This window comes from Lathyrus oleraceus, chromosome 5 (assembly GCF_024323335.1).
Source record: "Lathyrus oleraceus cultivar Zhongwan6 chromosome 5, CAAS_Psat_ZW6_1.0, whole genome shotgun sequence".
Taxonomy (NCBI): domain Eukaryota; kingdom Viridiplantae; phylum Streptophyta; class Magnoliopsida; order Fabales; family Fabaceae; genus Lathyrus; species Lathyrus oleraceus.
In genome coordinates this window covers 229494764-229566852 of record NC_066583.1, presented here as the reverse complement: position 1 = coordinate 229566852, position 72089 = coordinate 229494764, and the positions used below count along the sequence as shown (strand labels likewise).

Here is a 72089-nt window from a genome sequence, read left to right as displayed (position 1 = left end):
GGAGTGTGGGTATAGGTTGATGGCATCGTATAAGAAGAAACATAATGCGTGGGTGATAGGGTCCATTTCTCAAGCTCACATTTGCGTCAACACCAACATGGCACAGGATCATCGCAAACTTAGCCATGATATGATCTGCCATTCCATATTACCTATAGTTGAGGCTGACCCGTCACTGAAGGTCAAAACAATTATCTCCCATTGCGTGGCTGTTTTCAAATATACACCGTCATACAGAAAGGCTTGGTTAGCGAAAACCAAGACAATTGAACTGGTATACGGTAACTGGGAGGAGTCATACAAACAACTACCACGCTACCTGGCTGCACTACGATTGTATTCACCTGGGACGGTTTCTATAATGGAGACCTTGCCGGCACAATCCCCTAACGGAACTCGTCTAGAAGGTAATGGAATATTCCATAGACTTTTCTGGGCATTCCGTCCCTGCATCATCGGTTTTACATTCTGCAAACCACTTGTTCAAGTCGATGGCACTTGGCTGTATGGGAAATACAAAGGATCGTTACTGATGGCGGTCGCACAAGATGGAAATTCTAATATTTTCCCAATAGCCTTTGCATTGGTAGAAGGAGAAACGGCTGCTGCTTGGAGTTTCTTCCTTAAGAATCTCCGAACGCACGTGACTCCACAAGCTGGCATCTGTGTGATTTCTGATAGGCACGCTTCTATAGACAGTGCATACAATAATCCAGCAAATGGTTAGCATGACCCCCCGTCTACCCATGTCTACTGCATCAGGCATATTGCTCAAAATTTTATGCGGGAGTTCAAGGATAACTTCTTGAAGCAACATTTAATAAACGCGGGGTATGCATTAAACCAACCTGGATTCCAATACTACCGCCGGGAAATAGTGTTGGCAAATTCTGATGCAGGGAGGTGGATCGATAATATCGACAGAGCGAAGTGGACTAGATCATACGACGATGGGGTGAGGTGGGGCCACATGACAACAAATCTTGTGGAATCAATGAATGGCGTCTTTAAGGGCATACGTAACCTCCCGGTAACCGCATTGGTGAGTGCGACCTATTTTCGGATGGCAACGTTGTTCGTAACAAGAGGCAGGCGCTGGCATGAAGTGTTGCAAACGAGTCAGGTATATAGTGATGCCTGCATGAAGTTTATGAGGCAGGAATCTGCCAAAGCCAGCAGCCATCGGGTTACGGAATTCGACCGCCATGGCCACACTTTTAGTGTCAAGGAAACAATTGACCACAACCAAGGGCTGCCCAGACAAGAGTATAGGGTCCTAATACCAGACCGTTGGTGCGACTGTGGTCAATTTCAGGCCTATCGTATGCCTTGTTCCCATGTCATTGCAGCGTGTTCACACAGCCACTTCGATGCATTATCGTAGTGTCTCCCATCTACAAAGTCGCAACATTGCTCAATGTATACGACAATCCCTTTCCGGTGGTAGCATTGGAGGCGTATTGGCCAGAGTATGACGGGGAAATTGTTTGGCACAACGAATCAATGCGGCGGAATAAAAGTGGTCGCCCAAATAGCAGGCGCATTAGAACTGAAATGGACGTCGCAGAGAAAATGCAGAGGAAGTGTAGCATATGTAGACAACTAGGGCATAATAAGAACAAATGTCCATATCGTGGATCTAGTTCCACAACTTAGTTTTCATATTCATAAATCTGTGTACCAATGCTATTTATCATTAAAGTTTACTTTTTATTCCAAATAGAAGATGACACTTGAACAACAAACACAAACATCTAACATTACAACACCAATTACTAAAACAAAAACAAATACTGGAACAAAAACAAGTACTAAAACAAGAACAAGTACTAGAACAATAACAAATACAACAACAACATGACAAACAACCATTAAAATCTAAGAAATTACAACAGTTAACACTATGTCGTCTGATCCATGCATCATTTGGATGCAATCAATGTCGCTTTCAACTTCAACCCACTAACGTATCGTTTCTCCAGTTTCAAATGAGAACCTTGTTCTAAGCCTCTGAATCCTTCTGATGACTTCACCAGGTTGGTAATCTCCCTCTAACAAAGACATCAAGGACCTTTTTAGTTGGTCCAACGAACGGATGTTCCAAAATTTCATCTCCATTGGGGGTTTCAAAGGCGAGAAAATAACATGCCCATCCCTTTTTAAGATTACTTGTTCAGGATCCGGGCGCCTTGATGATGTTCGCTGCCATGAAGACGGTCTTGGGGATGCCATGAACTCAACTTGATAGAGAAAGTGATAGGAAACAGTGGTGAAGAAAATGCAAGAAAATAACACTTTATTTATAGGAAAAGATCTGGGTTGTACACCAATCTACTTAACCCTAATTAGTGTCGCACTTGATAAATTAACCTTAATATGATTAACCCTAATTTTCCCAAAAATTTATAAATAATATTAATTACTTATAAATTTAATTAATATATATATAAATTAATATATATATATATATATATATATATATATATATATATATATATATATATATATATATTAATCTTGTAAATAATTTTATTTATATATATGTATTAATATAAATTTATATAATTTATAATAAATCTAAATTCATAAATTAAAAAAAAAATTTAAAAAAAAAATATTAACAAAAAAAAAAAAAAATAGAGTGTAGGCGCCACTCCTAGTGGCGACTTGCCCTACCCTTTAAGGGTAGGCGCCAACTAGGGTGGCGCCTATGTACAAAATTAGGGCAAAAATTGCCCAATTTTATAAATTTTTTGAAAAAATGTTTATTTTTGAATTTTTTTTTAAAAACCTGAATATTAAAAAAAAAAACTCTCTATTTTTCCCTTTAAATTAAAATTTGACAGGTCAGTGTAGAAATATCGTTAATTCCCCGAGGTAATGGCTCTATCAGGCTAATATAATTTTCATAAAAGTATACTAGTATAGTTTTTTTGATATTTGGTTTAATTCAGATTGTGCAGATGCGTGTGAAAAGCGTTGTGGACCGGTTGCATACAAGGATGAATGTCTAAAGATTTGTAACATGCGTTGTGATCAATGTTTGTGTCCATTTCCTCCTACATAAACAACGTTTGCACCATTGTTTTTCATGAGTTGTATTGCTCTCCTACTTTTGAATATTTATATTTATTTATATTGTTAAGTTGATATAGTTCATTATATATGTTCTTTATTAAGTTAATATTATTCATTATTAATATATATATATATATATATATATATATATATATATATATATATATATATATATATATATATATATATATATATATATCTTTCACTATTTATTATTTGAATTTAATAGACACGTACCGTCAGTGTAAAGAAATTTCAGACGATAGTGTGATAATAAACCATTCATTTGCAAAATCATCAAAGTCATTTTAAAATATCAATATAATTTAACGGGATGCATGTCGGTCACTAAATAACGGTAATGCATCTCCTATTTTTTTTTTGTTATTTTAGTCATTTTTAATTATTTTAATTTTAATTTATATATTATTAGTAAAATGTATTTTTTTAAAGTAATAAATTTTTCATTCAATATTAATATATTTATTAGTTTGTATGAAATACAAAAGAGGATAATAAATTTATACCTTTATTTCTTCAATTATTTTTATTTGTTTTGGAAACAGGACAAGTCAAACATTCTGACATTGGGCGAGGATACAATTTGCTCTGCATGCCGTCTTGGATACGCCATAGCTCGTTCAGATTGGACTTGGGCCACCCAACCAGCTTTATCGTCTATCCTCTTAATAAAACGTGAGTGGTGACATGTCCCTTATAGTAGTTGACATGTCCCCTACAGTAGTTGATTGAAGAGCTCAGTCAATAGAAGAAAAAAAACGTCTTCCCCGTATGGTTCAAGTAGGAGAATCTCCTATTTGTCACATTTCCTGGCCAACGAGTCTTTATAAATACATCAGTCTTAGGATTGAAGAGGGGATCTCCGATCACGAAATTCCCTTAGAAATACAAATAACGAGCTTTCCACAACCATTCATGAGCGAGCTCTCACCACACTTAAAAACTCTAAAAAACCCGTAGGATCCTACACATCAAAGGGTTTTCTCTCATTGTACTTTTTCTGCAAGTACAGTTGGTGTCCACCGTAAGGTCTAGTAAAACAAACCTGGACCACACCCTTTTTCATTTATCAACTACCTCACTCACATTCTTCAACATGGTAGGGAAACAATGTGCCACAACACCTACCAACGCATATGTGTTTGTTAACACCATAGTGATAGAGTTTGTTGGAGATGGAGAATCTAGCTCTTTCCGCCAAAAGTATGTTGATAGGTTTTGACAGCGAACGCCTTACCCGTCATCCCTAAAGCAAACTTGGAAAGGGAGGCAAAGCCCAAAATCATCTTTTCCAATAAAGTGTTACTAACATTCTTCTTCATAACAATGACCTTATGGTCATCACTGTGTAGTATGATGATTGAGACGAAAAGAGAGTACTAATTAAACTCAGAAGCTCAACAAAAGTACAGTTTTATGACGCATTTGCGAGACTCCAACTTGATTCAGATGACATCTGAATGTTTCAAGGCTCCCTAGTCGGGCTTTTTTGCGAGCATCTACATGTAAAGGGCCACGTAAATCTCAAGATCATGTTCGGTCTAAACGAGAACACGAAGATAACCAATGTCAAATATCTTGTTGTGGACAACACATCACAATGCAACATTATCATGGAGCGGCCCACCCTCACTCTTTCGAAGCTTAGACAAACAAAATCCTTCTTCCAACTTGGGGAAGGGGTTATATTCCTTCAACGGTCGGTTAAGAAGTCTTTCAATGTCTTATAGAGTTGGAGAAATTTGGAATTCAGGGAAAGTGAAGCATCTTAGAGGGACGTCATAATATCGAACCAATGTAGTGATTGCACCATAGTCAACCTTTTCTGTCAAGAGGTCTATGATGTTGTCGAAGGTAGCTCTAAATTTGTTGTCCTTGAGGGATGTTACTCTAAAGCAAATGACCTTCAATGCCAAGATTTGGACTCTTGTATCTGAATATGAAAGTGATTTCCTTGCTGAGGGGTCCATGATTGTGTTGGTAAAAAAGTCTTGTAATTCTGCGTTTAAACAAACGAAATGCTTAAGAGATTTGCATATTAACTAATGATGTATGAACGAATGTATGGATGAACGGTTTTTATTAGTTTTTCCATGGAACTTTTAGGCAAGTGGTTCAAAATTTGGGATCATCGTGATGAAGTGAGGTTTAATAATGACTGCTTTTCAAACCATGATTCTCACTTTGCATGATCTAGGACTTTTGAGAAATTGGGTGTAAGACACTGTCCTTATAGTCAAGGACTCCCTTGACTGTTTGCCGCTTATGTCAATTTACTTGCCAGACGACAACTCCATCAAGGAAATCTACTCTAAGTGAGATATTTGTATCGACCCTCGCGAGGAAAGCTCCCTGGGGACCTATATTACGTGAACATCGGTCTAGCTCGGCCAAGGTTAAATGTTCTAAAGGGGGTCTTAGGGTCACATATTCTAATGAAGATAAGGATGCTTATGCGGAAACCTCGACGGTCATCAATACCTCTAAGAGAGTATACCACTAAGTGAGGTTCTCGTATGACCCTACACGAGGAAAGCTCCCCGAGGACCCGTACTACTCAACCTCTCTTATCTCAAGTAAGCTCTCAGACTCAGGTGTAGAGTCTTTCACACATGGTTTTCATTTGCAATCATTATTGTAACTCTTTTTTTTTCTTCGTCACAGAGTCAAAGTTTCTGACCAACAAAGAAATATATACATAGGTTAGTAACAAAAATCAAATATATACACACACAAAAATGTATAAATCCCCAAATATGCAAGAAGAAAGACAACCCAAACTAGGCTAGACTTTCTTAAATTGTCCCCAACAGAGTCGCCAGCTGTCGCTACCGGAAAAATGGAGAGATTCGATCGACAAATGTCAAAAAGAAAAATGACACAAAGTCGCCACCGAATTTTATTTGTATTTACTTTATGGAAGAGGAGAGGGGGAATAGTCGACAAAACCCTCAAAGAGAAAAGGTGCACACAGGAAGTGTAAGAATAAGGAATCAGTCTCTCAACCGAGACTTGGATTCGGAAGTCGGTTACGTAAGGGAAAGGTATTAGCATCCCTCACGTCCATGGTACTTCATGGGTACCATTTGGGTTGTCTGCATATGTGGATATTTATATTGTTTATTTATGTTTATTTTCTAAAGAGAGTAAAAGGATTTGTTTTTGGGTTTTTTATTATTGTGCTCGCCAAGGATTGTGACTCTTATGCCTATGTATCACTCATCGAGTGATGAGGAATCAGAGGTTTGTAGTTCATAGTAGAAAATATTTATGGATTTGTTGGTTTTACCTTTGAGAAAAGGGTTTTCAGAGTGATACCCTAAGGCGCAAAGAATAAGGTTTGATTGGTCGTATTGTTTTTACCTTGAATAAGTACTTATGAAAAGAATGTTTGTGATTAGATTACACTAAAGTCTATGGACGGAGGTGAAAATTCTAGACAACAAGTCAAGCGTCTTGCGTCCAAAATAATCAGAGTAAGGGTATGCATACTCCATTCTTACTCATTCTCCACCACTTAAGGCTCGTGGTGCACAATACTAATCGTAATTTTAAGTGTTTTGAATTTGATTATGAAAATGCCACTTGACGTTGAATCAGTGGTTTATTTATTTGATTATGAAATTGGGTAATGTAATGAATATACAAAGTAACCAACAAGAAAATAAAGGGTCTCACTGTAAAGTATCCCAAGAGGAAGCCTTGCGTGTGCAAAAGTGACCTAAGCTAAACAAAGGATAATCATCTTACAAACATGTCCCCATAAGGTGGTGCCATGATGCAATTCTTACAACCTGTATGTAAGTCACATGAAATCCAAAGTTAAAATAAAGTGTCAAAAGATAAAGGCAAAGTCCTCCAAACAAAGGTCCTAAGTGAAATCCTCTAAGTCCAATTGTTGATTACAAGTCAAATGTATTTTTTGGTCTTATCATTTTATCATATTTTTGTTGTTTTTAATTATATGATGATGATAAAGTAAATAACATTAATAAATATGCACGATGAGTATATACAATGATGATGATGATGATAATGAGTACTTGAATGTAGATTACAAGGTAAAAAAATAAAAGTAAATCACAAGATAATAATAATAATATCACAATAACAATGGTTAGTGAGTATGAATGACATAAAATAGACTACAAGTCAATATCAACAAAATCACAATAATAAAGATTAATAGTAAACAAAGTTAATGAAATATAGTTAGTGGTTAGTAATATGTGCAAAATAAATATTTAAGGATTATCTATCCATAGATCAAAAGATTTAAAATATGGCGCATCAAGGGATATTTTATCATTGATGCAAAATATTGAAGATAATTAATAATCATCTAACAATAGATTTGTAACAATGAAAGTTATACAACCCTAAGTCTTTCTATCAATAGTTTGACAAATAGAAGATTATATCACTCAAATGATTATAAGTCTTTTATACTTTTTGATTATACATAGTGGTAAGAAAATAAATAAATTGGCATAATGTAAATGATATATTAATGAGTGTCAATGAACGTAAACATAAAGTGCCTGAAATAAAATGAATAATAAAATAAATTGCGGAAAATAAATTGTGAGAATTTAAATAGCAAAGAAATAAAGTGCAATAATATAAATGTTAGAAGTTAGTATTTAATGGAATCAAAACAAGCAAATGGATTAGCAAGTTAGTATACACAAACATGATTTCATATATGCATCAAATGACTCAAGTATGGTTGAAATAGAGACAACATATCAATGCCTCAAAGTATCATGAATGATCCATTGATCATTCATTAATACGTTTGGAATATTGAGGGTTTTATCAACCATAAGTAGCCACATTCATGACTTAATAGATTTCATCAACCAATATAAATATAACAATGGATAAACAATAAGTAGGAAATGATAACAATAACATAGTTTAATTGAAAATGGTGAATAAAAAGTAGTAAGAGCAAAAATTCCCCCCAAAAAAAGTGTAAACTAAACTTAATCATTTGTCTCAAACTTGATTCAAAACTCTCTCAAAAATAACTCAAGAACACCCAACCATTTCCAACACAAAAACATAACCAAAGTGCTAAAGAGTTTGAGCTATAATCATTACCAAAATGTGAAAAAATTAAGTTGTTATAGTGTTGAGCTTGAATATGAAGCAAGAGGTTTAGAGTAAATGTTTTTATGGTTGAAACTTAATGGATGGGTTGGGTTGTGAATGTTAGAGAATAAAAGGTTTTTGAGGAAAAAATAAAATGAAGAAAAAGTTGGTGGGTGGTGATTTGAGAGGGAAGGATTTGTTTGGGTTTAGGTTTAAGGAGAGGGTTCGAATGGTGTTTTGACATAATTTTGGGGGCTGCTAGCTTGTCAAAATAAGAGGGGAATAATTTTTTATTTATAGGGAAAACAAGTGGATAAGTGAGTAAAAAATGAGTCATTTTGAGTGGAAAAAAAGTTATTGTTGTTGTCTGCACAGGTGTAACCGGTTACCAGGATTTCTGTAACCAGTTACACATACCGAAATTGGTCTATGGAGCCTGTGTTATGCAGGTGTAACCGGTTATCAGGAAAAATGGCCTATGGAGCCTGTGTTACGCATGTGTAACCTGTTACTAGGATTGGGTTTCACATACCAAAAATGGCCATAGACACCTATTTTAAAAGGGGGTGATCGGAAAAATAGCAAGTGTACTATTTTGCCTTTTATAGTAATAATGGGGAAAATCCCCGAATGTCGATCTCAAGGACTGCACGTTAGTATTGAGTTTAAAGTATCATTCAATTAAACAAAAAGTATTAATTTGGTTTTTCAGGGTAAAAAGAAAATAATAAAGAAATATGAAAATAAGGGTTTATAGAGAAAAAGGAACAATGCCAGGGAAGGTGTATGATTTATCCCTGTAATAACTATGAGTTATTATTGCATCAACAAATATGAATTACTACCAGTTCTCAAGGGTATTTTCTTCCAAGTCCTTGGTGAGAAAACCTTTAATCAATCTACCCTCATTCCTATGTCCATAGCCAATGAGGGTGAAGTTAAGCTGTATAATATCAAGAATGCTCTGGTTCATACAGGGTATCCCTAGTCCTAGGTGATATCTACTACAGAGTAACCTGATGAAAACCTTATCAGTGGCGGTCCAGCCTAAGTGATAACCATGGATCAATCTCGATTGATCCGAAAGAGAAAGCAATAAACACATCAAAAGGTTACCGTAAATAAAATATTATAAATGCAAATGTAAACTTAAATTCATTACAATTCTAAATCAGGTACACCCCCCTAGCATTGGGGGGTTTAGCTACTCATATTGTTTAAAACCAATTCACGGTAAAAATTACACATTACAAGTAATTGGATGACTTTGATCTTCAATCTCTCCCGCTCATGAATCTCTTCAGCTCTCCAAATGCCTTGATCTCTGTAATACTTGATTGCTTCACAATACTGTTGTTTGCTGTATTCCAAGATTATTTTTCCTTTGGCAGAAGACCTTTTTTTATATTGAAAGTTCTCAGCAGCAGTTGGACATGTCCAAAGATGTCTCCATAAAGCCCGAAGAATGAAAAGCCCGGAAAAATTGGAAATATTGGGCTTGGGCTGACACGGGTGGCCGTGTCTGTAACACCCCGATAAAAATAAGATAATTATTTAATTTAAGTTAATATTATATTTATTAATTTAATTAAATAATTGGAAGTATTGGATTATTATTATTATTATTATTATTATTAGAATAATAATTATTGGAAAATATATAAGTTGGAAATAAGAAAAGAGTTTCATTTTGGTAAAGAGGATTTTCACGTGAAAACAGAGAAGCGGCTCAAAAAGAGGAAAAGGGCAAAGAGGCAGAGCAAGAGGAAGAAGGTTGGAGAAGAGAAGAGCTTGAAGCTTAAAGATTCGCCGGATTAACTCAGGTAAGGGGGGTTTATCGTCGTTTAATGGGTATTATGGGTTAACATGTAATGGGTAGTGATAAACCGTTGAATTGACCCTAATTTGGATGTTGAATGCTGAAAAATTGTGTTGGATAAGTTGTGTTAAAGCTGTAATTGAATCTGTATTTGTGTGAGTTGTGATTTCCCGAACGTATAGCTTTTTACGGAATCGGAATCGGAGGTCCGGAAGTCCTCCAACGGCGGAAAATGCGGAGAATTCTGCATTCGGCTTCGTGTTAGCGCAGGAACAACTTTCTGTCTTGCGTTAACCGGTTAACCCAGGGTGTTAACCGGTTAACACTGTTAGGAATTGTGAGGTATTGCTGTTTTGCTTGCGTTAACCGGTTAACCCAGGGCGTTAACCGGTTAACACTGTTGTGATTTCTGAGAAATTGTTGTTCTGTCTGTGTTAACCGGTTAACCCAGGGCGTTAACCAGTTAACACTGTTGGGTTTTGCCAGAAAGCGTGTTCTGTGTTGCGTTAACCGGTTAACCCAAGGCGTTAACCGGTTAACACTGTTGAAAAGTGGGAAAATTGGTATTTAAATGTTGTGTACATATTTGATGGTTGGCCTATATCGGTATGTGATATAGTAGGGATCATTTCCCGTTGTTTTGAGTAGTATAGGTATTAGTAGAGTGTGCTAATACTGTGATTGATTAATTGGCATGACATGATATGATTATGTGATAAATATGCTGATGATGTGTGAAAATATGCATAATGTTGTGAATGTATATATTATGCATGTGTTGGTGAATGAACTGTTTTATGGCTTAGAGTGTGAGCATATGTCCATTGTGGATTGTTGTTGATGATGTTGCATTGCTAGGTGAATTAGCATGCATATTGTGGCCTTTATGGTGGTAGCTAATTCCCATGGTGAGGAATTAGTGAGTAAATCATTGTAGATTATTGTTGATGTTTGCATGCTAGGTGATTAGCGTGCATAGCATAGCCCTTGGGGTGGTAGCTAATTCCCATGGTGAGGAGTTAGTGAGTGAGTCACTAGGTCTCAAATGAGTGGGACTAGTGGGCTTGGTAGCCGTATCTGGATTTGATCGGTGAGGTGAACTATATGTTCACGAATAGTCGGTACCGCATGCATGGAGTCTCATTGCATAATGTATGTATTGTGTATAATATGAATGGATGTGTTCCAATATTATACGTGTGTTTTGATGTTTATGTTGAGCATGATTATGATGTTTGAGTGGAGGTTGCCGTTACCGAATGTGTGATATGATTAGGGTGATTAATGTGTTATTTACTTAGCATTACATGATATTTTATAATGCTTATTATATCGATTGAGGAACTCACCCTTACAACTATTTTTCAGGTAACGAGCAGTGATTGAGTAGAAGCTAGTGCTTGGAGTCTAGTGTAGTCTCCTTAGTGGGTCATGCTCTGATAGATGTAACATCGGGACGGGATGTTTTACCTTGTTAAATAATTTTACATGTAATGTGTTACATGTTTTGCATGATTGATTTGATTTCTATCCGCTGCGTATTGTGCAAATGCTTTATGTTTTGAATTAATAAAAGAGCATGACAGTTATTATGGTGAATGGTGTGAAATGATTGTGTGACACCCTTAATTGCATAATTACTCTGATTGATATATTGCTATTTTAATTAAATATTTGGGGTATTTTAGAAGGGTGTTACATTAGTGGTATCAGAGCATAGTCGGTCGAGTCGAGTCGTAATTATTCTGTTTCCCTGTACGTGATAGGTGTTGTGTAACCCTATCAGTACTTATTGTTTTAGCTTGTTGGGTTTTCAGAATAGAGATGGCGGGAAGAGGAAGAGACGATGCTGCGATTGCTGAGGCTCTGGGTATGCTAGCTGGAGTACTTGGGGGAAATCCGAATGTTGTGGGAATGGGAGCTGCTCGTCAACTGAGTGAGTTCCAGAAGAACAATCCTCCAATGTTCAAGGGAGCATACGATCCAGATGGTGCTCAGAAGTGGTTAAAGGAGATTGAGAGGATCTTCTGAGTGACTGAGTGTGCCGAGAACCAGAAGGTCAGGTTCGGTACGCATATGCTGTCAGAGGAAGCAGATGATTGGTGGGTGGCTACCCGCACTGAGTTGGAATCTGCTGGGAATGCTGAGATCACTTGGGCTGTGTTCAGAGAGAGATTCCTGAGGAAGTATTTTCCAGAGGATGTTAGACGAAAGAAAGAGATAGAGTTCTTAGAATTGAAGCAGGGCAACCGGTCTGTTACTGAGTATGCTGCTAAGTTCACAGAGCTGTCGAAGTATTACACTCCATATGATGAGGCCACTGGGGAATTTTCGAAATGTGTGAAGTTTGAGAACGGGTTACGTCCCGAGATCAAGCAGGCTATTGGATATCAGCGGATTAGAGTGTTTTCGGACTTGGTTGACTGTTGCAGGATTTTTGAACAGGATACCAAAGCCAGAGCGGAAAGCTATCAGCAGAGGGTTGATAGGAAAGGCAAGAATCAGAATGATCGTGGGAAACCGTATGCAGCTGGCAAAGGTTTCCAGAGACAGAGTGGGATGAAGAGGCCTAGTGGGGGAGACTCCAGTGCCCCTGCTAAGTGTTTCAGATGTGGTCAGGCTGGACATCGTATCCATGAGTGTACCAGTAATGAGAAGAAGTGTTTTAAGTGTGGCAAAGGTGGTCATTTGGCTGCAGAGTGCCGGTCGAAGACTGTGACTTGTTTCAACTGTGGAGAAGTGGGTCATATCAGTCCACAGTGTCCTAAGCCGAAGAAAGAGAACCAGTCGGGAGGCAAGGTCTTTGCTTTATCGGGTTCTGAGACTTCTGCAGATGATCGTTTGATCCGAGGTACGTGTTATATTAATGGCTTTCCTCTTGTAGCTATTATTGACACAGGTGCGACTCATTCCTTTATATCTTTGGATTGTGCTGTGAAACTTAAGTTAGAGATATCTGAGATGCATGGAAGTATGGTGATTGATACTCCTGCGAAGGGTTCAGTGACTACTACTTCAGTTTGTTTAAATTGTCCTTTGAGTATTTTTGGTAGAGACTTTGGGATGGACCTAGTGTGTCTTCCACTTGTGCAGATTGATGTTATTCTGGGTATGAACTGGTTGGTGTTTAACCGAGTCTATATCAATTGTTTTGATAAGACTGTGATTTTTCCTGAGATTGAGGAAGGAAAGGATTTGTTTCTATCAGCGAGGCAGGTGAATGAGGCAGTAGCAGATGGGGCAGAGTTGTTTATGCTGTTAGCGACTTTGGAGGCTAAAGATAAACTGGTGATTTGCGATCTAGCTGTGGTGTGTGATTTTCCTGATGTGTTTCCGGGAGAAGTGAATGAATTACCGCCAGAGCGTGAAGTTGAGTTCTCGATTGATTTAGTACCTGGTACTAGGCCGGTGTCGATGGCTCCGTACCGTATGTCTGCTGTTGAGTTAACTGAATTGAAGAGTCAGTTGGAAGATCTGTTGGATAAGAAATTTATTCGTCCGAGTGTGTCACCGTGGGGTGCACCAGTGTTATTGGTTAAGAAGAAAGAACGCACTATGAGGTTGTGTGTGGACTACAGGCAACTGAATAAAATGACGATCAAGAATCGGTATCCTTTGCCGAGGATTGATGATTTGATGGATCAGTTGGTTGGTGCGAGTGTGTTCAGCAAAATAGATTTGAGGTCGGGATATCATCAGATACGTGTGAAAACTGAGGATATTTAGAAGACTGCTTTCAGAACAAGGTATGGACATTATGAGTATTCTGTAATGCCTTTTGGTGTGACTAATGCGCCTGGAGTATTTATGGAGTATATGAATAGGATTTTCCATCCGTACCTAGATCAGTTTGTTGTGGTGTTTATTGACGATATTTTGGTGTATTCGAAATCTGAAGAAGAGCATACTGAGCATTTGAGATTGGTTTTAGGAGTTCTACGAGAAAAGAAGTTATTTGCTAAACTGTCAAAGTGTGAATTTTGGTTAGAAGAGGTTAGTTTTCTTGGTCATGTGATTTCAAGAGATGGTGTTGCTGTTGATCCTTCTAAGATAGAAGCGGTATCTAAGTGGGAAGCTCCGAAGTCAGTTTCTGAGATAAGGAGTTTTCTTGGTTTGGCTGGTTATTATAGGAAGTTCATCGAGGGATTTTCTAAGTTGGCGTTACCGTTGACGATGTTGACTAGAAAGGGGCAAGCGTTTGTTTGGGACTCAAAATGTGAAGAAGGTTTCCAAGAGTTAAAGAGGAGGTTGACTACTGCTCCTATTCTGATATTGCCGAGTTCGTCGGAATCATTTGAGGTTTACTGTGATGCTTCATTGTTGGGTTTGGGTGGTGTGTTGATGCAGAATAAGCAGGTTATAGCTTATGCTTCGAGACAACTGAGGATTCATGAGAGGAACTATCCGACACACGATTTAGAGTTGGCAGCCGTGGTATTTGTTCTGAAGTTATGGAGACATTACTTGTACGGGTCAAGATTTGAGGTTTTCAGTGACCATAAAAGTTTAAAGTATTTGTTTGATCAGAAAGAGCTGAATATGAGACAGAGGAGATGGTTAGAGTTTCTGAAGGATTATGACTTTGGTTTGAATTACCATCCGGGTAGAGCAAACGTAGTGGCTGATGCATTGAGTCGGAAATCATTGCATATGTCTATGTTAATGGTTAAGGAATTGGATTTAATTGAGCAGTTTAGAGACTTGAGTTTGGTGTGTGAGAGTACTCACAATAGTGTTAAACTGGGAATGTTGAAGTTAACAAGTGGTATTCTGGATGAGATTAGAGAGAGTCAGAAATCCGATGTGCTTTTGGTAGATAAGTTGACTCTAGTGAATCAAGGTCAAGGTGGTGAATTCAGAGTTGATGAGAATGGTGTTTTGAAATTTGGTAATCGGGTGTGTATTCCGGATGTTACCGAGCTTAAGAAGAGTATTCTTGAGGAAGGACATCGTAGTGGCCTGAGTATTCATCCTGGGGCTACGAAGATGTATCATGATTTGAAAAAGTTATTTTGGTGGCCGGGAATGAAAAGAGAAATTGCGAGTTTTGTTTATTCTTGTTTGACTTGTCAGAAGTCAAAGATTGAGCATCAGAAGCCGTCTGGGCTAATGCAACCGTTGGCTATTCCAGAGTGGAAGTGGGATAGTATCAGTATGGATTTTGTTTCTGGTTTACCGAGGACAATTAAGAATTTTGAAGCTATTTGGGTGATTGTCGACAGATTGACAAAATCGGCTCATTTCATTCCGATCAGAATGGATTATCCGTTAGAGAGATTAGCCGAGTTGTATATTGAGAAGATCGTAAGTTTGCATGGTATTCCGTCGAGTATTGTTTCGGACAGAGATCCTAGATTTACATCGAAGTTTTGGGAAGGTTTGCAGAAGGCTTTGGGAACTAAGCTGAGATTGAGTTCTGCATATCATCCGCAGACTGATGGCCAGACTGAGAGGACGATTCAGTCACTAGAGGATCTTTTGAGGGCGTGCGTTTTGGAAAAGGGAGGTGCTTGGGATTGTTATTTACCTTTGATTGAGTTTACCTACAACAATAGTTTTCATTCGAGCATTGGTATGGCACCGTTTGAAGCTTTGTATGGTAGGAGATGTCGGACGCCTTTATGTTGGTATGAGTCCGGTGAGAGTGTTGTGGTTGGACCGGAGATTGTTCAACAGACTACGGAAAAGATTAAGATGATTCAGGAGAAGATGAGAATTGCTCAGAGTCGTCAGAAGAGTTATCACGACAAGAGGAGGAAGTCACTTGAGTTTCAAGAGGGAGATCATGTGTTACTCCGTGTTACTCCGATAACTGGTGTTGGTCGAGCTTTGAAGTCGAAGAAGTTGACACCTCGATTTATTGGTCCTTATCAGATTTTGGAGAGGATAGGGGAGGTAGCCTATCGTATCGCTTTACCGCCGTCGCTTGCGAATTTGCATGAGGTTTTTCATGTGTCTCAGTTGAGGAGGTACATTCATGATCCGTCGCATGTAGTCCAAATAGATGATGTACAGGTGAGAGATAACCTGACTGTTGAAACATCACCTATGAGGATCGAGGATCGAGAGTTGAAGCAGCTGCGGGGTAAAAAGATTGCTTTGGTAAAGGTAGCGTGGGGAGGACCAGCAGGTGGCAATGTGACTTGGGAACTTGAGAGTCAGATGAAGGAGTCTTATCCGGAGTTATTCGCTTGAGGTATGTTTTCGAGGACGAAAACTCTTTTAGTGGGGGAGAGTTGTAACACCCCGATAAAAATAAGATAATTATTTAATTTAAGTTAATATTATATTTATTAATTTAATTAAATAATTGGAAGTATTGGATTATTATTATTATTATTATTATTAGAATAATAATTATTGGAAAATATATAAGTTGGAAATAAGAAAAGAGTTTCATTTTGGTAAAGAGGGTTTTCACGTGAAAACAGAGAAGCGGCTCAAAAAGAGGAAAAGGGCAAAGAGGCAGAGCAAGAGGAAGAAGGTTGGAGAAGAGAAGAGCTTGAAGCTTAAAGATTCGCCGGATTAACTCAGGTAAGGGGGGTTTATCGTCGTTTAATGGGTATTATGGGTTAACATGTAATGGGTAGTGATAAACCGTTGAATTGACCCTAATTTGGATGTTGAATGCTGAAAAATTGTGTTGGATAAGTTGTGTTAAAGCTGTAATTGAATCTGTATTTGTGTGAGTTGTGATTTCCCGAACGTATAGCTTTTTACGGAATCGGAATCGGAGGTCCGGAAGTCCTCCAACGGCGGAAAATGCGGAGAATTCTGCATTCGGCTTCGTGTTAGCGCAGGAACAACTTTCTGTCTTGCGTTAACCGGTTAACCCAGGGTGTTAACCGGTTAACACTGTTAGGAATTGTGAGGTATTGCTGTTTTGCTTGCGTTAACCGGTTAACCCAGGGCGTTAACCGGTTAACACTGTTGTGATTTCTGAGAAATTGCTGTTCTGTCTGTGTTAACCGGTTAACCCAGGCGTTAACCGGTTAACACTGTTGGGTTTTGCCAGAAAGCGTGTTCTGTGTTGCGTTAACCGGTTAACCCAAGGCGTTAACCGGTTAACACTGTTGAAAAATGGGAAAATTGGTATTTAAATGTTGTGTACATATTTGATGGTTGGCCTATATCGGTATGTGATATAGTAGGGATCATTTCCCGTTGTTTTGAGTAGTATAGGTATTAGTAGAGTGTGCTAATACTGTGATTGATTAATTGGCATGACATGATATGATTATGTGATAAATATGCTGATGATGTGTGAAAATATGCATAATGTTGTGAATGTATATATTATGCATGTGTTGGTGAATGAACTGTTTTATGGCTTAGAGTGTGAGCATATGTCCATTGTGGATTGTTGTTGATGATGTTGCATTGCTAGGTGAATTAGCATGCATATTGTGGCCTTTATGGTGGTAGCTAATTCCCATGGTGAGGAATTAGTGAGTAAATCATTGTAGATTATTGTTGATGTTTGCATGCTAGGTGATTAGCGTGCATAGCATAGCCCTTGGGGTGGTAGCTAATTCCCATGGTGAGGAGTTAGTGAGTGAGTCACTAGGTCTCAAATGAGTGGGACTAGTGGGCTTGGTAGCCGTATCTGGATTTGATCGGTGAGGTGAACTATATGTTCACGAATAGTCGGTACCGCATGCATGGAGTCTCATTGCATAATGTATGTATTGTGTATAATATGAATGGATGTGTTCCAATATTATACGTGTGTTTTGATGTTTATGTTGAGCATGATTATGATGTTTGAGTGGAGGTTGCCGTTACCGAATGTGTGATATGATTAGGGTGATTAATGTGTTATTTACTTAGCATTACATGATATTTTATAATGCTTATTATATCGATTGAGGAACTCACCCTTACAACTATTTTTCAGGTAACGAGCAGTGATTGAGTAGAAGCTAGTGCTTGGAGTCTAGTGTAGTCTCCTTAGTGGGTCATGCTCTGATAGATGTAACATCGGGACGGGATGTTTTACCTTGTTAAATAATTTTACATGTAATGTGTTACATGTTTTGCATGATTGATTTGATTTCTATCCGCTGCGTATTGTGCAAATGCTTTATGTTTTGAATTAATAAAAGAGCATGACAGTTATTATGGTGAATGGTGTGAAATGATTGTGTGACACCCTTAATTGCATAATTACTCTGATTGATATATTGCTATTTTAATTAAATATTTGGGGTATTTTAGAAGGGTGTTACAGTGTCAGCCTACTGGCTCTCCTGACACGCCCATGGCATGCCCAACACGGGGTGAAGTTCTGCCTGACACGGCCCGTGTCAACTGACACGGCCCGTGTCAACTGACACGGGTGGCCGTGTCAGGCTACTGTTTTCTTCTTCTATTTCCCTTTCCCTGACACGGCCCGTGTCAGGTGACACGGGTGGCCGTGTCAGGCCTCCTGTACTGGGATTTTCTGCTCTTTTTCGTACCGGACTCTCGCACTGTCGTGTTTTGAGTCCGCCGGTTCTTCTACCTGGATCTGTCTGACAAAAACACAGCTATCCCACGCATAAAATCAAGATAAACAAAATAAAACATAATAAAGATTAAAAATGCGTAAATGACATAACTGAAGTAAAACTACTCGAATTGTACCTTAAATGCGTGCATAGTCTGTCAAATGTCTCTGTTTTGCGTCAGATAAGTAATGAAAATTACTATAAATGGTTACTGATCAGGGGGTAACCGGTTACATGGAATTGAGTAACTGGTTACACAGACCAAAAATGATTTTTTTGCTTTGATACACATTTTCCTTTGAAGTTTTATCCGAAAAAACCCAATTTTTTCTCAGGTGTGAACACCATGCCTTAAGTCCATGTAATATGCCTTTGGTTATGAATGTTAATGCAATTATGATGATAAAAGAATGAATGCATGTATGTGTAGTATGATCATGGGTCAGATGAAAGTTGTATATGATAGGATGAATTTTGGGGTATGACAAGTCCATTCTGAGACGATGCAAACAAAAGCTTTATTCCTACCATGTTCAAGAAGTAAGAACTATTTTTGCTCTAATACAATAAGAACATAACTCAGTGAGAATCCAAATTATATTGTCCATTTTGATGCAATGTCAATGTTCACTTCTCCATGTTTTGGGTTGCAAGCAAATGTTTTCTGCTCGAATGTGACTAAGTATCTTGAGTTCCCCATCGCATATAGGGATACGTAGAAGCGAGATTCAACGTCTCGTGAGACACCCTAATAAAAAACTTATTTTTAGTCTTTTCCTTTAAAAATTTAAATAATTAGAAGAAAAAAAATAAAGTTAGCATTATATTCGTAAATCTAACAATATGGTTCCCGTTGACTACAACGGATGTTAGGGGTGTTAATACCTTCCCCTCTCATAACCGACTTACGACTCAAATTTGGTTGCGAGTACCATTTTATTTTTTTCTTTATGGATTTTATAGATATTTTCCCTTTTCTTTTTGAATAAATAAACTTCGGTGGCGACTCTGTTATCATTTTAGGGGCGCGAATGCCCATGGTATTTTTTGCACCACGATAGAGCCATACATATAATGTCCCAAACTTTAAGCATAACCACTATAGTTTCCAACTCTAAATCATGGGTAGGATAATTCGTCTCATAAAACTTCATCTGTATTGAAGCATATGCCACAACTTGACCTTTCTGCACAAGTACACCACCCAAACTCACCCATCTTCAAAGCATCACAATACACAACAAAAGATTCACTTGGACTTGGCAAAATCAAAATCGGCGTTGGTTTCAATTTCTTCTTGAGCTCTTGAAAACTATCTTCACACTGCACATCCCACATGTAAGCCTGACCTTTCTGAGTCAACTGAGTAAAAAAGCTAACTTCGAAATTCCTTCTATAAACATTCTATAGGAACCAACCAAGCCCATAAAATGTTTGATCTCTGTAACAGATTTCGGAGTCTCCCACTACAACATGATGTCAACCTTCGATGGATCAACCGCAATACCACCACTAGAAATCACATGACTAAGGAAACTCACTTCACGCAACCAGAACTCACACTTGGAAAAATTCGCATATAACTTCTTATCTTGCAAAGTTTGTAGCACAACTCTCAAATGTTCTGCATGATCTTCATCTGACTTGAAGTACACCAAAATATTATCGATGAAAACAACCAAAAATTGATCGAATTAAGGATGGATAATCCTATTCATATACTCCATGAATACACCTGATGCATTAGACACACCGAACAACATCACTGAATACTCGCAGTGACCATGTGGAGTTCTAAATGCAGTCTTTGGAATATCTTTTGGCTTCACACGAATCTAATGATAACCCAATTGCAAATCAATCTTACTGAACATGAAAGCACCAAATAATTGATCCATCAGATCATCAAATTTGGAAGATGATACTTATTTTTTATAGTAACCTTATTCAGTTGTTGATAATCAACACACAACCCCATGCTACCATTTTCTTCTTAACCAACAACATTGGTGCTCCCCACGATAAAACACTAGGTAGAACAAACTTCTTCTTGAGCAAATCCTCTAACTATTTCTTCAACTCGTCCAAATCTGATGCAAACATTCTATATGGAGCCATCGATACAGGTCTAGTACCATGCACTAAATCTATAGCGAGCTCAACTTCTCACTCCGGCAGCAAGTCACAAATGTCCTCAGGAAATACATCAGGAAACTCACGCACCACATGCATATCACTATCCATAACATCTTTATACTCTCAAGGCATCGAACATCACGACCACCTGATCATCCTCCCTCAAAGACATCTCCTCTTGACCGACAGACATGAGTCTCAAATCCATACTTTCTTCGGGTTCGGGAAACAAAACAACCTTATCCAAAAATCTGTACTCTTGCAATCAGCGACACACTGAACCAACCCTCCACACCTGAAACATCTCGGAGAAACAAAAGCTTATCAGCCACTTATTTCAATTCCACTCGTGGTGGAAAGTAGTTAGAAAAACAAAAAAGCACTGACAATATTTCACAAACATGTCACATATCAGGGAACATACAAAACTACACAACATGGATGAATGGACCAACCTACTCTGATACCACTATGTAACACCGTAAAACCCCGACTCTTAATTTAAAGAACAAATTCATCATTTTAGGATGCTACTCAATCATAACATGCATACTATTCAATTAACTTCAAAACTCGCAGCAAAATGGAATATAATTAGCATAAACTTCAACTATCTCATCAAACTAAAATACTTAATAAAATTAATCCAATAATTAACTCAAAGGAAATAAGCGCCTATGTTTTCTAGTGTTAAAGATCATAACATTAAACCAATTAAATAGTGGTAAAAGATAAAATAAAATAAAGAAAAGTTCCAAAGCCATCTTCCAACTTACAATAACATTTACTCATCATGAGTATTTGTACAACAATATATAGAGCAACACAAAACAAATAAGAAATGGGTGAAAATACACTCAACTATATTAGCGGTGTAAAAGAATGCAAGGGTAGCTTAAAAACACACAATCAACAACATGTGTTCGATTTACACAATAACACAACAATCAACTCACTTAACCTTTATGTATGAAATGTGACTCACAACTCGACTCTATACACGTGGTACCAATTTGGACATCAGAGGTTTATTATTGATCTCGTCCATTCAACAATGGTTCCTCATTCGAACTGGATCCCTACTTCTGAACCTCGGGTCCCCACTTCTGAATCCCAGACAATCACCGGTCCCCACTTTTAAATCCGTGACTTACCTCTTCCAACACACTGGCATAAAATGATGCATGACATATAAGTAATACAACAACAACAACAACACTTATGATTACATTTCTAACCATAAACAACATGCAATACAATATTTACAATAGTCCCCACTTCTGAACTACTCACCTTAACACAACCAATTATAATTCATATCATAACATATAATTATATTCGCAACATCACATCATATACCACTTATAATTATGCAATTAACTCAAATATAAATCAATTTATGATAATAATTCATTCCACAACCAATCTTAATAAAACACATCAAACAACAACTAAACATCAGTTGCACGCGAAAAGAACATATAATTATAAGTCATTATATAATTATACACATATTTCAACAACATATACTCGTACATCGAATATAATATTCATATAATACTTAAGGAATATTAATTTTATTCACCACCTCACAAACCACGACAAAACAACAACAAACAGTCACTGGAACTAGAGACAACCGATGATTCAAGTCGAAAACAACAACTTTGCATTGTCATGCTCGCTAAGAACAACTTCTTTAGGCTAAGCGCAGACTCGTTGAGCGCATATTTTTGGGGCAAAGCGCGGATTTTTCGGGCTAATCGCAGATGTCCAAAACACCAAAAACCATAAATGCGAATTACATCATTGAAGTCCCATCAAAGCTCTGATTTAAACCCCAACCACTCAAATCAACCAGAAAACAACAAATACATATTATACCATAATTAAAATATAACATACACATAAATTATCATTCAATTTCATCAATTAATCACAAATTCAAGGTTATGTTCATAACACCAAATATGTAACAAAGACATTCATAAGAATCATGTCCATATCCATCAATCATGCATAAATTCTAGCAATATACATAACATGAAATTATACATTAAACGTGGAAATTAGCATGAATTTTACACAACCATCATAAGAACTCATAAAACACAACAATGGTGAAGAAAACCTAGAGAAGGGTGATGATCCCTCTTTATCCTTCATGTAATACACCTATACTCAAATGGTCCCCATATCTGAATTTTCAACAGCTCCTCAAACTTTAGCTATGGTGTTATTCCCCTTTAAGAGTTTCTTAGGTTTGCCTCTTTTCCATTTTTCAGAATTTTTATGTATTGACTAGTTTTTTTCCATTCACTCTACTATTTATTTTAACCTAAAATTATATTTAAGTTAATTATCACACTTTCACCCCTCAATGATTATGCATTATCTCCTTACTACTTAAACTTTACCAAAATTCTAATTCTACCCCAATCTTACTATTTCTCTTATTTTATTATTATTTAATTATTATCCTATTATTTAAATGAAATAAAAATCTACTAAATACCAATAAACCACAACAAATGCCAAATAATCATACAACACATGTTATCGCAAATATAAATAATTAAAAGCATTATAAACCACTTAAACAATTAAATAAAAGCAACAAAAAGTTTAATTAAATAAAATAATTGAATTTGGGGTGTTACAATTTATGCATTAACTATTGAGTTGACGACGATCTCATTACCTTGATCTATCTATCAACTCTCGAGTTGACAACGATCTCTTTACCTTGATCAACACATTAAATCTCGAGTTGATGATGATCTTCATACCTTGATCTACATATCAATTCCCGAGTTTAAGACGATCTTATTACCTTGATCTATGCATCAACTCTCGAGTTGGCGATAATCTCTTACCTTGATCTACGCATCAACTCTCGAGTTGACGATAATCTCCTTACCTTGATCTACGCATCAACTCTCGAGTTGAAGACAATATCCTTACCATGATCTACGCATCAACTCTCAAGTTAACAAAGATTTATCTTCCTATCCTAATTTATATGTTTTTTTCCTGATTTCTCCTTGTTTTTGTTCTCTTTCAGTACCTCGTTGGAAAACATTTAGGTCCTTCTTACTTAATTACCTTTCACAAAGATTTTAGGAATACTTTGGTCATTTATAATCTCTAAGTTAAAGATAATTAAGTAGGGGCAGTTGTCGTACTCCAATATTGTCTGAGCTTATAGATTTTTTTTAATTATTATTATTATGATGTTTTATTGCATTTTTATTAAAAAGAAAAAAAGAAAGTTAAAAAAAGTGGTTGTTTTTATTTTTATTTTTTGAATTTATTTTATTTTATTTCTTGAATATAAAAAATATATATATAAAATGTTATAAGTCTATTTTAACTTTATTATTGTTTTTTATTTTCAAATCATTAAAAAATAAAAATAAAAATATATGTGAACATCATGTTATTTTTATTTTAAATTTTTTATCTCATTTTCTTTTTTGCATTTTTTTATAAATACAAAAAAAATGTTTTAAATTTATTTCGTTTTGTTTTTATTTTTTTGTTATATTAATAAGCTAGAAAAATATTTATGGAAGTTATTTGTGTGATTTTTTTAATATGGCCACAAGCCCATTAGATTAAATTAGATTAAAATTAAATAACAAAATAAATAATATTTTGATTCAATCTTTAATTGCATTGATCATTATAATTATTTTATCTCTAAAATTAACCCTAAAAGTTGATTATAAATAGAAATGAAAGACACAATGAGAGGACATAAAAAAATCAGTTAAAAAAGCCACAAAAATTCACACAAAAGGCATTCCTTCTCATCTTCATCACCACATAAACCTTCCTCCATCAACCTCCCTTAAAACTTCACATAAACTTCACATCGCAACACCACCACCATACCACAATAACCATAATTCATAAACAAAATCAATAACTCAAAAACAAAAAATAAAACAAAATGATAGAGAAGAGAGAATTGAAAATTTCAGCATCACTTTCTCTGACGATATTCGATCGCGAATACATTGCTGCGTCCATGTTCCAATCACGACACAACCTCATATGCGACCACTGCATGCAAACTACCTTTCTGCCCTCTCCGATCACGTATCACCGCCTTTGCCAAGCTCAACGCCGATGACCTTCAGCACGTGCGAGATGCTCCTCCACCTCCGCTGAGAAGTTCATACTATATATCCATCACTAATCCAAGTGGTAGATCTCCTTTCCTTTTTCTTTATAGATTTGATTCATGTTGAATTGTGTTTGGTTTGGTTTGTTTATGAATATGTGAGAGCTTGAGGGAGGGAAGAGAAATTTTGAAGTGAGGCGAGGTAGAAGAAGATGAACTTTTGTTGTTTGAGAGAAAGAGAAAGAACGAGATGAACGAGAAAGAGAAAAAGGATTTGCAAATATGATTTTCTATTTTTCATTTTATGTTTTAATATATTTGTTTATTTATTTATTTTAGTTTAAGTAAAGAATGATATGTATCTTGGTATTACTGGGGTTGGGTTTAAAGTTTGAAGGGATCTTGTACATGATCCTTCATTGTGACCATTGCGGGTGCGCCCATGATTACCATCTGATTCTGGTCATGAGGCCCAGAAAGCCTTAATCGCGAGATTTGATCAAGACTGTCTGATCTCCATCAGATAGTTAGAAACCCAAATTTCTTGTTTGTCCTTTTTTTTTCTTCTTTTTTTGGCTTGTCGAGCTTAGAATTTTTGGACTCACAAAAAGGTCCTCTCTATTTTTACTAAGTTCTTACCCGTGTTTATTTTTAGTTTTTTATTAATGATTTAATTAATTCGTTGATTATTGGTTTAATTATATCTTTTATTACCATAAATAAAAAAAATAAAATTATCGATAGTTTCCATCAAATTATATTTACAATAAACTCCACATTATTTTCACACAAAAAATTCAATTGTTTCTCACAATTAAAACTAAAAACATTTTTCACTATAAAATCGAATGAAAAAGATTAACTGGGTGTATGTCCCTTTCCCCTCGAGTATTTGGATACTAGTCATATGACTTGCCTTTAAAATACTTATCATCCTCTCAAAATATATTTGCAATAAAATCAGATGAAAAATGACTAGTTCGATGTATATCTCTCTTTTTCCCGAGTATTTGGATACTGGCCGTATAGCTTGCCTTGCAAATACTTGTCTTCCTCTCAAAACCTAATAACGCAATCGAATCTAACTTGTTCTAATCGGATGAAAAAGGATTAATTGGGCGTATGCTCCTTTTTATCTGATTACTTGGATAAAATACTTGGATAAAATACTTGTCTCATCAAGCACCTTAATAAAATACTAAAATTTCCCCTTTATTTCTTTTTGTAAATACATCACAACAATTAGAATAAATTAAATAACGTAAGCTGACACTCTTATTCGCAAAATTAACTAAACGGTTCTCGTTGAATACAACAGATGTGTAAGGTGCTAATATCTTCCTCGCGCATAATCGAATCCTGAACCTGAATTTGGTTGTGAGGACCATGTTTTTGTTTTTTAAGAGTTTTATCGATGTTTACCTTTTAAAATATAACTTCGGGCGGCTCTTGTTGATTTTGAGCATTCGTTTGCTCGTGTATTTTCTGCGCAACGTCAATAAGGATCCAACCCTTCTTATCGCCTAAAAGGACAGTAAGGATTCCTCCATGAGGATCCAACATTTTATCGCCTCTAAGAGCGAAAAGGATTCCTCTATGAGGATAAAAAAAATTATTTCCCCAAGGGGCGACAAGGTCTCCTCCATGGGGGTCCAGTGTTTTATCGCCTCAAGGGGTGACAAGGTTTCTCTACGAGGATTCAATGTTTTATTGCCTCCTATGGAGACAAGGATTCCTCCACGAGGATCCAGGGTTTTATTTCCTCCAATGGAGGAAAGTATTCATCCATGAGGATCTAGTGTTTTATCGCCTCAAGGGGCGGTAAAGATTCCTCCATGAGGATTTAACATGTGTGATCTCCTCAAAAGACGACAAGAATTCCTCCATAAGAATCCAACATTTTATCACCTCTAAGGGCGGAAAGGATTTCTCCATGAGGATCTAACATATTTTAGTCGTCCTTAGGGGCGGCTTCATATAAATTTTATTCCTCTAGTTCCCCACAAAAAAGGAAAGACCACAATGCAAACAATTCAAAATAATAAAGTAAAAGGCCTCATTAAAAACCCTTTCCCCCAAATGAGGGGAAAGGGAAAATAATTTCCCCCCATAAAGATAACTTGTCCTTACAAATGGCAAAGGTATAATACTCGCTTAAAACTAAAATAATAGTAAACCAAACAAACAATAAAATAGATTACTTCGGGAGATTTCTGTTGAGGCTTCATTCTCGTGTCTTATTGCCTTTATGAGGAAGAGCCTGTCCATCTTTTGGATCCATTTTTGGTGGCTTTATTTTCTGGCGTACGTTTTGGGTGTTCACACCTAGAGTTTCGACTCTTTTCAGCTTTAGACTTTCCACATAGCATTTCCTGGAGACTTCTTAGTCTTCTTGGATAACTCCAACCTGCCATTAGAGAGCGGGTATTTCATACACATATACAGGGTAGACATGGTTAGCGCCTAATATGTTGAAAGCTAATCACCCTGTGATCATATTATAGGAAGATGGGGCATATATAACTAGATATCTGGCCTTGATCTGCTTGGCTTGTTCCCCCACTCTGAAGGTGGTCTTCAGAATTATGTAACTTTTTATTTGTACTCTCTCATAAGAGAACCCAACGAGTGATCCTTTAAAAGTTTTTAGATCATTTGGGTCAAAGCGAAGCCTCTCAAATGCATCTTAGTAGAGGATATTTGCAAAGTTTCCTTGATCATTCAATACTTTTTTAATTTCCTATTCATCGTACCATACGGTGAAGACCATAGGGTCATCCTTATGGGGATTAATCTATGTTGCATCTTTTTTCGAAAAAGTGATCTCGACCTCTGGTGCTTTGGTCTCAACTATCTCCAAATATGTAGGCAAGTCCTCTATAGTTAATATTTGGCGAGCATTTCTTCGCTCTGTGGAATTGGTGTCTCTACCCCTAACAAATCCTCATACAATAGTATGCAGAGTGTGGCGCACAGATTTTTTACCATATTCGTTGCACAACTCATTTCCCTTTCTGGGCCAGGGGCTTTCAGCATCCTCACGCCCACGAGAGTTGGCATTATCCGACCTTTGGGAGGAGTCATTTTTTACATATTTCTTGATATGGTCTTCTTGGATCAGACACTCTATCTCCTTTTTAAGATAGTAGAAATCTTCTATGTGGTGTCCCTTGACCTTGTGGAACTTACACCACCTTACAAGCTCAGATCCAATGATGTTTTTTTTTTGGAGCTGGAGGAGTGGGGATGTCTCGCAAGATGAAAACCTCCACAATATCTTCTCCCGACGAGTGTTTATGTATGTGAAGCTATCCACGGTTTTTCCACCTCGCTTTAAGGTGGCCTTATCCTTGACAAACGAGGTGTAGTTGTTCTTCTGTGGATGCTTCGAGCCTTTGGCATTAGGAACACACTCTTTAAAGTCATTGGCCTTCTTCTCGGCGTTACTATCCTCACACTTTATATAACATTACACTCTTGTAACCACCTCTATTAACGAATACGTTGGCGTTTGGGCGAGGTACTCGTTGGAGTGTCCTATTTTGATACCATTCTGAAACACTCCTACAAATATTTATTGGTTCGATGGACAACTTTTATGGTGGCATCGTTGAAATAGGTGAGGTGTTCCTTCAATGATTCTAAGAGACATTGTCGAATATTAAAAAGGCTGGTGATGGACATATTTCTATGTCAATTTGTTGCGAATTGGTGCATGAGTTTCTTCACCAAATATTTGAACTTGGAGATGAAAGCTTGGGGTATGCCCATGTACCATTGTAAAGCTACATCCCTTGAAGTACAAGATAAAAACGTGCATTTAAGAGAGTCATGTGTTCCGATAATGGCCATATGCGTGTTGATGGAGGTTACATGCTCGTAAGGATCGCTACGTCCATCGAAGTTCGACAATAAGGGGGCTTGAAACCTTTGGGAACAGGTGCTTCCCTTTATGCATGTTAAGAACGTTGTCCTCTAGAATTTGGTTTGACGACGTAGCTCGTCCATGGAGGTGCACATCTCCTACATAGTGTTGGATTCGCTGCTACCTCCAGTATGCTCCAGTGTAGGAGATTGTGTCCTCCTAACAACAATGATTGAGGAAGGTTAAGACTAGGAAGGATGACTTTGATGATTGTCAAGGTAGTGGTAACAATGGAAGGTGTGACACATGTCAATTTTATCGGGGCGTCACTATACTTCCTAAAAAAAACACAAATGCATAACAACCCTACACTAGAAGGGGTTGTCATATGTTTTAGTGTTTATGGGTGTTAGGACGGACTCACGAGGGTGAGGAGTCCTGTTTTGAAGGTGTTTATTGTGTGCTTAAAGTAAGCTCACAAAGGTGAGAAACTTTGTTACTATTATTGGGATATTTTCGGTGAATATTGTATTGTCCTCCTCAACCCTATAGTTGAGATATACATAAAGACCTATGGACCTGAATTCAAGGGATTCTAAAAAGTAGCAACTGTTCCACCTTAATTAAAGCTCTTGTTAAAAAAAGTACAAGTTGGTCCTCTTGTTGCCCATGCCTTTTATAAATATATCAATGCTAATTTAATATCATGAACAACTTTTTCATTCTCGTGATTTCCTCGAGAATGACATATATTTAAGTACGCACTAGTAAAAAGGACATTAAAATTCTTATAGGCAACAATTGTGATAGACTAATAGAAGAGAAGATGGAAGGAAACTAAAAAGACTTCATTTTAAGAAACAAGAAAAACAATGTTTTATTATTTTTAAAATTTATGAGAATGCTAGATCAATTTCAAAAAATGTAAAAGAAAATGTTAAAGTGTTGAATCTATATTGTCTTATTCATGTTTTATGTGTCTCCTCTGGCTTGACTGGTGAACACTTATCAGGCTGCCTAACAATGTAAATCTCATCACCGGCGCTGCCATAAAAATCTCTATTTCTGTGCCAAATCCATAATGCATGAGTTTCATTCTTCATCTGCATTACACCATAATATATATTACTATTCTACCACAGATTTTGAGGACCTATTAGACAAATGTGTAGAGACACTACAGAAGGAAAGATTACCTCTAGAATCCCATGACCGAAGCTGCTTTCGCGAAAAGCGCTATAATCAGGCTGTTGGTCCCAACAGAATTTACCTGCTGCTGGACCGGACGTAAAATTAAATGCGCAGAAGCCGCCCATGTACTCATCTGGTGTAGTTGATGGTTCTGGACAGTTTCCTGGTTCGTCGGCGTGAGTAATTGCCATCTTTTCCCGGTTACCGCCATCACCAACCGTGATATGAACAGGACCGCAGGGATCCAATGTGTAGTTATATACTCGGTTTGATCTCTCATATGCATGAACCTGATCAATGTTCTCATTAGCATTTCGCATAACAATTATTAGTAATGAAAAAACGATATGCTTACATGTCCGTTGAAGACGATGTCGACACCGTGTTTATATAATAAGTCTTCCATTTCGACTCTCATACATTCTGCTTCTCTATAATGTGCTTTGTAGGTGCTGTACCAAGGTGCATGCCATGTAGCTACCAACCATGGAGTTACTCCCCTGTCAACAGAAGCCAGATCCTTCTCCAACCATTTGTACTGGTCCCCTGCAATACTTTAGCCATGTCATACAGGGCTAGCGATAAGTATAGAACAAACGAGAAGAAAATGACGAACGTAGAGTTAACCTGACTTGTTGTACGATATGTACGAGCCTAGCATTATAAAATGTATTCCTCCAGCATTGAAAGAATAATAGAAAGTGGACGACGATCCACTCTCTTCTGACGGAAATGCAAACCGGGAACTGTAAGCAACGAATGTTTTGTTTTCGGCTTGTTGCTCTATCTCATGATTCCCTTCTACTACCATTACTGGAACACTAGAAATCAGAGGTTGCATGTACCTTCCCCAATAATCCCAACGCGGTTGATACGTTTCGTGGATGGGAGTATCAGAAAAAGAGCAAGAGTAGCAATCTGAACTAGAGCCATTAGTAAGATACAAGTTAGCATAACTAGCATCACCAACCAATAGAATAAGCTCAGGATGATTGCTCGTCATATGATCGACAGTCGATGTGGTATTGTACGTAAGGCCTAAGTCTCCAACCACTGCTATTCTGCTAGGGTAACTCTTTGGGCCTGAAACTGGCATTGTCCTGAAATAATGAACATCGCTCATTGCAGACAAAGACGGATCTCCACATTTGTATTGATATAGAGTGTCGGGTTTCAGTCCTGCGGAGTAGAGAATACAATTCAAGAAGGGTTGGTGCATGCGAGAGAAAGGGAAAGGGTTGCTTGTAGTTAAAGGCAGAGTGTTATATACCTGTGATACGAACATGATGTATGATTCCAGAAGTGTAATTCTGAAGTCCTTCAAAAGGATATAGCTGACTGTACACAAGGGAATAACCAGCAGCTTGGCGAGTCAATGGCTTTCCAAATCTTCCATATTGAACTATGCTACCAACTGTTGTAGGATCTAACGGTTCTATGTTTTCCCCAATTTGAAACTCTCCTGCAAATATAACCCAACAAAAGCACATCTGTTTTATGCCAAATATGTTAAATAAACAGACACTACTTATCTATAAAACACATACACATTACAAGTATCCTAGTGTGCAATACACATAAGATACTCGTACGACAAGTGTCAGACAAAAGGAAAAAATTCCATTTTTTAAGTCAAATTTGTTAACTAAACCGGTGATATCTTTGAATCACAAACATTTTTTACCATAGACATGTCTTGGCATCTGAAAACCTTTGAATCTCATATACAGCCTATGAAATACGGACATCTCTAAGAATAAACGTGTCGTGATGTCCAACATGTGTCGGTGTCGATTCTTATAAGACAAAACAGGTATACGGAGAAAATTAGATAAATTAGATAAGTGTAAAAAAAAGTCACTTAAATTGATATTAAATTATCCCATGTTCATAAAATAATATGAAACTAAGTATATTGGATCCTCATTTAAAAGAGGAAAAACTCATTCTAAAAGTATAAAATTGATTTTAATAATTTAAAATATATAATAGAATAGATTAGTTTGTTCTGCTTCGTCAAATTAAAAAGAAAAACATAAATAATGAAATAATAAAATAAAATATTTATTTAATTCCACTAAATTCCTCTCAACTCTACCGTGTTTCATTAGGCTTTTTAGTTTATCAATTTAAACTCTAAATAAAACTTCATTCTTTTCATTTCAAATATGTATGAATTTAAATTTTATTTTAAAAGAATTTCTTTTATAAAACGGTCAATTAATTTGAAACGTGATAAGTATATTTTTTAATTAATCTTAACTAAAGAGAAAAAATTGAAAACAAACACTATTAAAATTCATAAATTCATGCTTTATCTAATCTTTATTATATAAAAAAAATGTTCTTTAAATTTATTAAATAATCAATGTATTTTAACATATATTGATTAATCAATTCAATGAATTTATAAAATAATTTTTTTCTAATAAGCTTTAAAATAGTTTTTAATACTTATACATAATTTTTTTATAATAAATAATAACATTATTCTAATTTTAAAATAAAAGTATTATTTTTAGTATTTTATACATAATTTTTTATCACAAATATTAACATTTTTCTAATTTTTTATCATGACAATAGACTGCAAGGATTTTAAATGAGCTATTACAAATAAATAAAAATGATTCTATCAAATGAAATAAAAAAAATGATTTTACATTTTTAATATGTAAAGTTTAACCAATACTATTTGTTAATTGGACTAGATAGATAAATGAATGTATCCTTTTATTTTTGTCTCAAAATAAATATCTATTTATCATATATTGATTTTTATTAGAATTAGACACGTTGTTAAGATATATTTTCTTGATTTTTATTCATTTAATTATTTCAAAAGCAATTAAAATTTTAATTCTACATTTTATTTTGCGTGACTTACTCAACTCATTGTAGAAGAGATAATACAATTTACAACTTGGGTGGGAATCCCAAAAAGAAAAGAGAAAAGATAGGCTCAGTGATCCGTGGCCTCTTATTTGAATTTGAGGAACAAATAGTAACGAGAAAGAAAAGTATGGTGTACCTGTGATCCAAGAAACCCAAACAGAGCTATGAGATACAGAGAGCGAGAGCGAGATTTGTTCCGGTTGAAAACCTTCCACATTTCTCTGAACAAGAGGATCTGTGTCCGGCAAGTCCACCGCGTTTCCACGGAAGCTCTTGTCGAGAGGAACCGTCACCGGCTTGAAAGGTCCATCCAGAGTGGTTGGAATACGAACTCCACCGTCAACAATGGCTATTGATAACAGCAATAACAGAAACAACGTAACAATAAGAGGAGGAATCATAGAAACTGAACCCATTTTGATAATGAAGAGTAAGCTAAGCTAAGCTAAGCATTGATGTGTATTTAAATGTATATAAGCATAAGAAGAAAACACGTGAAGGGTCAAAGAATTAATTAATTAATATGAGGAAACTAAATTGTAAAGAAAGAACTTTTTTAGTCTCACAGGAGACGAAAACGAAACTCAAACAAATCTGGAAAATTAGTGCTGACGTGTAACCACCGTCAACGTTTTCAACTCTTTACGCCCAAGTTTAGCTAACATGCTTACACGTTTCTTTCAAATTTATTTTACTAATTTTAAAAATGTCAAATGATTTTTTTATTAATCATGAATATCGTGATCTTAAAAAGAAATCATAATAGTCTTCAACAAAAGTCAGCTAGTTTCTTTTTTCTTTCGGCTCTCTATTTAAAAGTCATTCTGTTTTAGCTCTTTTTCTTGTATAGTATTTTTTACTAACTAAAATTATTGATATGACATGTTTAAAATTGTATGGAATATAATATGATATAAAAAAAACCTTTAAATTTCTTATACTACAACATTTAAAACATGACACGTCATAATTTTTAAACAAAAAAATATTATGGATGAATCAAAATTGAATGATTTTAAGATACAGGAACCAATTCTATGGACAAGTGAAATTATTTGACAAAAATTGATATTAACTTTATTTAAATTTCCAATTTTGCATGAATTTGATAAAAAAAATATTTAAAAAATAAATTATATTAAATTAAAAATACAAAATAAAAAATTAAAATTTATTAAATCTTCATAATGTAATATTTTAAAATTGCTTTAGAATATAGTAAAAGTGTTATGGGTCGGTCGGTCATATCAATCGTATCTGACCATTAGGAAGGGATTATATGCTTTTTAGAATCTATATGTACATGAAAATTATCAGTGTGATTAGTATAAAGGATCTCAATTACAAGTGTATTCAATAGATATCTGCAATTCTCTCTTAATAAATATTTAGTTTGTTAGTTTCATCTATATAGAGAGAAAGTATTAAATTGAGATGATAAGTTTCAAATTCAATTTAATTTCTGGTTTCTTCTTCACATAATGACTTAAGCATTGTCGTGTTAATCTTGTAGATCCCCTCATTCCACCGCATTGAAAGCTTTGAACCGCTTCTCAACTCATTCATGGTTCCAGAATGGAACAATGACGTCGTCTGTGGGAATCTACTTCTGATTCTTACGATTTCCACAATTTCACGCTCGCTCTCCAATTCATCAGCTTGCAACCACCTCAGGTCATTGAATCAATAACATTATGAATTGAACTCTAAGATCCATGAAACTTCGATTCAATCAAGCATCACCTTAATTCTAACTCCTTGAATCTCTATATATCTTATAAGACTTCAAGGGATGGTTAGATCTAAAGTTAATTGATCGGCAACCGCTATACGCGAAGCTACTGCTATTGTAACACTTTAAAACTCCAACGCGTAATAATACAAATTTATACAACTATACATACATGGTGTCATGCAAACACAACATAAACCTGCTCCATAAACATTGGTTAAATATAACAAATAATAACATAAACACCTATCATCACATGCTCGCTTTTACATAGGCTCATCGCAGCATAATTAATCATGTAAACAACTCAACAATTAATTAAGTCTCATAATAATTCCTCTTTTTAAACATAAAACTTGGATATGGCAAAATGGTTTCAACATCAAATAACGCATAACATAACGAATTATAATATCTAACTCTCGCAACAACCACATAAAAAATAATATTATCTTTGTTCCTTTATATAAGAGACAACTAATTTTTTAGGTTCGTTGAATAACAATGTATTTGACCGGTTTATAGACTATATACATTGATTAATCAATGAGCCTAAAAAGTGATTTGTCTCTTATATAAAGGAATTGAGGTAGTAATAAATAATAAACATAACGTTCGCTCGTCCAGTGTTATAGATTATAGCAACGAGATCTAAAATATCGCATAAAACAGGAAAAGAAGAATAACTTCAACGACATCCTTCAGCTTCTAAGCATCTACTCATTTATCTGCTTATTTGCACATAACCCCACAAACAACAAATAGGTGAGAATACGCTCAAAATGTATAATGATGCAAAAGTATGCTAGGGTAGCCTAAAACAACATCAACATCCACATATCTCTTTCGCACCATTTCAACATAATTTATTGACATTAATTACAAAAATTCAACAACTCATTCACAAACACCTTAATATAAATGCAAATGCAGGAAACGACTCAACTCAATGCATGTGATACCAATCAACGAAGGTTCTTCATACGAATTGGGTCTACCCTTCTAGACCCTGAATCCACTCTTCTAGGTTCAGGGCAAGTCGTCAGTCCACCATTCTAGACAGGGACGGAGCCATAAATTTTGAATAATTGGGTCATTAGAAAGTTTTTTCAATTCAAACTCTAAAAAGCAAAAATTATATATTGCCTCCAATTTAATGTTTTCACATTCATGTGGAGATTAGGAGTCGATTGTGATGCTGTTTTTTTAATAATTTTTTCTATTGCTTATTACTAAACATATATATATATATATATATATATATATATATATATATATATATATATATATATATATATATATATATATATATATATATATATATATATATTTAAATACACAATTAAAATCACATTTATAGACGTTTCATACTAATACCATAAAATTGATAGAAACATAACAATTTCAAACAAGCACTACAAAACTCTAACAATACAATTTTTACATTAACATAATTTCAAGCTCAATAAGGTAACACTATATTTTGACTTTTTTTACAATGATAAAATAAATAATAAAATTTATAAAGATTTAGTTTAAAAATTAACTTTTAAATGATCACCAATAAATAAAAAGCTAGTAACAAAGAGACAATTCACAATTAGAGAAGGATTTATTATTTTATTAAAAATATTTATTTTATTTAATATAGTTCCTAATTTTTAGTATATTTGATATACAAATAAATTGTTGATAATATTAAAAAAAAAATAGGTATAATTAAAGTGGGGCGCCCACCATTTCTTCCAAGTAGCTTCGTCTCTGCTTCTAGACTTGCAACTTGTCTCTTTCAATAACAACAACATAATTATGCACGTCATACAACTCAATGCAACGACAACAACAATGTTTAAGGCCCCCCTTCTGAACGTAAACAATCATGCGTTGACAACACAATAATAGTCCCCTCATTTGAACTATTATCCAACAATCACAACAACAACAATAAATAATTCAATTATTATCCAACGTTGATAATAATCCAACATAACATAACAACCATAATTATGCATACAAAACATATTCTTTCATTAATCACATAATAGCACCAAATAGCATAATCGATTTAATCATAACAACTGACTAATTTTTAAATCAATTATTAACACTCAACAACATAATTTTATCACTCATTTCATTAATCAAAGTCACCAAAATATGCCAAACAACATTTAACATGAACCACACCACAAAACAACACAGAAAACTTAACTCATCATTGTAACACCTCAAAATTTGCCCTCCTCTCTTGGGACTAGCATTAACATATTTGCATATCATCTCAGGTCATTAGGCATTTCATATTGCATATCATGTGGTTACATAGTGCAAGCCATCTTCCCAAGTCTTAATCAGGAGATGAGGAAGTTCAAAGGTGCAAGCTAGGGTTTAATGACTGATCATGGGCCATCTGAGGATTGGACTGTGAATTAGGGTTTCATGATTTCCAAGGATATTGGTCTTCATCTTGTTTGAATTGATACATCATCATCATCATGGTTGGATGTCATCAGAAGATTGAAGAAGATTCCTTGAGATTAGGGTTTTGACCACTGGTCAACCCTAATCAGTTGCATTGGGCCAGTCAGGGCTGGATCAGGAGATGAGGTTTCTGATGGTTGTGGGGTTCATTTTGTGATTATATTGTGTTAATTGAGGCTAGGGTGTCACCCTTGAGCTATTTCAGTTGGAGGTTGGAGCTCAGTTTGATCTATGCATTACCAGATTCATCTATCAGATGAAAAGTCAACTGTGGTCAACTGTACATGATCTGGTGGATTTGGAGGTGGAAATGAGTTAGACACACTTCATTCATGTTGGAACAAGTGTTATATGACATCTCAAAGCTTAAGAATGAAGAAAATCAAGTCAGGACAAAAACTGCCAAAAATAGAAAGTGACTTGTAACTGAAGTTTCCAAAAATGGAAAGTTTTTGACCTCAAAAACAGATGTCCAAGGGAGCTTCAAATGAAAAATTGTTCAACATGACAGATGTAGATCTTGTTCTCACCTTTCCAAAAAGTCCAAGAACTTGAAAATCCAATGTACGGTTTGCAAAATATGGCTCATTGAATTTCAGAAAAGACCGTAATCAGGAGGCCATAACTACCACATACTTTGTCCAAATTGCAAGTTCTTTATATGCACAAACTCCATTTGACATGTACTTTGAGGGTGCATCATTGGATTTTCCCAAAAATGGCCAAGGCAAAAAGTCACTTTTCAACTGGACAGCTGAATTGGACCAGGGGCAAAATCGTCCAAATCTCAAAATAATTGGAATTTTTGAATGGGACTTTTTCCAACACCTCAGGAATGGCATTTAGAATGTGTTTGAATTTTCATTTCATGCATAAGGCTTTTAATTTGGATTTTGTCTTGAAAAATGGAAATGACAAAAATGGACCAAATGCATACACATGGTGAATTTGAGAATGGAGCAACCAATGAGCATGAAACAAGTTTCTACAGTTCACATATGATATTTAGAAGGTGTATGTGCTGTCAAAACAGGTGGCACTAGCTGTCATGGTGAAATTACAATTTTGCCCCCACTTTGAAAATAACCATTTACACTAACTATGCATTTGGCTAATTAAGTGGATTAAGGGATAATTAAGCATTCATATATATTCATAATCCCTTCCTAATCATAACAGAAAAACACATTCTCCAAAGTTGGATCAAGAACTCATCAAATTCTCTCAAACCCTCAAGAACACAAAAACCTTCAAATCCAAATTTCTTCATCATTCCTCAACCAATCTTCACGATTCTTTTTGATCTGAATTCCATTCATCATTCTCAGCATCTGTTTTGATAGTTTGGGAGGAGAGGAAGGTGGAATCGTGACTGTTCAACATCACCTCATCAATGGCAAATCCGGATTGTGGACACTAGGAGTGGAAGTAATTGAAACGGAGCATAGCATTCATCTTCCTGAAGCTTGCTGCGTTGCTGTTTTGAGTTCATAAGCTTGGAAACATCACGAACCACTGCTGCATTTCCAGGTTAGAGGTTTTTCGAATCTCATGTTTCTTTGATTGTTCATATGCGTTTGAAAGTGCTAGTCACGTAGGTCATGGATATGTGCTTGGTTTTGAGAATAGTGGATTGATTAGGGAGAAATCTGGATTCGAAAGTATGAACACAAACCCTAAGCTCATCGATTCGCTCGATTTAGGAACTGTTAGTGAAAAATAGTATGATATTCGTGTTCCTCTTGAAGAGACGAGTCCAACGGATATGGCCATGTCCATTTTCGTTAACATTGAGTGTTCTTCGATTTTTTTCGTTTTCTGGAAAATTTGTGTGAAGGAGACGATGAGAAAACACGTTTGATCCATTTTTTCTGTTTGAAATTTCAAATTGGAGGTTTCCCGCTCCCGCCAACTAATTACAGAAATGCCACTGAAATTTCATTTTTTATTAATTCAAATTAATTATTAAAAAATGTTTAACACTTTAAAAAATTCATAAAAAATAGTAAAAAATTCTTAAAAATATGGAGATTTTTTCTATGACTTTGTTGACTTGTGTAGGATTTTTTTGACCTATTGGTCAAAGTTGTGCTTGGCAAATATTTTATTTGACCTAGGGTTTTCTAATGTATGTCACATTTTGATACATTTTGGCAATTTGATCATGAAATACTCATATCATAAGATAAATGGCTGAAAATTTTTGTGGTGGTTCTTGACTCATTGAGGATTATTTATATGTAAATTTCATGAATTTTTGATACCTGGTTAGAGAGCAGCAAATTCTGGAACTTAGGTGTGACAGTTTGTGTCACACCTCTTGATGTCAACTTGTTGAATTTAATTGGATGACCTATGCATGTTGGAATTGGCTGAAATTTTGCATGATGACTTGTTGACATGTTAGGATGCTTGATGAATTTTTGTAGAATTTTTCACTGTATTTTCAATTTGATCATGATTTTTCATTTCTGGTGATTGAAATTGCAAGCTCATGTGACATAGGTTGGTAGATTGAATGGTAAATGCTCATGTGGTACTGGATAATCATGAAATTTGACATGCTTGTAATAGACACATGATAGGACCTCCCTGTTTTGGTCTCATCCATTTCTTTATTGTTTTCATTGAGATATGAATTTTTGAAGTGGAAGCATGTATTGATGTTGTGATTTGGAGCCTATAATTGTGACTGTTTTTGTTGATTTTCATTGACATGGTTCCATTTGCCCAAATGAGCTCAAATTTGACATGGTAGACCTTGAATACCCCCTGTTTAGGTGTAATTAATTTGAGAATTTTTGGATTTATTTTGATGTGGATTTGAATGCAATAGTTCTGTTTGTATGTTTGGTGCTTCATATGAACCAATGTGCCTTCTTTTGTGCATAACATGAGCATAATGAATGATATAAACATGAGACCAATGATGTTTGCTCTTGTTTGATGTTAATTTGAATTTGGTTTGAAGATACCTTGCTGTTTAGGGATTTTTTCTTGCTTTGGACCCTAGGCTTGGCCTAGTGGTCTAGTTGCTAATGTTTGCTTGATTTTTCAGGATCAAAGGCATAAGGCACATGGAGAATGATTCAAATTAACTTTAATTGATGTTGTTGATGTTTGTACACTAACATAATTGTGTTTTGCAGGTTGTGAAGCATAGGCTTGAGCCTTGGCTTGCTTTGTTTGTGCATAGCTTGTATAGTTTGTCTGATTGAACTTGCTGTTTGGTTTTGTCTGTCTGAGTACTAACTGTGTTTGATTGTTTCCAGGTACTTTAGTTGCTCAGTTCCTTGTGAACTTTTGCTTTGCTTTGCTTAAGCAACTTGCATAGAGGTATAACTTCCTAACTTCATGTAGTCTGGAGACCCGGCTGTTACCGGGCCGGGCAAATAAATGTCTGAAGTCCTCCTTAAGAGGCAATGATTGTGGTTGTTTATTTTCAAGCCCAAGCAGGTGAAAGTCCTTTAAATAAGGCAATTGGTGGAAGGTAGGGGTATGCAGCCTACCCCCCACTATTCAGTTGAGTCTTCTCCTTGCTCCCATTACATGGTTGTAGCATTGAGATCAAAAGCCCAAGATCCTGTGCAGTGCACATTGTGTCAGAGTCATCGAGTATAGAAGGGTTCCCCTATTTTGGACCCATGCTCATTTGTCAGCTCTCCCTGGTTAGGGATAAGAGCTGTGAGGTCTGATCCTCACTTCATCCCATCATCTGCTTCACCTTAGCCTCGTAATGGCAAGGTTAAGAGCAAACACAGCCTGTACAGACGATTGCTTAGGCAGTCAAACCTGATTGATTGAGCCCCTTGTTTGGCTATAGTGCGTGTTATGTGGATATCTGATTGACATGCTTGTTTGAGATACCTGTTCTCATTTGATGATATATGATTGTATGCTTGTGTGCTAGCTTCTTTCCTGGTTAGGTTAGTTTGCTTATGCAAGTAGGATAGAAAACCGAACTTAGGGTTAACGATGCATGACAACATTAGGCTCGAGTCTCAGCTCCCTAGTTGTGTATCTTTCCCCGGTTTCTGGTTAGCAATTTAGTCCCTTTCAGGGGAACTACATCGCCCTGATCCTCGTTCCAGACGAGGTATGTAGGCAGGTGGTCGTGCGAGACCTCTCCGGGCAACCTTTTTCTTTTTTGCGTGTGTTGTTTGACAAATGCTAGGCTCGAGTCCCTGACTCCTTAGCCAGTTATTGTTTGTTTGTTTGCTTGTTGTATGTTTTTTGAGTGTGTTTTGGTTCGGATGCCGACGTAAGCCCAGTGATTGGCTGTCGGGCTCCACGTTTGCCGTTTTGAGTGTGTTTTGGTTCGGATGCTGACGTAATTCCATCAAGTGGTTGTCGGGCTCCATGTTTGCCATCTGTTTGATTGTTTTGTGTTGTTTGGCGTGCGTCAGCCGAACTACAGTGGCTCTGATTCTTGTTCCAGACAAGATATGTAGGCATAAGGTGCGATACCTTATCGAGCCCTTTCTTCTTAACCCCACCTGCGTTCCCTGTGTGTGTGTGTGATGTATGTTTATAGCAACCTTATCTTTCTAGAACGTGGATCCCTAGGAGTACCTAGGACGTGAGGGGTGCTAATACCTTCCCCTTGCGTAACCGACTCCCGAACCCGTTCTCTTGGTCGCGAGACCATGTCTTTTCCAGGTTTCTCTGAGCGTTTCCTTTCCCTATCTTGGGATAAATAACGCGCAGTGGCGGCTCTGTGTGTTTTTATTTTCGAGTCTCGCCGGTTGATTTTTCACAGGATGCGACAGCTGGCGACTCTGCTGGGGACATCTGGATGTAGACCTATGCTGGTCCATCGTCCCTAAGCGAGTCCTTCCTAGCGTTCTAGGATTGGTTTTGGTTGCTTGTATTGTTGATTTATTGCATTTATTATTCTAACCAGTGTGTATATATTTGCATTAATGTCTGCATGCATCATTACTGTCATGTTGCCATCTTCCTCTGCAGGTGGTTCTGTTACTCTGGGGTGGGTGTTCTGAGTGGGGCTAAAACCCAGGCCCGAGTATACACCTAGGATTAGCGTGGTCTCGTGTCGCTCATGTGTCGATTGGGCATATTGTTGCGACGTGACATACCACAAGTCGGACGAGGTTCATCTGAGAAGTGCTCTTCCAGTGGGGTTCTCCACTTTGGTTGGGTTATCTCTTTTGGGCTGTTGACTCTGATGACCGATCATTTCCCGGATCTTTGGTTTAGACGATCTTAAGGGAGCTAAAATGGCACACCCGCAAGGGCAAACCCATTGAGTATCTCCGCCCGATTGTCGAGACTATTATCCGCCTTAGGATGACCTGTTTAGAATTAACCTGTGAGGGGAGGTTGATTTGTTCAGATGCATAATCAGATGGTGACTTTTTGAGCTGTGATTCAGAGACATATTTATGAGTCGGATTTATGGTTATTTGTTGCCGTGACGCCGGAGTGCTGTCCGTGATTTATCAGTGGGGATCCGTTTATTTCAGGATTCCCCGGGCCGAGATATTTATCAGTGGGGATCCGTTTATTTCGGATTCCCTGGGCCGATTCAGATGGTGATGGTGTGTCTGCTCCGAGACCAGTGGTGATGATGATGATGTATCTGTCTTCCGTTTATTTCGGAACCCGTAGGTCAGATTGATGGTTACACATTCCTCAGATGGTTGTGATCGGTTCAGAAATCAGGGCTGTGATTCAGAGCAACAGATGATCAGATGACTTGGAGGATGGCACATTGCATTCATCTCCATCATTCTCATTTTGCATTCATCTGCATCAAACCTACGTCTAGCCATATGGGGAGTATTATTGATTGAGAATCTGGTTGAGAGACATCTTGAATTTCAGAATATGGATGTCAAAATGTTATCTGTCTCGATGAAACCAGAATCGAAGGACCGAATTTTCCTCATATGGGTAGACGTCGCATTCATGCATATTAACCTGTTTGCTGTTTTGCAGGAATCATTGCTCGTGCTCGCCGAGTCGTACCTTTGCACTCAGCACACCCTCACAGATACTTCACCAGGCACAAATCCGAGACTGATGGATCTTCCCAACGCCGACATCCTTGAGTTGAAAGAGATGGTGAGGGATTTGTTCAGGGTTGTGCAAGGGCTTGCCTTGGGGCAGAAAGCCATGGCCGAGAGATTAGAAAGGATTGAGGGCTGGATGATCAAAGAGAAAGTTCAGGGAAAGGCTCCGTCATCTGAAGTAACAAATCCCTCTGGCTCTGTGGCGAAGAAATCCCTTGACAGTGGTCAGCCCAAGAAGAAGGTTGAATCAGGTGGTGCGCAGACTAAAAGAGAATGCGGTAAGGATCGTTATCACCCTTATGCTGCCACTGCGACCATTCCTGTTGGTGGCTCAGCTGTACCACCGAGACATCCGTCACCTCGCCCGGGAGCACAGAGAGCTGGGAACCAGGTAAGAGGAAAGGAGGTTGATCGTCAATTTGATAGGCCACCCATACCGTATGCTCTTCTGTTGAGGAAGTTGAAAGATCTCGGAATGGTACAATTGAGGACATTAGCTCCATTAGAACCTGATCAGAGGCCAACCAAATACGATGAGAATGCTAAGTGCGAATTCCATTCGGGGGCGTCTGGGCATAACATTGAGGGTTGTAGAGCTTTCAAGCATGCTGTCCAAGACCTGGTGGATTCCAAGGCCATTAATTTTGCACAATTTCCCAATGTTAATGCTAATCATATGCCCGCGCCGGGTGAGGTGGAGATGAATGCAATTTCTGAGGATAGGAAGACGATTGGGTTGGTGAATGGGGATCGGTTAAAAATGCCGAGGCCTGTGGTCCCAAAACCTCTGAGGAAAGAGGGAACTTTCCCTAGTGTTGATACTTGTTGTATGGCCGTCGCCACAGAGGGTGGTGTACCGATGGGGGATATGATCCAGAAGGTGAAGGAAATAGACGGTGGAGAATTTGAAACACCCAGTCTGATTGAAACCGTCAAGGTGGAAAATGACAATGGTGTGGGGAAAGAGAAAAAACCGTCTGTGTCTTCTTACAAACAGGCACTGGAAATGTTGAGAAATGGAGGGATCCCAGGCTGGGGAAAAATCATAGGCATTGTGGTAAAGGCGGATATGTTTGGGATTGGTTATCATCCAGGTCAAGACTCGTCTGAGCAGAACAGAGGACGTCGTCCGTCGTTCACCTTTGTCAGTGCCGGAATGCTAGATTCAGATCACGCCTATACAGTGGGTAAAGAAACTGACGGTGACTGGGAGATTGATCAATGGATAAAATCGTGCGTACCAGGAAGTTGGAAGGCCTAAACAAGATCATCATTGACACTCATCCCGAAGAGTAATGATTTCCTGTTTTCAGTTGTTATCTGCATGAAAGCCATACGTGTTGCCCGACACGTAATGGTCCATTGTAAGGGCCACCTCATGTTCATAAATTTGCATTTTCTGCATCATTAATAAAAGGATGTTTTTCAGTCAAAAAAGCGGTGTTCCCTGTTTTTCATTTATTTTTGCAGTTTTAAAAAACAAATAAAAATGGCAATGTTTGTTTTCATTTTTCTTTTTTGATTTGTCTCGTTCCAAAGTCGAAAAATATTCTCCGGATCTCGTTGATAACAATTTGGTTACCCCTCATATGACTTCGACAAACCGAGCAATCATGCTGAAGAAGAAGGCGAAGAAGATTGTGATCTGCTGGAATTAGCCAGGTTGTCAAAACAAAAGGAGAAGGTGATTCAGCCGCATGCGGAGCGGATTGAGGTTGTTATTCCAAGCACCGCCGAGGTCAGGAAAGAAATAGGAAAATAAGGCCGCTTCAGAGGCAAGCCGAGAGCAGAATGGTAGCCTTGTTGAAAGAGCATGTGGATGCCTTCACCTGGTCATGTCAGGATATACCGGGGCAAGTACCGGTGTCGTTGTGCACAAGCTACCATAGAAAGGAGACTGTCCTCCAGAGAAGCAGAACGCCAGTGCCTGTATCAGAGAGCCACGGTGACTTTGTTTCATGATATGATTCGTCATGAAATCAAATGCTATGACATGATAGCAAAGTCCCAAACCAAAAGAGGGGCATCTGGTAGATCTGGCCAAGTCGGTTAACCAGTTAAGACAATTCAAACTGAGGTTGAATTCAGATAAGTGCACTATCAGAGTGCAGTCCGGTAAGATGTTGGGGGTTCATTGTAAGGGAGGAATCGAGGTTCATCCTGCAAAAAAAAAAAAAAGGGAACGCCTGAACCGAGGAAAAACAGAAAAAGAGGTTCGTGGTTTCTTAGAAAGATTGAACTACCTGTCATGGTTCACATCTCATCTAACAACCACGTGCGAACCTATATTCAGGATGTTGAAAAAAAAAAGGAGATCAAACGGTCAGGTGAAATAATGATTGCCAAGGGGCATTGAAAGAAATAAAGGAATAAGTTGCAGGAACCTCTGAGTCTGATATCTCCTGTGGGAGGGGCAATTGTCAGTTCTGTACTTGACGGCCTTCGAGGGATCCACAAGGTGTATTGGGTCAGCATGACAAGTCTTGTCGAAAAGAGCATGCAATTTACCTTAGCAAAAAGTTTACCGACTGTGAAACAATACATTCACTGTTCGAGAAAACTTGCTGTACTTTGGCATAGGCTGCTCGCCGACTGAGACAGTATATGCTGGTTCATACCACTTTGTGGATTTCCGAGATGGATCCGATCGAGTATGGGTTTGAGAATCCAGCATTGACCGGACGGGTTGTGAGAAGAGCAAAAGAATGTTGACTGATTTGTGACACTCTCAGAAAGCAATCAAGGGGTGTATTGTCTGATTACATCTCTCAACAACCCATTGAAGATTATCAACCGATGAAGTTTGAGTTCCCTGATGAGGACATCTCGAGGTACTCAAATCGAAAGATTGAGAGTAACCGATCCCGGAGGAGGGGCCTGACCCCGAATCCGAACGAATTCTGATGTCTGATGGGGAGGTTAAGGTGAATAAGCTTCTATTGCCCGGCTAACGTTTGAGTGTACCCACAGTGGTGGCGGAGTACGAAGCTTGTAGCCCAGGTACTGAACCTCGAGGAGTGCGTCTACTGGGGCAACTCCTTTCTCATTGGTATATGGAATGGAGGCGGTATTACCTGTTGAGGTTCAGATTCCCTCTTTGAGAGTCCTGATGGACATGAAGTTGCAAGAGTCTGAATGGGTAAGGACCCGGTACGAAGAGTTGAGCCTGATAGAGGAAAAGAGGCTAGCAGCCATCTGTCATGGGCAATTGTACCAGCAAAGGATGAAGCGTGCTTTTGACAAGAAAGTACGACCTCGGGTATATCACGTGGGTGATATGGTGCTGAAAAGGATCCTTCCTCCTCAAAACGATCGAAGGGGCAAATGGACACCGAATTATGAAGGTCCGTTCGTGGTTAAGAAGGTTTTCTCTGGTGGAGCCTTGTTGTTGACGACCATGGATGGCGAGGATTTTCCATCCCCTGTGAATGCGGACGCAGTTAAAAAATACTTCGTATAAATTGACCCGCTGGACGAAAAGAATAAAATAGTCCAGGCAAAAATGGGCATCCCGGCGAACCAAAAAACAGAAAGAAAGGTTCGGGCAAAAATTAGGGATAAAAAGAAAAATGTACACCCGGCAAGTCGAAAACCTGGAAAGGCGACTTGGGCAAGAAAGGGTATCCCGGTGGACTGAAAACCCGAAAGGGCGGTCCAGGCAAAAGAGGGATTGAAACGAATAATTGCGTCTAGCATGATCGTTTGCGCTTTGGTTGAAGCATCATGGATAATACCCGGTAGGGATCAGTCAGAAACGTCTTGTTCAGAAGGCAGAAAGCGTGGAGAGTCTGAGGACATAGGGGGTGTAACCGAGTTGGAACTCGATGAGATCACGAGTTTCACATTGCCATTAGGATAGATTTTTTCCTTTTGTGCGCAGTTACCTCTTTTCAGGAATTGCTTCCTTTTGTATTGCTCATTTGAGCCACACTTTTTCGATCAATAAAATGCACATTCAGTCAAATAATTTTGTTTTTTTGTTTTTCATTACCGCTTTGATTGCAAGAACATCCGATTATTTTGATAAAGAACTTTGCATTTTAAAACATACAGGTTCCCTTCCAATGCATGTTTATAAGATTGAAAGCTTGAAATCTTATTCGGAAGGTTGAATGACCCAAGTGTTGAAATCTTGACACGCCTGGGGCACGGTTTTATCTGACGGTCTGTTTTGCAGGTACTGTTAGATATTCTTCACTCACTTGCAGGTTGTGGTGTGGAAGCTTTTGAAAACAGATCCCCAGATAGTTCGCTCAGGAACTAATGAATGAAAGAATGACGAAGACGTTGCGGCGTACGACGATCCTTGATGGTAATCAAGAAGACTCTTCAAAGTCGAAAAGATTGGAAAGTATGTAATTCCCCGCAGAGCCCGATCAGGGGCAAAGCAAGTTAGAGAACGGTAGAGGACGACGAGAGACGTCCGACGACCCTTGAAATTAACCAAGAAGACTCTTCAAAGTCGGAAAATCGAATTTCTGTATTAATTCCAGGAGTACATCTCTCGTCGAGCGCGGAGCGACTTGGAATATAAGATGATGGAGCAGAAAAGGTCCAGACGAGTCTGGGAATTCTCAAAAGAGGAAAGCTGATACGAGACTGGAAGGTAGATACCATGGTTCGATGAGTCGGCGGGTGTTCTGTACCTACTTTTCTCATGTCCCAGCTCAGTCCCCAAGCAGAGTTTAGGGAGCTAGCTCCCCAGCAAATCCAAGGTCTGTGACCTCTCCAGCCGAGTCAGGATGGTTATCCCCGGTAGGTTTGCAATGGTGTTTCCTCAGCAGCCAGGCCAGAAGGTTGCTATTCCCCGAGTGGAGCGGGTTTCAATGAAATATATCTCCAGCAGTGTTCATCCTACCTGTGGATCGGACAAGTTCCCGTAGCGGACGGATTTTTGCATCCCCAGCTGAGTTAACTCTAACTATGGATTGCGTGGGTTGTCCCCAGCGGAGTAGTATGCGGTTCTCTAGCAGGGTCAAGGAGGTTCTTCCCCAGCAGGTGATGTATTGATGTTCCCCCAGTTGAGCCTGGAGGTTGCTATTCCCCTAGCAGAGTCTCTGTGAGTGTTTCCCCAGCGGAGTCAGCAGGTATCTGTGAAGGTTTTCCCGAAGCGGAATCAGGATTGATATCCCCAGCAAGTCAAGATTGTTGTATCCCCACAGAGTGTTGGTGGTGCTTATCCCCAGCAGTTTCTCGAGCGGATTGGGTGCAAAGGAGGTTCTTCCCCAGCAAGGGTTGCCTTTTCCCAGCAGCAGTTTTATTCCCCAGCAGGGTGGAATTGGAGCGGTGACGAGTTCCTCAGCGGAGTGTCTCGTATTCCCCAGAAGAGTCCCTTGAGGGGGATATTTTTTATGCATTCATCATGTAGAGTAAGCATAGCATATTGCATAGAAAAATAATAAATCGCGTAGCATTTCCATAATTATGGAGCATTACGCAGAAAAAGATCATGCATCATTGTTGCAAGCATAGAGCTAGTCTCAAGCCGTGGTTACCGTTTGAGAGGTGGTTTCGCCCAGAGGTGAAGATGTTACTCCGAAGAGTTTAGCCTCATGATTGGATCAGAGATGTACCCCAGTAGTGCGATACTGGAGGGAGTTTTTCCGTCGGGCAGAGATGGAAAGGTTACGCGATCAGCGCGATTCAAGCCGTGGTTACCGCTTGAGATTTGGTTTTGCCGGATAGTGAAGACGATACTCCGAGGAGTTCAGCATCGGGATTTTGGAGCCGCAGTATTTCCCAGTCATCAGTAAGTGTCTGGTCGAGTTTTCTTTGGTGTCAGTAAACATCATTGATTCGATGTTCAGTAAACGTCGAGTTATTTCCCAGTCATTGTTTAATGTCTGGTCGATCATTGTTTGATGTCTGTCCGCATCATTGTTTGATGTCTGTCTGCATCATTGTTTGATGTCTGTCCGCGTCATTGTCCGATGTCCTGTCAACATCGTTGTTTGATGTCTGACCACATCCTTGTTTGATGTCCTGTCAACATCATTATTTGATGTCTGTCCACATCATTATTCGATGTCCTGTCCACATCATTATTTGATGTCTGTCCACGTCATTGTCTGATGTCCTGTCAACATCGTTGTTTGATGTTTGTCCACATCATTGTTTGGTGTCAGCCAACATCATTGATTCGATGTTCAGTCAACGTCGAGTTTTCTCCCAGTCATCAGTAAGTGTCTGGTCGAGTTTTCTTTGGTGTCTGTCAACATCATTGTGTCGATGTTCGGTAAACGTCGAGTTTTCTCCCGGTCATCAGTCAGTGCCGGTGGGAGATGCTACTCTGAGGAGTTTAGCATTAGAACGTCAGAGCAGCAATGTTCCCCAGTAGTACGATATTGGAGGAAATGTTTCCGTCGGACGGAGATGGAAATAAAATCAAAGGACGTTACGCGATCAGCGCGATTTAGGGGTTCAAGTGGAGAAAAGGAAATGTGGATACATTTTCTGGAGAGCGGGGTTCAAATGAAGATGGAGTTGAAGATTATATCCAGGATGAGGTCCTTGGGATTATCTTCTGTTCATGTGTCACCTTAGACTTTGGCGGATGCCAGTGGAGGTCGTTACGGGTGTCTTCTGAGGAAGAGTTACACATGTTACCTTCTTTATGAAGGTGTACCCTCTGACATGTCGCCCTCAGAGTGGTTTGGTGTTATTTCCGACGTTGCCAGCGGAATTATCACGTGAGATTGGAGAAAAGGAGGTGCTGAGGCATTTTCTGGGGTTCAAATGGAGAAAAGGAAATGTGGATACATTTTCTGGAGACGGGGTTCAAACGGAGAAAGGGAGATGTTGCGACATTTTCTGGAGAACGGGGTTCATTCTGGCGATCGAGAGTTATCGTCAGGCGACTGGGGTTCAAACTGGAGATCGGGGTTCATTATGTTGGCAAAAAGGAGTGCTGAGGCATTTTCTGGGGTTCAAATGCAGAGATCCGAGGGTCGTTTGCGCAGAGAAAATTTCGGGGTTCAAGAAAATGAAAAGAGAAGAAAAATTCGGGGTTCAAGAAAAGCATAGAAGAAAGGAGAATAATAATCCCGAGGGGATGTGCGGTGTTCAGACCATGGTTATCCCTGCGTTACCATTTATTTTGGCATCCAGGTCGACGTTTTGTTCGAGATTGTTTCTTCGCCGATGCTGACAGGCGTTGTTAATTATTCATCCCATCAGAGTGCAAATTGTTCGTCTGTTCTTGGTATTCAATCACTCTTCATCCTGATCATCCGAAATCCGAGGCTATTTCGTATCGACAGGTTCACAGTGGATTGAATAGGGGCAGCTGTAACACCTCAAAATTTGCCCTCCTCTCTTGGGACTAGCATTAACATATTTGCATATCATCTCAGGTCATTAGGCATTTCATATTGCATATCATGTGGTTACATAGTGCAAGCCATCTTCCCAAGTCTTAATCAGGAGATGAGGAAGTTCAAAGGTGCAAGCTAGGGTTTAATGACTGATCATGGGCCATCTGAGGATTGGACTGTGAATTAGGGTTTCATGATTTCCAAGGATATTGGTCTTCATCTTGTTTGAATTGATACATCATCATCATCATGGTTGGATGTCATCAGAAGATTGAAGAAGATTCCTTGAGATTAGGGTTTTGACCACTGGTCAACCCTAATCAGTTGCATTGGGCCAGTCAGGGCTGGATCAGGAGATGAGGTTTCTGATGGTTGTGGGGTTCATTTTGTGATTATATTGTGTTAATTGAGGCTAGGGTGTCACCCTTGAGCTATTTCAGTTGGAGGTTGGAGCTCAGTTTGATCTATGCATTGCCAGATTCATCTATCAGATGAAAAGTCAACTGTGGTCAACTGTACATGATCTGGTGGATTTGGAGGTGGAAATGAGTTAGACACACTTCATTCATGTTGGAACAAGTGTTATATGACATCTCAAAGCTTAAGAATGAAGAAAATCAAGTCAGGACAAAAACTGCCAAAAATAGAAAGTGACTTGTAACTGAAGTTTCCAAAAATGGAAAGTTTTTGACCTCAAAAACAGATGTCCAAGGGAGCTTCAAATGAAACATTGTTCAACATGACAGATGTAGATCTTGTTCTCACCTTTCCAAAAAGTCCAAGAACTTGAAAATCCAATGTACGGTTTGCAAAATATGGCTCATTGAATTTCAGAAAAGACCGTAATCAGGAGGCCATAACTACCACATACTTTGTCCAAATTGCAAGTTCTTTATATGCACAAACTCCATTTGACATGTACTTTGAGGGTGCATCATTGGATTTTCCCAAAAATGGCCAAGGCAAAAAGTCACTTTTCAACTGGACAGCTGAATTGGACCAGGGGCAAAATCGTCCAAATCTCAAAATAATTGGAATTTTTGAATGGGACTTTTTCCAACACCTCAGGAATGGCATTTAGAATGTGTTTGAATTTTCATTTCATGCATAAGGCTTTTAATTTGGATTTTGTCTTGAAAAATGGAAATGACAAAAATGGACCAAATGCATACACATGGTGAATTTGAGAATGGAGCAACCAATGAGCATGAAACAAGTTTCTACAGTTCACATATGATATTTAGAAGGTGTATGTGCTGTCAAAACAGGTGGCACTAGCTGTCATGGTGAAATTACAATTTTGCCCCCACTTTGAAAATAACCATTTACACTAACTATGCATTTGGCTAATTAAGTGGATTAAGGGATAATTAAGCATTCATATATATTCATAATCCCTTCCTAATCATAACAGAAAAACACATTCTCCAAAGTTGGATCAAGAACTCATCAAATTCTCTCAAACCCTCAAGAACACAAAAACCTTCAAATCCAAATTTCTTCATCATTCCTCAACCAATCTTCACGATTCTTTTTGATCTGAATTCCATTCATCATTCTCAGCATCTGTTTTGATAGTTTGGGAGGAGAGGAAGGTGGAATCGTGACTGTTCAACATCACCTCATCAATGGCAAATCCGGATTGTGGACACTAGGAGTGGAAGTAATTGAAACGGAGCATAGCATTCATCTTCCTGAAGCTTGCTGCGTTGCTGTTTTGAGTTCATAAGCTTGGAAACATCACGAACCACTGCTGCATTTCCAGGTTAGAGGTTTTTCGAATCTCATGTTTCTTTGATTGTTCATATGCGTTTGAAAGTGCTAGTCACGTAGGTCATGGATATGTGCTTGGTTTTGAGAATAGTGGATTGATTAGGGAGAAATCTGGATTCGAAAGTATGAACACAAACCCTAAGCTCATCGATTCGCTCGATTTAGGAACTGTTAGTGAAAAATAGTATGATATTCGTGTTCCTCTTGAAGAGACGAGTCCAACGGATATGGCCATGTCCATTTTCGTTAACATTGAGTGTTCTTCGATTTTTTTCGTTTTCTGGAAAATTTGTGTGAAGGAGACGATGAGAAAACACGTTTGATCCATTTTTTCTGTTTGAAATTTCAAATTGGAGGTTTCCCGCTCCCGCCAACTAATTACAGAAATGCCACTGAAATTTCATTTTTTATTAATTCAAATTAATTATTAAAAAATGTTTAACACTTTAAAAAATTCATAAAAATAGTAAAAAATTCCTAAAAATATGGAGATTTTTTCTATGACTTTGTTGACTTGTGTAGGATTTTTTTGACCTATTGGTCAAAGTTGTGCTTGGCAAATATTTTATTTGACCTAGGGTTTTCTAATGTATGTCACATTTTGATACATTTTGGCAATTTGATCATGAAATACTCATATCATAAGATAAATGGCTGAAAATTTTTGTGGTGGTTCTTGACTCATTGAGGATTATTTATATGTAAATTTCATGAATTTTTGATACCTGGTTAGAGAGCAGCAAATTCTGGAACTTAGGTGTGACAGTTTGTGTCACACCTCTTGATGTCAACTTGTTGAATTTAATTGGATGACCTATGCATGTTGGAATTGGCTGAAATTTTGCATGATGACTTGTTGACATGTTAGGATGCTTGATGAATTTTTGTAGAATTTTTCACTGTATTTTCAATTTGATCATGATTTTTCATTTCTGGTGATTGAAATTGCAAGCTCATGTGACATAGGTTGGTAGATTGAATGGTAAATGCTCATGTGGTACTGGATAATCATGAAATTTGACATGCTTGTAATAGACACATGATAGGACCTCCCTGTTTTGGTCTCATCCATTTCTTTATTGTTTTCATTGAGATATGAATTTTTGAAGTGGAAGCATGTATTGATGTTGTGATTTGGAGCCTATAATTGTGACTGTTTTTGTTGATTTTCATTGACATGGTTCCATTTGCCCAAATGAGCTCAAATTTGACATGGTAGACCTTGAATACCCCCTGTTTAGGTGTAATTAATTTGAGAATTTTTGGATTTATTTTGATGTGGATTTGAATGCAATAGTTCTGTTTGTATGTTTGGTGCTTCATATGAACCAATGTGCCTTCTTTTGTGCATAACATGAGCATAATGAATGATATAAACATGAGACCAATGATGTTTGCTCTTGTTTGATGTTAATTTGAATTTGGTTTGAAGATACCTTGCTGTTTAGGGATTTTTTCTTGCTTTGGACCCTAGGCTTGGCCTAGTGGTCTAGTTGCTAATGTTTGCTTGATTTTTCAGGATCAAAGGCATAAGGCACATGGAGAATGATTCAAATTAACTTTAATTGATGTTGTTGATGTTTGTACACTAACATAATTGTGTTTTGCAGGTTGTGAAGCATAGGCTTGAGCCTTGGCTTGCTTTGTTTGTGCATAGCTTGTATAGTTTGTCTGATTGAACTTGCTGTTTGGTTTTGTCTGTCTGAGTACTAACTGTGTTTGATTGTTTCCAGGTACTTTAGTTGCTCAGTTCATTGTGAACTTTTGCTTTGCTTTGCTTAAGCAACTTGCATAGAGGTATAACTTCCTAACTTCATGTAGTCTGGAGACCCGGCTGTTACCGGGCCGGGCAAATAAATGTCTGAAGTCCTCCTTAAGAGGCAATGATTGTGGTTGTTTATTTTCAAGCCCAAGCAGGTGAAAGTCCTTTAAATAAGGCAATTGGTGGAAGGTAGGGGTATGCAGCCTACCCCCCACTATTCAGTTGAGTCTTCTCCTTGCTCCCATTACATGGTTGTAGCATTGAGATCAAAAGCCCAAGATCCTGTGCAGTGCACATTGTGTCAGAGTCATCGAGTATAGAAGGGTTCCCCTATTCTGGACCCATGCTCATTTGTCAGCTCTCCCTGGTTAGGGATAAGAGCTGTGAGGTCTGATCCTCACTTCATCCCATCATCTGCTTCACCTTAGCCTCGTAATGGCAAGGTTAAGAGCAAACACAGCCTGTACAGACGATTGCTTAGGCAGTCAAACCTGATTGATTGAGCCCCTTGTTTGGCTATAGTGCGTGTTATGTGGATATCTGATTGACATGCTTGTTTGAGATACCTGTTCTCATTTGATGATATATGATTGTATGCTTGTGTGCTAGCTTCTTTCCTGGTTAGGTTAGTTTGCTTATGCAAGTAGGATAGAAAATCGAACTTAGGGTTAACGATGCATGACAACATTAGGCTCGAGTCTCAGCTCCCTAGTTGTGTATCTTTCCCCGGTTTCTGGTTAGCAATTTAGTCCCTTTCAGGGGAACTACATCGCCCTGATCCTCGTTCCAGACGAGGTATGTAGGCAGGTGGTCGTGCGAGACCTCTCCGGGCAACCTTTTTCTTTTTTGCGTGTGTTGTTTGACAAATGCTAGGCTCGAGTCCCTGACTCCTTAGCCAGTTATTGTTTGTTTGTTTGCTTGTTGTATGTTTTTTGAGTGTGTTTTGGTTCGGATGCCGACGTAAGCCCAGTGATTGGCTGTCGGGCTCCACGTTTGCCGTTTTGAGTGTGTTTTGGTTCGGATGCTGACGTAATTCCATCAAGTGGTTGTCGGGCTCCATGTTTGCCATCTGTTTGATTGTTTTGTGTTGTTTGGCGTGCGTCAGCCGAACTACAGTGGCTCTGATTCTTGTTCCAGACAAGATATGTAGGCATAAGGTGCGATACCTTATCGAGCCCTTTCTTCTTAACCCCACCTGCGTTCCCTGTGTGTGTGTGTGTGATGTATGTTTATAGCAACCTTATCTTTCTAGAACGTGGATCCCTAGGAGTACCTAGGACGTGAGGGGTGCTAATACCTTCCCCTTGCGTAACCGACTCCCGAACCCGTTCTCTTGGTCGCGAGACCATGTCTTTTCCAGGTTTCTCTGAGCGTTTCCTTTCCCTATCTTGGGATAAATAACGCGCAGTGGCGGCTCTGTGTGTTTTTATTTTCGAGTCTCGCCGGTTGATTTTTCGCAGGATGCGACAATCATCTAGAAATGCAACAACTAATATTGCATCTTAAGTAAAACAATATATTTCACATCCTTAAGTGTATATTCAGCCTCTTAAGACATCACCACGAGATATCATTATACGTTAGCTTTCCAACGCTTTAAATCGCACGTCAAACTGAGTTGCGAAACTCCATATATGTCATTTCAATTCTGAAAATTTTCACCCCAAACAGTGCGTAACCGATTACAGGCACAAAAAACAACCTAGTAACCTATTTTCACCATTAAGGGCCTTTCGGACCTCCGATTTCATTTCCGTAAAAAGCTCTGATCTCATAATTCAACACACAACAATTATCCAATAATTAAAACAACAAATTGACAATATATAATTGATTTACATCAACAAAATCATGTATTTTCATCAAAATCATATCACGCATATGAACACGTACTCAATCGATATTCACAGACATAAGCACGCGAAATTCATGTTAAAATCAGTGCACGGAAATCATAGCATTTACATCAATTACATCATATCATCATACCAATTTTATGCATCTCATCAAATATCCAACAATGAAGAAAAAGAGAGAAAAACCTAATGAGGATTAAGGACTTCCCCCTACCCAACCATCACCATATTTAGAGTAATTTCCACTCTTACCTTAGATTTTCAGCAACAACAATGGTTTCTTCAAACTCTAGCTTCTTCTTCCAAAAACCTTTGCATTTTCTCCAGGGCCGACCCAAAACATTTTGAGGCCCTGATCTAATCTTTCATGTTGAACTCTAATAAAAAAATATTGAATAAATAAATAAATTTTTATTTAAAATGTAAATAATATTAAAAAATATAATAAAAAATAATTATAAAAATAAAATTCAACAATAATACATCTTTAGAAAAATTGTATTTCTTTTTTGAGGCCCCCTACATTAACTTCAAATGTGTAATTAATAAACTATGTATATAATAAATATTTAATATATTTTTAATATTTGAGGCCCCCTAATTTTTGAGACCCTGTGCGGTGGCACACCTCGCACACCCAAAGGCCCGATCCTGATTGTCTCTCAACTTTCTATTTTCTACGTACAGACAAATATTATGCTCCTTAATCCATTCTTATACTAAAAATCTAATTTAATCTTTTGTTAATTCTACCTTGGCCCAACTCCTTTCATTTATTTTCTCCTCAGTCCTTTATTTCTATTACTTTTAATTTTCACCCAAATTTTTACTATTTTCTCTATTTCATATTTAATTTTAGACTTAAATGCACTTTTGGTCCCCCTACTTTGATGTTTTTTAATTTTTAGTCCCTCCATTTTAAAAATCAGCTTTTTGGTCCTTAAACTTTATATCATTTGGGATTTGGTTGGTTTACATGGCATTGATTATTAGGATAAAAAATTAATTTTAAAGACATAACATTGATGACTAAGCTTATTTATTAATTATTATTTTATAAATTTTTTTACTGAGTAAATTATTAAGTTTTTTAGAATTAATGAATTAAAATTCTTTAAAATATTTTTCTGAACCCATAGCCCATTAAACCTTAACATGGCTCAAGCACCCATTATTGCAATGAGTTAGGTACAAAATAGCTATATAAAGACTTTTCACATTATTGTTGAGAATGTATCAAGTGTGAGTAGTATGGATAATAGTCTCACATTGGTTGGAAATATGGAGAATTGAGTATTTATAAGTGAGAGAATTCATTCACCTATCATCTTAAGGTTTTGGATGAATATGTGGTATGTCTCTCACAAAGTTGTTGCTCTAAAAGAAGAAGTCTCATAATGTTCAATGCTCCATAGTGAAAAACTCCCCCAACAAATGGTATCACGAGCCTTTGGTTTGAGAAAGGGACAGACATAATTGTATCGGAAGTCAACGGTGCAAATATGGTAACAATTATATCAAAATACAACATGGGACTTGTTTAAAAACATTCTCAAATAATCACATTCCAACATCAACAAAACTTGTCTTTCTCTCAACTCTGCAACTCATCTTTTCTCCAACTCCACATCTACCATGTTCTCTTCTCATTTGTAGTTGCATCCTCCCTATTGTAATGTTTAAAGTTCTATCAAATGACTCCATAAGTCGTTATTTTTGTAAGAGCAGCATACTCATTGATGTTTCTGTAATCGGTGTTTCTGGTTTGAGTAACTGTTTTTAGATATTGTAACAAAAATCTTGTAAAGATTAAATTGTTCTTATCATCTTTATATGATTCGGTGCACTGAGCCTCCAGGAAAATCATTGATCCTAATTCCGATATCCTTCACATGACATCTTCTCTTTTGATGATTCAAGATATGAAATTCTCTTTTCCTGAAGGAAACATCATTCTAAGGGAAAACAGACACTGTAGAAAATAGAGGAAACACAATATTAATGCAATTCATTGATAAATAACAAACATGAAAAAGATATAATCAAATTTTATAGTATTTGATTGAACATGCATGTTAGTATTGTATTGAGTAATATGTAGCATATTAACTTAGATGTGTAACAGCCAACACCAAAAACTAAGGTGTGGTCCATTTGGAATCTATTATATACATATTAACTAAACAATATGAAGCTACTTAAACAAAACATATAAGCAAATACTCAAAATATCAAAAAATAATAAGTAAATACCCTTTTAAAATCCAAAAACAAACAAGTTTTAAGAATCTAAAGGCGTAAAGTAACTAGAAATCAAATCAACATGCATTCCCCTGTATAAGAAGGAAATACGTAAAACATGCTATCATTATTGTAATATAAATTTCGGAAGCATTTAGCAAGCACTACCAACTATAATTTTGACAACTAAAGCAGGCACGATAGCTGCCACAGACAACCTCTCTGCTACAGGCTTCAAATAACAACAAGTTACTGCTACGTGATATATATGTTCCTATACCAGGTTGTTGACCACTTTGCACGTTGTGTAGAGGAATGGATGTGACAATGTTCATGCCTAGAAATTACGACTCAGAAGAAGAAAAAGCAATGTCCATGCCTAAATCAAGAACCTACAACCATATTATGTATGGTCAAAGTCCCACATTGTTTGGTTTGAATTTTGTTTTAAAGTTTGTATATCATAAACTAACTTCATTTGATATCAAATTATGGGTTGGAGAAATGATTCAGTTGTACGGGCCTTCAACCTAAACAAATTTATTTTAAACTTGACATTAAACAATTTCTAAATAAACATTTAAAATAATTTAATTAAATTTTTTAATTTACTAAGTAAAAAATTATTCAATAACAAATTATCTTAGTCAATTACCAAGTCATTAAAATAATAATTATAAATAAACTTAGTCATTAAAATTAATTTTTTTATCGCAATGTAAATTGGAGGGGGACCAACCAAATTTCAAGTGATATAAAGTTCAGAGACCAAAAAATTGGTTTTTAAAATGGAGAGATTAAAAATTAAAACACATCAAAGTAGGGGGGGCCTACTTAAGTCTTAATTTTATAATAATCTTCATTATTTTAATTATCTACTTCATTAACTAAATAATTAACTTTATTTCTCCTAACTCCCAACTACCAAAAAAATATACCAAATAACCAATTGCATATAAAATTCATTTAAATAACTGAATAAATCACAAAATTAATTAAATAAATATTTTAAATAAAATGAGGTGCTCCACTTATAGAATCATATATGAAACATGCAACATATATTCAAACTATCATAAACAACACATAAGCAGAAATTTAAAATATGAAAATAAAAATAGAAAAGGGAAATACCTCCCTATTTCGGTTTGTTCAGTCCCTTGTATTTGTTGCTCCGTTTTTCAAATATTCAATCTCTAAAGACATCCAACCTCACTAGTCCTGATACTGACTCGAGGCACCAGTTTCATTATAGGTAGGCGGGGGTTGTGCATTAGTGTTTTCATATGTGGTTGCACCTGCAAAATTAGTCTCATGGTCCGAGAAACCTTCCTCATTCGATGGGGGGCATCCTAGTTAAAATTATATATCTAGTTTCTTTCCATGTCTACTTTGCTTTTATTTTTGCTTGGTAGGTAAAACATACGCTTCTCATGCACTATCAAGCCATAAGATCCCCCGCCGCGATAAATCATCCTCATGATGAGGGATTCCATATCACAACGTGATCTACCTACGTGAGGGAGCTCAATGTCTTCATTAAAAGGGAAACCAACGTGCTCAGCAATTGGGGTAATCAATCCCCCGATCACTTATCCCCTATGGGAGAATTAGCATTGAGACTTAACTGCTTAACAAGAATGATAACATTATTCACATAGTAGTCGTTTACCATGGCGTGGGGGGATATACAACTCTTTAAGGGTAGCATACCCTGTGCTATCACCTTTAGGAAACATATTGTGTGCCAGTACTTTATGTATGTACCTAAAAACGAGGTTCTGAATGTGAGAGGCATTGACACTCTTCTCAATATAAGGGGCCTTCCCAGCAATTTGAGCCCATAATTCGTTCGGGCTAAAAGTTTTGGGGACATCGCCCGACCCATCAGTAGGCAGGTACAGAATATCCCATATGGACTATAGCGGAAGTTGGTAGTCAGGGTTAGCATCCTAAAACTCAAGGTGCATGTTGTTTTTAATTGAAGCCCTCTGAGCGAAGATTCGTCCGGTACCTTAAACAAATTAATCTCCAGAGTACACAAGAACTCTAGAGTTATGCGGGAATAAATAGGAAAATCACAATGCACAAGATAATACAATCCTAAATTATTAAGCAATTTATCTACCTATGACTTAAGATATAGAGTTTCAAGAGTGTCATCATCGGCGTACCGGGTAGGGATGATACGCCTTCGAGAAATAGTTTCATACCTTTTTGTGTGCTTCTCATTCGTGAAAATGAAGTAATGAGGATTCTCATTGGAAGAACTTCCTCTTATTCTCTTTACTCTTGCCACCTCTGGTTGCTTTGCTTTGTCAGATTTGCTGGATGCCATTGTTGATGTTGAAGAAACTTGAGAGTGTGGATTGTTTTTGGGTTAAGGTGTGTTGTTTAGGGTTGAATTTGATGACTGTTTTGTGATTGGAGTTTGTGTTTTGGTGGGAATTAGGGGTTATAGGTCAAAGCTTTAAGGTTTTTGGTTATAGAGTTTTTAGGGATTTTGATAGAGAAAATGGGAAGGCTGAAGATAAAGGGAGTGTGAAGACAAGTCTCACATGAAGATATTTTGACGAAGAGAAATATACATAAGAAGGAAAAGATTCAACAATGCATAAAAAGTTTCAAAACAATTTTCAAGTATCTTAGCAAAGATGATTTAAGATTTAATCAAGCTATAACATTTGGAATTTAATCATAGCTAAGGTATAATATATTATGATGATATAAATCTTAGATGCTCAAAGAAAAATACTCAAAAATCATTTTATGCACTATTTTATCATTTTTCAAAAATAGCAAAAAGGGACATTTTTATTTGTGAAAATTCTCTAAGTCCATTATAGGGTTAATTGATTAACCCATGGCAAGAAAGGCCTAAGATAATCGATTAACCATTCTCCTGTAAAAATAAATTAGTGTTTTTACAATGTTAATCGATTAACCTATTAAAAAGAAAGCTAAGATAATTGATTAGTCATTCCTCTTATCCAAACAAGATAATCAATTAACCTTTTGGGAAGAAAGCCAAGGTGATCGATTAACCATTACTCTTTTCTAAACAAGATAATCGATTAACCTATTGGAAAGGGGATCATGATAATCGATTATCCTTTCCATTTTTTTCACATTTTTAATGTAAAACTAAGTGTAATCGATTAACCCCTTAATGGTAATCGATTAACCTTTGTTTGTTTTTGAATTTTTACTGAAACATTGCATTTTTTTGTCACCTCTTTTCATTTGAAAACCCTTTCTTAACCATGACAATTGCTCATAAGTTTTTCTTCAACAATTGTTTTTGAAAAACTATGAGGTGCATGATAATTGTAAATAACATCATATTCAAATTCTAAAATAACCTCTTTCATACATATTTTACAAGTGTTCAAAATTTTTAAGGAAACTTTTCTATCACATAATTTTTATATCAAATAAAAGAAAGTTTCATATTTATCCTTGAGGATTTAAGTTATATATTGTTATTGTACTTGAAATTTCATTCAAACTTGTTGTTCCATTTATCATTGATTTGTAGGGTTTGTCATACATAAAAATTATTTACTCTTTAAATCTATTTTAAATTCTTTTTTAAACAAAAATAAACATCTATCTAAAACTTCAAATCAAATTAAATTAGTTGTGAACTTGTGATGAAGTTTTGCCTAAAAAAAGAAAAGAAAAGAAGAAGGAGAGATGTAAAAGAAGCCAGTTGAGTCGAGGGTTTCCCCGGATGCGATGTACTGTAGTGGCTCACTGGTCAGGGAAAGAATATGCCGCAGCTTTACTTGCAGTGCTACAAAACTCACGGTAACTTTCCTTCAAAACTAAAACCCTAACTCACTGAGTGACTCAGTGGATCAATCATCATCATCAATGGATTTCGTCGAATTGGAGGCCGTAGAAGGTCTCCGTTGGTCATGGAATTCCTGGCCAACATCCAAATCGGAACTCATAATCCCTCTAACAATCATGTGCACTCCATTATCCCAACAAGGCACCGACCTACCTCTCCTCCCTTACGATCCTCTCCTCTGTACCCGATGCGGCGCCGTTTTAAACCCTTACGCTCGTCTCGATTACCAATCACGTATCTGGCACTGTCCCTTTTGTTCTCAGAGAAACCCTTTCCCTCGTTCCATCGCCGACGCTAATCTCCCCGCCGAACTTTTTCCGACTTACACTACCGTTGAGTACTCTTCTACTTCGCCTTTTCACCCTCCCGCTTTTGTGTTTCTAATCGATGTTTCTTCTTCTGAAGATGATCTTCGTTCGCTTAAGAATGAGCTCTTGCTTCTTCTTCACCATTTGCCTGATAGTGCTCTTGTTGCTTTGATCACTTTCGATTCTATGGTTTATCTTCACGATCTTCGATTTTCTCATTGTTCAAGGCTCGTTCTCTTACACGGTGAGAGTCAATTTTCTTCTGATCAGGTACCACCGATTAATTACATTTCTATATGATTATTAGTATTGTGTTTTTTCATGCCTTTCTAATTCAGTAATATTCATCATTGCTTAGGTTAGGTTCCCACTCACTAGATTAATGCAGGGTATTTGCTAGGTTTACATTACAGTTGAGTGAACAGTAGTTTTGTTACTTTGTGAAGCAATTGCTTATTAATGCAAGATATTGCTAGGTTTAATTTAGAGACATGTTTGGATTGGCTAAGCATTTTTACAACTGGTTGGGATATCTTATGGAAACAACTTATGACAAGTGCTTAAACAAAGTTTAGCTTATTTCCAGAAGCTCTCCATTCTAGCCCATGAAAACAGTTTATATGAAAATAATTTGATTTCATTTCATTTTTTATTATAGAAACGTCTTATATATATAAGCACTTTTATGATAAGAGTTTATGTTGTTGCCCGTAAGTGCTTAATTAAACTGTTTATTCAAATAGGGCCTATATTTGAGTGCACTGCACTGCTTTTTGCTAATTATTTGTTTTTTCTCTCAGATAAGGCAGTTCCTCAACATTAGTCGTTCCCACCAGCCGCATATTGGGCAAACACAGCCTGTGCCAAAGCAGGGGTTTCTGGTTCCAATTTCAGAATATGAGTTCAGCATCACTGCTGCGATTGAAGATATTCATTCTACCTACAAATTCAGGTCCGGTAGCCGACCCCCGAGGTCCACTGGAGCTGCAATTTCAGCCGCCCTTGGACTTTTAGAATGTTGTTCTGTAACTACCGGCTCCAGAATCATGGTCTTCACTTCTGGACCTGCTACTCTTGGACCTGGTCTAGTTGTAGACTCTGATTTCAGACAAACTATGAGAACCCACAGTGATATTTTCAATGGTCAGGTGAGGCATCATTTTAAATCTTGCAGTTTCTACAGACAGATTGCCAAGAGGCTGTCTGATGCGTCGGTTGTTCTTGATCTGTTTGCTTGCTCCCTTGACCAAGTTGGGGCTGCAGAGCTTCGAGAACCCATTGAGCGCTCGGGTGGATTTATGATTCTTGCCGAATCCTTTGAATCTGATCAATTCAGGAAATGTCTAAGACACTTGTTTAAACATGATGACGAGGGCTTTTTGAAGATGAATTTTGATGCAACCATTGAAATAGTGACCACTAAAGATGTCAAAATCTCTGGAGCTCTTGGACCTTGCGTGTCTCTTAAGAAAAAGAATGCATCAGTGAGTGAGACCGAGATTGGACAAGGTGGTACCTACATGTGGAAGTTAAACACACTCACTGACCGAACTTGCATTGCTTTTTTCTTCCAAGTGAGTGATGATCAGAAAATGCAGCCCAGCTCTGCATTTTTAATTCAGTTTATAACACGGTACAGGCAGGGGAACATGGGACACCGAAAAAGAGTCACCACTGCTGCTAGAAGATGGGTTGCGAATCATTCCACAGATATAGCTGCCGGGTTTGATCAAGAAGCAGCAGCTTCGGTTATGGCACGACTTGCCATTCTCCGAGCAGAGACATGCCATGCTCGCGATGTCATTAGATGGCTTGATGACACACTTATTCGTTTTACCTCTAAGTTTGGGGACTACGTGCCAGAAGATCCTTCTACCTTCCGCTTATCTTCCAACTTTTCCCTTTATCCTCAGTTTATGTTCCACTTAAGGAGATCCCAGTTTATTGATGTCTCTAACACTACTCCTGATGAGACTGCATATTTCCGGCTTATGCTGAACCGTGAGGGAGTAGTCGGCTCCCTTATAATGATTCAACCTACACTTTTCCAATATTCATTTGATGGGCCACCTGTTCCAGTACTTCTAGATATTCGTTCTATTTGCCCTGATTCTATCTTGCTCTTTGATTCTTTTTTCCTTGTGGTGATTCATTATGGGTCCAAGATTGCTCAGTGGAAGAAGCTTGGTTATGATAAGGACCAGGATCATGAGAACTTTAGAAAGCTGTTGGAAGCCCCAGAACTGGATGCAGAGCAATTGGTGACTGAACGGGTTCCAGTGCCAAAGATGATAAGATGTGACCAGCATAGTAGTCAGGCTAGGTTTCTTCTCGCCAAGTTGAATCCATCTGTTACTCAAAATTCAACATACACGGATGGTTCGGATATCATCTTTACCGATGACTTGAGCTTGCAAGTATTTCTAGATCAATTGCAGATACTAGCAGTGCAAGGCTGATAAGGAAGAACTTCTTAATTAAGGACTGTCTTTATGATGGTCACATGAAAAAGATGAGAAATTTGTAAGTAGTTATCAAAGAAGAGGTTACATGTTTTCAGCGGATTGTTTTACTTTTTTTTACTAGATGTAAAATAGCTGCTTTCTAGAGTGTGATTAGATTATGATTGTCTATTAGAATAGTTTTGAAGATGTAGATTCCTGCATAAGGTTATTACTATTGAGCTGACTATAAACTGTATCATCCATCACTTTGTTGTCTATACTGTAAATATCACTTCATGCTGTCAAATGAAAGATAGAGCTATTTTCTGTATCATTGCTTTTATGTTTTGCCTTATGATCATAAATTAAGTCTTTTCTCTTGCTGGAGTTTGGAAGTTATTATGCTTGCTTGATAGGTTAAAAAAGTGGTCATTTTGGGCAGGTTATATTGGCTGCTGTTTTTAGTTAGGCCTTATTTAGTGAAGATTGATATGACAGCTAATGACCCATCAAAAAACTTTTCTTTTTCTTTCTTTTTCAAAAAAGAGCTTTCATCCAAATAATTTCCATTTCTGAGGTCTAAAATTAAGTTTTGCCGACATATTTATTTTTAATATAAACTAAAAATTTAAATAAGATGAGATTGAGTTGAAAATACAGGGAACAATGTTAAATAGAGGGCTCTCTTGTAAATAACTCCAACCAAATCAAGCCATAAATATAATACTTCCAAACTAGATTTTTTTTTTTTAAAAATAACAATGCTTTTCAAATTTAATCCCAAAATAATCATTTTTTTCAAAAACAATACTGAAATAATCACCTTTAACTGGCGCATCCAATTAACATTCAAAGGAGACTTCAATTTCAATGGCGCATGCTTCCAATGGCATTGCATGGAGGTCCCATGCTAGCTGGCGCATTCATGTGTTGTTTAGCGCATGCTTCCAATGGCATTGCATGGAGGTCCCATGGTAGCTGGTGCAAAGGCAAATTGTCAGACAACATACAATCACAAGTTTCGATGATGACAAATGACCACCATGGACAAATCGGCGTTGTCGATTCCACGTCTACAAGCAAATGCAACACATCACCTATCATATCATTTCCTATGCTTATCTAAATCTGTTATAATTCTTAAAAACATATGTGGACAAAGTGTGATCATGACGAAATGCATGAAAATCACAAAATACGAACTTTTGCAGATTTGAAGGCCTTGAGTCGACCATAAGGGTCGGCGCATAGCCCACGGATCAGCGCAGAACTCAGACCAGTTGGTTACTGGTCAGCGCATGCTTGCTTGAGTCGACCACAAGTCGGCGCATGACATAGTGCTGTTGGCCACGGGTCGGCGCATGGAACACTTGAGTCGACCATAGGGGTCGGCGCATTTCCCACAGGTCAGCGCACGCCGACCTATGGTCGACCGCTCGTGCGTAAACTCAGTTTTCTGAGTATTTTCCACTGTTTGAAAAGCTGTTATTTTTGGTTGGTTAGCTAGTTACTATAAATAGAAGTCAAATCACTTTTATCAACTAACATTTGTCAAATTGATTTCAAGTGTTCAAGGAAACAAGAAAGAGTGAAATAGGTGTCCAAGATTCATCATCTTCATCTTCAACATTTTACAACACATCAACTACACACAACCATTTTTGATGTGCTTCGTGATCGGTTAAAGGTGATAAGGTTCGAAGCTGAGATTGGAGAATCCGGTTCGGGTTGAAGCTTGTGGCAGGTTCTTTCTTGAATAAAACCGTTAGGGGTTTTGTCCTCCAAGACCGGTTTGTGTTTGGGGTTTTTTTGGACGAATTGCTTCATCAATATTCAGCTGAGCGAAGGTGATTGAGAAGAGGAAGTCTTCATCAGTCTAGTAGCGGATTCGGTGATATTGAAGGGAAGGATTCGGGTTCGACTCGTTGTGGTTGAGATCAGTCGGGACGAGGGTTTGAAGAACGGAAGGTTCTTCAACAAAGGGGCTGGAATCGGAGGTCTATCAACAACAATCGAAGGTCTTGATTCATCTTGAATCAAGGAACAAGGAAAGGAAGCAGCATTCAACACCTTGAGAGTTCTGTTGTTTACTTGCTTTGCAATCCTTGTATAAACGGTTAAATTCTACAGGTGATATCTAATTAAATCATCTCAATTCTAAGTTTAGAATTGAGGGCAGACGTACCCCGAAGCGAGGACGGCGGGGGAACTGCCTCATCAAATCTCTGTCTTCTTTAATTTTCTGCATAATTGTTTTTCAGCTTAAAAATTAAGTGATTTTAGTTTAAGCAATTTTACCAAACATTGATATAAATTGAGTAAGAGATTAAAACTTTGTTTTTGAATCCAAAGTACAATAGTATATTGTACTAGATCAATTTGAATTACTTACTCAACACAAATATCACTTGGAGTGTTTATGCACACCAAGTGTTTGATAATTTGCCTAAACCAAAGTTGTCTTAAGTTTGTATCTAGTTTGATTTGGTATTTGGATCATTGGAACTAGGAATCCTAGTAAGTGAAACATATCATTGATTGTGCAATTAGTGTAGTGATTTGTATTTCACTTTATCTCTAATCCATTAGCTTAACGCATATCCGGTTTGTTGGAGAATTGCCATCCAAGGCGCAGCGGAATTTAAAAATTTCTCCATTTAGTGATCCTTACGAATGGGCATGATCAGTGATAGAATCGTTACCTCTTGTGGCGATTCAAACCTTTGGTGCAGATCTCTGATAATGATCAAAACCTTTGATACAGATCCACAGGGCGATCACGAATGTTGAACGATGACAACGTCTCTACTCAGTCCACACGAACGGATTCCTTCAATCGCAGTGCTAGCTGTTATGAATGAAGGCTTTGAGTGAGAGAGAGATACGAAATTCCAACTCTTCAGTTGTGTTGTCTGGAGTAACAATGCTTCTACCCAAGGGGTTCTATTTATAGAACCACTTGTGTGGGCTTCAAGCCAAAAAGCCCACTTAAGTGCATTTTGGCCCATATCTCATAATATGCCAAAATCACTTAAGTATTTGGTACATTACCATATTTCGTATTCTACTTAAGTACACCGTACCTTACGGTGTTCCTTAATTATTCTATCTCTCATCAATCCGTCCTTTGTGTGTGACCCTATAGGTTTTCGCGGCGTTGGCAATTATATTAAATCACGCATTTAACATAATAAACAGTGAGCGGTATCTAGCAACACATCACTGCTACCCAAGTCACGAAAATGTCATGTGATCTGACAAAACCTCCTGTGATAATAATTATGTGTATAATTACCCCTTTGCCCTTATGTCTATATTGAACACAAGGTATAGACCGTGTCACCCTTGTCCAGTTCAATATTGGGCCCATAGACATTTATCCTGTTACGCAGGATTGGCAAATTCCATCTAGGACACTCATGTCCCTCAGCATGCTTCGTGGAGTACCCATCAACTGTCTTTATGGTTATCCAGTTACGGACAACGTTGGATCAACAATAAAGCACTCGACTCTACATCTAGGATCCATAGTGGTTTCAGGTCGAAGAGTGGTATACACTATTATCACCATGAGAATAACTTATGACACTTTGCATAACTTTCTATATAGTATTCTCATAGCGGGTCAATCCGGTATAAATATTACTCCTAATATTCATACCTATGTTTAAGACTTGATAACTCTTTATCTATGATCCATGAGATGTGATCATCAGTCTACAAACATAATAGTCTTAATGCTTTAATGTTATCCCACTTCACATTAAAGCTCGACTACGGATACTTTAAGAACAGTGCCCTTATGTTTAATGTGTTCTCATGATTAAGTCACACTTAATACATTAAACGGACTATCTATTCTAGGGACTTTATTAATCAACCATAATAAAGAAAATGCCTTTTTATTATTAATAAATAATTCGATACAAGTACCAAAAATATTGGCCTCTAGGGTTTACACCAACACGGTTTTCCAATAACGGTTCGTTTTAGACTAAAATTTTCCTCGGCCGCTTCCGCACTTAAAACAATTTTTCAAAACCAATTTTAATTGGTAGCGCCGACTCAAGTTTTTAATTGGGATCTATTCAACCCCCCTTCTAGATCCATGCCATAGTCTAACAAGTGGTATCAGGAGCTACGGTTCACTCCGTGCTTCAAAATATAACTTTGATAGAAAATGGCTAACGAACCTAAAGGGGCTTATAATAGAGCTCCCATTTTCAATGGTGAAAATTATAGTTATTGGAAAGACTGTATGCTGGTGCACATAAATTCCATAGATAGAAAAATATGGAACGTTATTCTCAATGGTCCAATTGAAATAACCATGACCAATGAGAACAATGAATTAGTGCCTAAGCCCGAAGCACAATGGACCGATGATGATGAAAAGAAATACAATTATCATTGGAAAGCCAAAAATATCCTAATCTCCTCATTAGGTGTAGATGAATACTATCGTGTATCCCATTGTCCTACTGCTAAGGCCATGTGGGATTCACTACAAATTGCCCATGAGGGGACGAACGATGTTAAGTTGGCTAGAATCAACACACTAACACAAGAGTTTGATCTCTTTTTCATGGAGCAAGGGGAAACCATTGCTGACATGCAAAAGAGACTCACTCATCTCATCAATCGATTACATTCACTTGGTAGGCCTGTTTCCAATGATGTTGCTACTAATAAGATCTTGAGATGTCTTAACAGGGAATGACAGCCGAAAGTGACCGCCATCAAAGAAGCAAATGATCTTACCACACTAGACTTGACAACATTATTTGGCAAACTACAAGAGCACGAACAAGTACTCTTGAGCCTAGAACAACACGAAAAGAAAGAAAAGAAGGACAAAGCAAAGGTGAGTGAAAAGAAATCAATAGCTCTAAAGACTTCCTCCTCAAAGTCTCAAGCAAAAGAGCAAAGTGATTATTCATCGAGCGACGAAGAAGAAGAGGACAAGAGTGAAGATATGGGGCTGTTCGTTAAACGCTACAATCGTTACGTGAGAAAGAACGGCATCCAACACTTCGAGAAGAACTTGGTAAACTTCCGGAAACAATCTAGGTACTCTAAAAATGATGACTCAAAAGGTAAAATGACTAGAGGGTCGTGCTATACGTGTGGAAAGCCGGGTCATTACAAACTGGACTGTCCAATGAACAAAAAGACAAAGGAAAAGGAATCATACAAATCACACAAGAAATCATCAAAGCCAAGGAGAGCATACATAGCTTGGGAAAACGATAGCGACTCCTCAGATGATGAAAGTTCTAGTGATGAAGATGAAAATGCAAACCTATGTCTCTCTGCTAATCAAAAGAACAAAAAGAAACAGGTACGACATGCTAAATATGAAAAATCCTCTAGTATGTCTCATCATGAATTGCAAAATGCTTTTGATACTTTACACTGTGAAGCGAAAGAGGCCTTTAAAAGGCTTGCCTCAAATAAGAAATTTTTTTCTCATTTGGAACATAAAATTCAACAATCTGAAAGGAAACTTGAGGCACTTAAAGCTTCTATAGTGGAAAGCTTAAAAACAAGTTATGAGGACCTTAGAAGTAGAATGATGAACTTTGGGTGTGATACTTGTTACATTTGGCAAGGTGAAGTAAGAAACCTAAAGGCCAAACTTGACAAGGCTCTTGAGCCCAAGATTACCTTTGCTATCGAAAAATCAAACTTTCGAAAAAGTATGGTTAATCCATATCAAAAATATAAATATGTTATAAAGGATGAGAATAGCAAAAGCAATCAAAATGTAAATTTCTCTTGTCTTTATTGTTGCAAGAAAGGTCACTCCATTGCTAAATGTAGGTTTAGGAGATTTTTAGTTCCTAAAGGCATTTATCAATGGATGCCCAAATGCAACCATTTCGTTCCTCACCATTCAGGACCCAATAAGCCATTGGGTACCTTTTCTTGTTAATTATATTGCCATAGGTACAATGCCTCGAGACTACCGAGAGAAGATGGGTTCTCGACAGTGGATGCTCAAGGCACATGTCAGAAGACATATCACTCTTCTTTGACTTCGTGGCTAAGAAGAAGGGATATGTAACTTATGGTGACAACAACCGTGGAGCAATACTTGGTAAAGGTAGTGTAGGTAACCCTTCTTCCACTACTATTTCTGATGTATTGCTTGTCGAAGGTCTTAAACACAATCTACTTAGCATCAGTCAATTATGTGACAAAGGATACAATGTATCGTTTTCAAAAGATTGTTGCAAAATTGTACATAATGATGATAAGAAGAGTATGTTTAATGGCATGCGTGTGAACAATGTCTATATGCTTGACTTAAATGAAGTATCGTTAACAAGTGACAAATGCCTTGTAACAATGAGTGAAGATTCATGGTTATGGCATAGGCGTTTAACACATGTTAACTTTGACTTACTAAACAAAGTAGTCTCAAAATATCTAGTCCTAGGTCTCCCCAAAATTAAGTTCACCAAGGATCACCTTTGTGATGCTTGTCAAAAAGGGAAGCAAACGAGGATCTCATTTAAATCCAAAAATTTAGTTTCAACAACGAGACCTTTCGAGCTTCTTCATATGGATTTATTTGGGCCATCTAGGATTAAAAGTCTAGGAGGAAATTATTACGGTTTCGTAATAGTGGACGACTTTTCTAGATTCTGTTGGACTATCTTTTTAGTAAGCAAGAGCGATACGTTCACCGTCTTTGAAAGATTTGCTAAGCTTTCCCAAAATAAACTAAATACAAACATTGTTGCAATTAGAAGCGATCATGGGGGTGAGTTTGAAAATCACCTATTTGAAGAATATTGTGGTAACCATGGTATTGATTATAACTTCTCCGCTCCACGTACTCCTCAACAAAATAGGGTTGTGGAGCGTAAAAATCGAATTTTGGAAGAATTGGGAAGAACAATGATCAACGAAAGTGGCTTACCGAAATATTTTTGGGCCGACGCCATAAGTACGGCTTGTTATGTTCTGAATAGGGTGCTCATTCGCCCCATTCTAAATAAAACACCGTATGAGCTTTTAAAAGGGCGAAAGCCAAATGTTTCTCACCTACATGTTTTTGGTTGCAAATGTTTCGTATTGAACAATGGAAAGAAAAACTTGGGAAAATTCGATGCCAAGGCTGACGAAGGTATCTTCCTCGGATACTCTCAATCTAGCAAAGCATATAGAATATACAACAAACGATTACTTGCTGTAGAAGAGTCTGTACATGTCACTTTTGATGAATCCAATCCGAGAAGCGTCGGAAAGGGTAGTGTTTTTCATGGTGCAGGTACATCTACCGAAGACATACTCAAAGGTGGCGAGCCGAGGATTGATTAACCCGACATAGTCAAAATTGAGAAGGATAAAGATGTACATCATGAGGAAACTGAGGTAGCTCATCTGCCTTCAAACGATGATCTCCCTCAAGCTTGGAAGTCTTACAAAGACCATCCAATCGACAACATTCTCGGAGATATCTCAAAGGGTGTTACAACTCGATCTAAGCTAAGTAATTTTTGTTATCACTTCGCTTTCGTTTCGCAAATTGAACCTAAAAACCCTAAAGAAGCCCTACTCGA

At 37.5% G+C, this 72089-nt stretch overlaps 2 protein-coding genes across 2 annotated transcripts; one reads left to right on the top strand and one right to left on the bottom strand.

The window, feature by feature from the left end:
- Positions 1-29468: 29468 nt before the first annotated feature.
- Positions 29469-33239, bottom strand: LOC127083203 (purple acid phosphatase 15). The gene is made up of 6 exons (XM_051023456.1): positions 32857-33239; positions 31096-31287; positions 30453-31004; positions 30181-30371; positions 29831-30115; positions 29469-29737 (listed from the first exon to the last, which is right to left on the bottom strand). Exons 1-6 carry the CDS (start codon positions 33134-33136, stop codon positions 29600-29602), a joined length of 1638 nt encoding a protein of 545 aa, XP_050879413.1. The 5' UTR covers positions 33137-33239; the 3' UTR covers positions 29469-29599.
- A 28227-nt stretch (positions 33240-61466) lies between these two features.
- On the top strand, positions 61467-64852 carry LOC127083202 (protein transport protein SEC23). Its single transcript, XM_051023455.1, has 2 exons — positions 61467-62344; positions 62875-64852. Exons 1-2 carry the CDS (start codon positions 61787-61789, stop codon positions 64531-64533), a joined length of 2217 nt encoding a protein of 738 aa, XP_050879412.1. The 5' UTR covers positions 61467-61786; the 3' UTR covers positions 64534-64852.
- The last annotated feature ends 7237 nt before the right edge of the window (positions 64853-72089 follow it).

Excerpts from the sequence above, each read along its gene's own strand:
- LOC127083203 (XM_051023456.1), bottom strand. The coding sequence starts at position 33,136 with ATGGGTTCAGTTTCTATGATTCCTCCTCTTATTGTTACGTTGTTTCTG. Across the intron at positions 30,116-30,180 it reads ACATCGTCTTCAACGGACAT|GTTCATGCATATGAGAGATC; the intron begins GTAAGCATATCG and ends AACATTGATCAG. Across the intron at positions 29,738-29,830 it reads TCGGTCATGGGATTCTAGAG|ATGAAGAATGAAACTCATGC; the intron begins GTAATCTTTCCT and ends GGTGTAATGCAG.
- LOC127083202 (XM_051023455.1), top strand. The coding sequence starts at position 61,787 with ATGGATTTCGTCGAATTGGAGGCCGTAGAAGGTCTCCGTTGGTCATGG. Across the intron at positions 62,345-62,874 it reads GTCAATTTTCTTCTGATCAG|ATAAGGCAGTTCCTCAACAT; the intron begins GTACCACCGATT and ends TTTTTCTCTCAG.